Below are 70,820 nucleotides of genomic sequence, written 5' to 3'. Positions count from 1 at the left end.
ACCTGTAGGGGGGCTTAGGGGGGTTGAGAGTGTGTGTGTGTGTGTGTGTGTTCATGTGTGTGTTTTGCGCCTCGGGGTCTGAGGTTAGAACGAGAGTTCACAAGTTCATGGACTTCCAACACCGTGGAATAAATGTGAAAACACACGTTGGCGACACCTGCGCGGACCATCTATTGACTTCCATTCATTCCTCATCCTGTAACCTTGACTTACTATAAACCAAATCCTTAACTCCAAATCCGAGTCATAAAAAAGTCATTTTGATATAACAGTCATTTAATGTCAAGGATTTCCTTGATCTTTGCATCCTTGTGAGGACATTTGAAAGAAAACACACACGTAACCCCAAATCGTTTGACAGGAGTGTAAACCCACAGCGCTGTAAGAGGCTTTACCAGAAAAGATCACACATTCATGTACTCCACTGCCCCCCCCCCTCCCTGTTTTTTTTCCATTTGCTTGTTTGTTCCTTCTGTCAAATTCAGGGAAACTGACGACAGGATTAAAGAGTGCAAAGGGAGGCCAAACGAGCTGTTGGTCAGTCTCACTGGACTGAGCCGTGCGTCCTCTCTCTTCGTACGCAGTGACTCAAAGTCAACGCTGCTGAAAAACGAGTGCGTCTAGGCTGTAGGGAAAAGACATAACAGGAGAAGACAAACGCTCATGAAAAACAGTGCGCTTCGCTCTGCTGTCTCCCGTGATAGCCGGGGTTAGCGTTCACTCACATATTCCCCCATGTGCTAAATAATTCAGGCAGGACAACAAGACTCACCCCATCTCAGGTCCTAACCCCCCGCTGTGCCTCATCCCTCACTCACTGACTCACAAACACTCACACACACACACACACACACAGAACACACAAAATGAACTGTATTCACGCTTTCCAGCAAAGGAGAACAAACCCATCCAAGGACACATAACACTACTAAATATTCAATTGTGTGGAATTGCATGTTTTCCTTTATTCAAAAGAAAGAGAGTGCTCATTACTGAAAAGCATAATGATGATGAAAAACAGATTGGGAGGCATAAGGGAAAAGACATAATTACATCAAAGGGCTCAAAAACAGAAATCCACATTTCAAACACACGCACACACACACACACACACACACAATGAACCACACAAGTGTTCGGCCCTTCAGTGTTTGTTTTCGACACCCTTTACCGCTGCATATTTGATATGGACCCCTGCGAGCTAGGTTTTTTATTCGCAGAGTGATTTTCCGTGTTTTTTGGTACCTTTTCAGGAGAGATGGGCTTCATGTGAAATGTCACCTGCTGCAGTTTCTGACAGCCTGCTAAAAAACTGGAATCAATAACCTGTAATTTGTTTCAGCTCATTACTGTCATCCTTTCACTTCCTACACCCCGTTAGGCCTATTCAATATCAGCGTTGGGCTCGAAGTATCCCAGCATGCACTGGCCAAAAGAGACTGGAACGCCCCGGAGACTTTGCCGGTCTATTGCAGGGTTAAAAATGCTATTATCTGAATCTCTTAATCAAAAAGAACTTTTTTGGCCACTTGGCAGCAGTGGAAACAGTCAGTAAACACAACACTGACACACCACCATGCTACACTGATATGGCAAACATGTTGGCAAATAATTGCTTAGTCATGTTTCTGATGAATGTCCAATATTCACTCTCCTTTTAGCTCTGTTTTGGTCGCCACCAACTCCTGAGGGAAATATGTGGCTCTTTAGCTATTAAATGCTCCACTGTGTTCACCAGCTAATTGCTATGTCTGTCTGCCATTTGTCTGCATGCTGTGGGTTTACCAGAGTTTAATCACTGAAAACAACTGCCTGCTGTCTCTGGAAATTATTCTGGAAAGATCTGTGTTGCAACATAGTAAATCCACCCTGTGTTGATAAAAGAATATAAAAGTTTTAGCTGATGTTCAGTAACCTCACCTCCATTCTCATTTTGGCCACGAGTCCATTTTCCATCAGTAGAGTCTATTCTTTATTCTCCAACTGTGATGTTTGCTATAGATTAGACATTAAAAGTATGGCAATGGCACTGTTTCAAAAGGTCTACAGTCACTGGAGGAGATAAGCAGACACGGTGTTAGTCCAGCTCAAATGTAGAGAGAATGTCAAATTTACTTTGACAAAACATTTTCAAACATCCTCCGTTCTCCAGCTGCATCTGTTCCTGTAAATCTGCTCCAGACAACAGTCAACAAACAACACTCAAATTGACAAAAATCTGTTGATATTAACATTTGCAACAGATGCTGGTAGTTTTAACCTTCTAAAATGTGCCATCAATAACATCACCAAACCAAAGAAAACCTACTGCATTCAGTTGTGTGATGTTTTCTTGATGGTATTTCCAAAAATGGGTAGATTTAAGAAATATTCAGTTACCACAGGGCTGCTTTTCATCAGACAACCAGTGTTATTTGTATTCTTAGATAAGTATCATTAGAAAATGCTTTGGCTAAAACTGAGGAAAATTAAATGAATTGCTAGCTGCCAATAGATCTAAGAAATCTACGGCTAATTAACTACAGTGAAATCTAAGAGACCACAAAATGAAATGAAATCCATATTCCATCTTAACACACAGGAAAGTCCCCCAAGGTCCGCTCAGAGGCTGCATGAAGGCAGCGTCAATCAGCATTAGAGAGCAGCAAAATGGACATTTATGTAAGTAAGCTGTTGACTTCATACTGTTAAAAGGATTATACACACTGCTGCATCCCTGATCACATGTCACTTAAACTACCATTTAACAATCACCTTACTCAGGAGTGAAAACCGGCACCATTGGGTCTGAATTTGTACCAGATTCCATTGAACTTTTAACATTTTTTATCTTTCTCCCTGGGAATGATTGATCAACTCATCATTGCTTTCTGCACACAGGTGGCCAGACCAAGTAGTCTCACTTGTGGCTCTGCATGTCTCTCACTCACACAGGCTCCTCTTTCACACACACACACACACACACACACACACACACACACACACACACACACACACACACACACACACACACACACACACACACACACACACACACACACACACACACACACACACACACACACACACACACACACACACACACACACACACACACACAGAGCTTTACACCCGGGCTGCGATATCTCAGCCCACACCAGATGACCAACTGTTTGGCTGCTTCTTGTCAGCCAGCCTGTGGTTCAGAGATCACAACACGGCTTCCAGACATTAACATGACTCACCCTTGACTTCAGTCACGTGCGCGTGCAAGCGCACACAGTGGACATCCATACATACACACTAACACACACCTCATCACATTTATAGTGGTGAAGTCAGTCTATGCTCAGTGGGAAAGATAAAGGGAAAATGGAAAGAACTGAAGTAAAAGAGAGAGAAAAATGGGGAGATGATGAAAGGAGCAAAGGCTGAGTCTGAGTCCTGCTGACCCCAAAGAGTTTTTCTGTTCCCTCATCTCAACTTTCCAATCCTCTTCAAAGTTCAGAACTTAAGGACCTTTGTCCAAAGGATTTTTGATCATTTCTGGCATTCCTTTACATCACTTTAAATTATCTTTCTGTGCCTTTACTGCCTTTTAACAGCTCTATAGCTGCTCACCTACCTGTCACAAAAACAAAGTCAACTTAATCATTTCATAAAATGTATCTTTCCAATTTCCAACTCCTTTTATGGATCACAGCTGTCAGAAGTGTTCTGCCGTCAGTTTGTCTGTTGGCTAGACTAGGCTTTGATTCACACTTGTAATCAAAGTGAATGTGAGGTATTGGTTGAAAGATTTCCTTTGGCAGAAAGAGAGCAGAAAGTGAACATGCAGTGAACCTGAAACTTGAGCAGAAACCAGATGCTTGTCTCATTCTCAGCTCAGAAACGTTCAAAATGTCTGCATCTACATGAAACGCTGACTGGAAAAGCTGTCAGAATGTAAGGAACTAACGCTGTATTAATGTTGTGATGCAGCTTTGCAGTGTAAATTTTGGTTTCTGATTAACACATTGTTAACTTGATGCCTGCAGAGCTGTTTTCTGTGCTGGCTAAAAAGGAAAACTAGTGAGCGAACCGGTAAGGTTCATCGGAACTGTATTAAAAACATGGATATATTTATGTGTTGTGCATGAGTTTCAGAGCAGAATGAATATTAAATGGATGGAAACATTCCATCAAAACAACTCTGGTCACACTGAAGAGCTCCTTTACGGTGTGCCCTTGACTATCATTCAGACTCATTATTTTTTCCACTTGTGAAATCTCTATTGTGATGACAATGGCAGTCATTTCACCACTGTGGTCCACACTGAAATATCTCAAGAGCTATTGGGATCTCCATGAAATCTGGTGCAGCCATTCATGGTCCCGGGAGGTTGGATCTGTATAACTTTGGTGGTGGACTTTTGATCTTGCACCATCACCTGGTCATGATTTCACTTAATCTAGTACTTTGGTTTATGACCAAATACTTAATAACGACATTCCCATCTGCCTCGTGTTTAGTGCTATTTAGCAAATGCTAGCATGTTAACACAACAAATGAAGTTGATGCACATGGTAAACATTGGAACTGCTAAACGTCAACATGTTAGCGTCGCCTGTCTGCATTGAGCGCCTTAAAAAACAGGTGTGCTCAGCTGCCAGCACCTCCTCCTAAATTTAATGTTTAATGTGTTACTTCATGTGATGAGGGAACATCCACATAAACCTCTTTATTCATGCTTTTGTCATCTTTCTGCTTTTATGTTCAAAAACTGAGCTTTTAGTCTTGTTAATAAAAAGCAAGAAAATTGTATATAGACACAATTTTGAGAGTTTTTTCCTCAAATGTCAGTACCATTGGGACATTTAATGACTTCATCAGATAAATAGACAGATCACAGTGGATAGATGACAGGAAATGAGGTAGAGAGATGCCACAAAGGTCCCTGATCGGATTTGCACCGATTGTTGACCGGTGGTTCATGGCCAACGGGAGAAAGGATTCTTTTCAAGAAACTGCCACTTGTCGATATGTTATTGTATCTTGGAATAGAGCAAAAACAGGCTTTTATTACCATAGAGACAGACTGATTTGTCTTTGACATTGGTGAAATCATCCCGATGCTGTTTCTGATTTTGTTTCATCCAAATTCATCCGTCCCTGCTGACTCGCCAGTATCCTAAGAGTCATCCTCTGTCAAATCGCTCCAGTAGGAGGCCGAGTAAAAGCCTGTTTCATCAATAAATAACCTCAAACAGAGATGCTGCACTCGTTTAAACAGAGGCAACACAAAAATTGACAAGATTCAGGGATTTTGTGAGATGGAAATTTTTGCAGCAGATAAAAGAGGAGACAGATGGAGAGCTAGCAAAAAGACTGAAGACACACACACACACACACACACACACACACACACACACACAAGTCAGAGGACTAGCAGTGAAGTTAAATTGAGGCTGATTGTATTCTCGGCATAGACTTGTCTTTGTCCCTAAGCTCTGTCTAAATATTGAAGCAGATCGTGGTGAAAAGAGTCGGCTATCCAGAGGATTCAACCCAATCTGCATATTCATCACAATTAATTAGGATTCCTCTTCTCTGCCATCATTTTTTATCTTTCCTGCTTTATTTCTCGAGAGGCAACTACAAGACAATGCTGGGGCGATGATCAGAATCAGTTATTAGGGGGCGTAGACGCAAGCACAGACACCTTCCCTCCACATTTCAGACTTGAGAATGATTCTGTCTGCATCAGATATGATGATGAGTGCATTACAGGCAGCGTTCATCCCTCCGTTGATACAAATTTCCAGCGCGTTCTCTCACTTTCTTTTCCCTCCTTTGTCTGGGCCGACTGTGCATCGCGCCTCCGCTGAAGAGACTGAGAGCGACTATTGTCTGGCAGGGCATACAAACGAACTGCCGCTCAACAGCCTTCTCGCAAGGCTAACTCTTTTAATTGCTGAAAGAAAAGGAGAAGAGGCGAGAGATGGTTTGAGGCCTTGGTGTGAGAAAGTGTAAAATCTGTCTGCATCGGGCGCTCCAGGCGCAAAATGAAGGATGGTTCAATGAGTTTATATGCACTCTAGCATCCTGCTGTACCAAACTGGATTCATCCAAAACTCAAACATCAAAAGAAACGTGTCACATAGTGGCCAGGAGTCACAGACAGGCCTGTGCATCAAGTTAGAATCAAATATACGAGGAGATGTCTGATCCAGTTTCTCAATGTTCTATGTCCACATATCCTGAATTTTCCCTCCCAGTAATCTTCATAATCATTGCAGTTTAGCACCTAACCTGGAAGTGCAAACAGTAGCATATGGATATGGATGAAATGTGAAACGGTATGAATGTGTGCAGTATGAACAACTGGACGATATGTAATGTATACAGAAATGAATGTAGCTACATGTACAATATGGACCAAACCAATAAAACAAGAGAGTATTTAGTGTGAAAGAAGTCATGAAGTGTTTTAAAACCAGGGTAGGAGTCAAAGTTAGGGTGTAAATACATTTAGTATTTAGTATACTATCAGTAAATTAGCACTGGATCAGGAGATGGAAGTAGTTTTGGCTTGTGGCCCCATTAAAACCCCATCTTTTCTCAGATTTGTTACATTTGAATTTTTTAAAGCTCCTGTGTCAAAAGTATCTCCTTAGTGGCTCTAAACATCTAAGTCCGTAGACTGTCATATTTTATGGAAATTCAGTATCTGTCAGTCAGTCTTATTGTGAAGAAAACCAAACAGAAATGTCTGAAACTTTGGCCTGATGAAAAGTCAGGGAAGTTATTTGGTTTTAACTTCAGGGTAAAATGTTGTGAAAACCCATCGAATAGGTGTCGAGACGGAAGAGTCAGAGCCACAGTGGCAGACTTTATGACAGACTGAGATTGCAGTTCTTTGTGCGCTAGTGTGGATTAAAAAAACAAATTTAAGAAAAGTTTGAAAAACTAAAATAATTTTGCATGACAGAACTTCTGTTTCCTCGTTGTCATCTCTCAACCGCTTAGAGCAGCCAGGACCCCTTTTTGAGGAATTACTGCTGACGGGCACAAAACAAAAGCAGACAAATTCATATATTAAAGCTTTCAGCAGTTCCAGCAAGTCGTATAGCAAGTCTCAAACATGACAAGTCTGTCTTGTTTTGAACATATTTATCATCTCTAGAAGAGTGGAAGAGAAAACAAACAAAGTGGTGCGACACCAGAGAGTGTGACAAGCTGCAATAGACTGAGCAACAGGCAGCGACAGTGGGTTGTTTTTTTTTGTGGAAATTAATCTTGAGATTAAGAAACAATCGCACCAGCAAAGCCATTGTTGGAGAGAGGAGAAAAGAGCCCCAGCCATGGTCGTGCTTTGTGTAGTTCTTCAAAATGACAATAATGCATTGTGTTCTTTTTTTTCCATTTACATTTTTGTGTCTGAATTTGGGGCTGGTGATTATTCGGTCCCCCGGGGTGATAAAAGTGTTGAAAGATCAGACAAAAACAAGGGCGGAAAAGCGAGGGAGTGTGAGACAGATGACAGAAGTTGTCCATTAAGCGAGCGGAGCAGTCCTGGTGTGAATATTGCATTTCCGTGTTTACCGCAATTACATGGCATGTCGACCAGCTCACCTCCTACAGAGGGAAAAAATGATCGCCCGTCCAGTGAGCAATGCTGTGTGAGACATGGACCAACACACACACACACACACACACACACACACACACACACACACACACACACACACACACACACACACACACACACACACACACACACACACACACACACACACACACACACACACACACACACAGCAGACAAAGCTGTGGCTGCTGTCGCCAGCAGTGGCGTTAAACTCAAACCCGTTTCTCTTGCAGACAAGTGGAAAATTTGCCATTAAGATTGAGATATTACAGTTGAGTTTTTAGCATTTTCATCCTTGAATCAAGTGACTTAGGTTGACGGTGGAACCAACAAGGGTGGACAAACATCTATGTACTCAGACAACGGAATTGCAGCTGACTCCAGCTTGGTGACATCTTCTTTTGTCCGTCCACTGCACTTCATCACATTTCTCCTTCTGCTCAAAAAGGACAGACTAGCGAGGGCTGACTCCTACACAAAGATTGCGTGCAGAGGGGCGGCCGACTGAACATAATCAACATTTTCATTGTTACCGCAAAAGCGAGAAAGTTGTGCACACTGACATGCAACATCCAGCTAATAGGCCGTGCCACAGGAGACTTCCAGGGTCAAAGGTCAGCCAGATGACAACTTTGAACCACGGACCAAAATAAATAACCTCTCTGTTGCTGCTAATCTCATCTAATGATGTCCCCGTGGGCTGACATCCCATATGCCTTTCTTATTGCCAGTGCAATGCTCTGTTTCCTTACTTTTACTCCTTTGTGTGACACAAAGAATTAGTCTTCTGGAACGACGTCTATTTTCTTGCCCACAGTGGTGTTTGTTTCTCATTTCCACCTTAACTTTCCATGACAACACAAAGGCTCCAAATGTAATTAGACTTATGTAGTTCAACATTCTTATCTACATTTACTTTGCACATAAAGATTAAAATCAAAAGGTATTGGGCTCTCCAGCTTTAGACTGACCTAACTGAGGATGTATAACATGTGCCATCATTTCAAATTAACACTCTGGGCTCATTCATATATAGTAGCTTTCATGCAATTATCTTTTTTAATTATCTTTGACCTTGCTTTCATGGCTGTTTCCTTACTTTTATCATTCCTACCTTTCTGTCACCGACTGTTCGCTGTTGGTTTTATCAAAGTAATTTCCACTTTCTTGTTATGCAACTGAATTTGGTGCATAATCACTGCATACTGTTGTTATTGTTATTGTCACAGAGGCCGTGTTTTAGTGAAATGTTAGGCCAACTTCAAGAACAGCTTCATTTCTCCTTGGCACAGATTCTTCAGGTCTGTGAAACTCTACCGGAGGGAAGGACTGAGACCGTACAAGAGAAACAAGAGCAAAGAAGAGCTCTAGTGACCAACAGGTAGCACCTGCATACTTTCTTGTTCCTGGCTTTTCTGTCTGCACATTACATGGAATTTAAAGTGACATGACACCAGATGTTAGTGCCCACATGCTCACGTAGAAGATGTTTGACCTCACGTGTCAATAGAAAAAGCTTTTGCATTTCATGTAAGTGCCCGTCAGGTCTAAATGCAGAACGTGAGGCAACAAAGTCCTGATGGTTCAGTCAAAACAACACAAGGTCGGATGTGGCAAACTGTGAGTAGCTCTTACTGTAAGATGTTTTCAGTTTGACATAACCAAAGCTGAAACCACATTTTGCCACTGGGAGCAACAAACAGGGCTTGTGCTGCGGTGATGTAGCCGGAGCCCGACCCAAGGGTGGAAGTAATAAATTTCAATTACTCTCTTCAACTGCAACCGTCTGGGTTTTTTCTGTACTTCAAGTTTGTAATTTTGCTCCTAGGTATGTTTTGACCCAAGTATTTTTCTTTGCTCCATTTCAAATTGCTTGCAGGCTCTTCATACAAGCCGTTAACTGGCCAGCTGCAATCATATTGAATCACTTGTGCCGATTCCAGTTTTGGTTGTTTGTTCAATTCATTTTATGGTTTTTATTGAATGCGGGTGCGATGCATTACAAAAACTCACAGTTGGAATTGTATCACCGTTTTTACTCAAAGATTGGATAATTTTTTGGCAAAAAAACAGGGAAACAAATATAACTGTGCTTTCAATGTATTACTTCAAGAAAGGAACGTTTGCCACACGAATCATCTGCGGTCACTGTTGTTAAGAATCAGCTATTGAACCTCAGCCCTGTTGACCTTGTTACCTTGTATGGTGAAAGTCTGCCTTATATTCCTACAATGCAATCTTTTCAAAAGCAGTTCTGAGTGTCTCCTTGGGGATGTTGGGATGTCCTCCACTGACAAAAGAATCATGTGATCCTTAAAGTAAGGTCCAGAAATAAAATGACTATGAGCTAATGTGATACAAAACAAGGTTTATTTTGTGAAACGAGAACAATAAAATAAGAACTGCACTGATTTTACACATCAAGGTCTGTACTACATATGTGAAGAAAAAGAACTTGTATGAAGACTTTTGTAGCTCCAGACGGAGCTATGTGAAATGTGACAAACTGCCTCAGGTGATGTCACATGAGTCCGCTTCGGTTGGAGCTGAAGACAACGAGTTTGAACTTTAAAACATCTGAGCATTTTTCTGCCATTTATTTATTTACTTATTGTTAAGTATGCATGCATGGATCTGTTTCTGACTCTTCACAGTGTCATCCACTAATGCATGTTGCCTTTAAAAGCACTCAGACGTCTGGCTTTTCAGAGCATCCACACAGATTTCCAAAGTTGGAAAGGCGTTTTTACCAAAACACAGAATAGTTTGACTATATTTAAAGAAGTACAGTATAGTTACTGCTAGTAGTGTGAACTTGAAGCTGGAAACATATGTGCAAAACGCGCATATTCATTTTTGGATGCATTTATTTGTACTTACACTTGTGTACTTACTTAAGCAAACTGTTTCTCTCAAACTGGTTGGTGTTTGTTAGGGCATTGGACAATGCATTTGTGAGTTTCTCTCCACAGGTGAGGAACTGGAATGAAATGAGCTGAGCAGACCTCCGTAGCCTGCTCCTCATCTCTGCTTCAGGCTAGCAGCTACAGGCCACGTTAGCCGCTCCCAGCATAACACACCCGAACCTCTGACCGTCTGCGGCCAAGTTTTCTGTAGCATTGTGGGTAATTTAGGTACTGACAAGGAAGAGGACTGCAGGAGCTAAAACATGTATATCTAATTCTGATGCATCAATTCCAATCCTTTTTTAAAAAAAATAAAAATATCCATTGTAAGTGCAATGCTAAGTCATGGTAAATATTTTTCTTCAATAGCTGGAACATTTTGAAGCCAATAACTTCAGTTCTAATCAAGTAATATTTCACCAAAGCATCACTTCCACAGCAGCGAGACATTTTGGAACTGTTGCTGGTGCTCTTTCCACCCCTGCTCACCAAATAGCACTTGGAAGGCTCCAGCTTCACAGTGTGCTTCCAGTAAAGGAACTGGTGGTACCAGCCGCTTTCCAGTTCACACACATACACACACACACAGTGTCAAACCACAACACACTCACGTTGCCAGGAAGGGGTCAAATTAATGGCTGACTTTGCAGCTCTCGGGCAGACGCTCAAACACACAAATACACACTTGCAGTCTCACACACACGCACTCACACACACACACACACACACACATTTCCATTCCACTTCTCCCCCTTCTCTGCCCTTCCGCTCATTGCCACCCTCTGCTTTTTTTTCCTCGTTCTCTCTCTAATTTGCATAATATACTCTCTCCTTCTGAAGCTCAAGATGCACACACACACACACACACACACACACACACACAACTGACAGATGGCACCACTGGCTTCAGACACAGTGCAGAGCGGGAATGCAAAGGGGAATGAAGGGAAGAGGAGAATGTTCTGGTAAAATAAACACATATACACACACACACACACGCAATAATACCATAATTATCCTGGGCACTGGCCTTGGCACTAACTTGGGGAAAACCCTGATGTGCCAACTCACTGCACCCGGTGACCTACCAAAACCAGCAGGGGAGAAACACACGGTCACACACACACACACACACACACAAATATACCCATGCACAGGCTTATTTATGCAAAGACATGCATGCATACACAAAGTCAGCAGAGGAGAAAGGAAATCTTATGTACACAGACAAAATAATCTCATCCGCTTCATCCATGCTTCTTAATCAATCTTCTTCCTTTTGTCTCATTGCTCTTCCTATCTATCATTTTCATTTTTTTTTTTTTTTCTTGGAGGGGTGGTAATGGTGGTTAGAGCGTGTCTATGCTGTCGGGCTGAGTTATCCTCGTAAAGCTCTGGGCCTGATTATCCTGCGATGACTCATCCACAGAGAGAGAGAGAGAGAGAGAGAGAGAGAGAGAGAGAGAGAGAGGTGAACTCAGTGCACAAGAACCCAACAACCAGGCCACTGGTTACATAGCTATAAACAGAGAGAGAGAGAGAACTAAGAGAAGTGCGGCCTTGAAAGGCATCAAACAGTGCAATCCCCGGCCCGGGCCTGTGAGAGCTCAGCTCCAACGAGGACAAATCATATACAAGTTTTCGTCACACCAGCCACACACACAAACACACACACATTTAACCTGCTTCTTTTCAGCTTGTTTATCATAGCTGTGCAAGATGGGCTCTCTGGCTATCGAGTGCCGGCGTTCCCGTCGCGATTCGCACCAAGCAGTACATGTCAGGTCATATAATTAACTTGCTAATGTAGTCGGTAATCACAGAGAGAGAAGAAAATAACAAAAACAACAGGCTGTCATGGACAGATCTGCAGCCGGCAGGCTTTGTTGACACTGCGAGAGCTGCGGTCGTCAGGATAAAGTTGCATAACATCTCCCGCACCGCACAAAGGGGGGGGTTGACATTTAGGATTGGCCAGACGGGGGGTCCAGAGTGGCGACAAACACATGTTGACATACACACACATGCCTTCGCACACATAATTCCCCGCAGAAGCATTCACGCCTTTGAGTCAAGTTTCTCTAATTAATTACATTTGGGTAAACTTGCAGTATTTCTGATATTTCTGGAGAATTTCCACTTTTGCACACACACATTATTACCCATTCAAGCTCTCAGACCTCTGTACTCTCTCACTCTAGCCAAGAGTTTACAACTTAAATGGGTTTTGTGTACACTTCCTACTCATTCCTCATGATACATTCACAGAATTCATAGCATATATATATAGATATATATACACTCACAAACATACGCCAACGCCCACAAGAACCATTTTCAAAAGTCAAAGTTTGTCTTAACTTTCTGGGTCTGGAGCATTTACAAAGTTCTGGACTTTCCCTTCCAGCTGTCAGTATTCTTTTGCTTTACTCAAATATTATTTCCGATATGAGCAGTCGCACTTCTGGCCAACTTATATTTTACCAAAGTAATATTTGCTCTATTTGAGCAGAATATTTCAGAAGGCCCTCCAACTTATGGGCACCAAGAAGCACACATACACTCACATATCCGTTGAGCCTGATTGGACAGGACTGGGCGGCGTTCTCACAGCACTAACTGTCACCACAGTGAGAGGTCAAACAGAAACACTAACACAGCTTATATAAGTCACAATAACAGGAGCAGGGGGGGAGAGAGGATGAGAGTGATGTGGGCGTGTGAATCTGTGCGTGTGTGTGCGTGTGTGTGTGTGTGTGTGTGTGTGTGTGTGTGTGTGTGTGTGTGTGCGTGTGTGTGTGTGTGCGCGCGAGGATTTGAGACTAACAGCTGATTTTCTGGTAGTTTTCCTCAACAACTGTCTCAATCATCACTGAAAGCAGACACTCGTGTAGCTTCTTCCACATCATTACATCGTGTGTCATATTCAAAAACTAAGAAATAGTTATTCTAAACATATAATAAATATATTAAATTCTCTAATTAGTTTCTCAGTGACATTGCATTGCACTCAGAAAGGGGAAGTAGCAGAGACGATACTGTCATGTTGTTCATGTCTACACTTGCCAAGTCACTGCCACCTTCCACATGCTCTGTCCAGCCAGCGTTGGCCATCTTCCCTTCATGGGTCCAGTGGTGGTGATGGCAAATAGCCAGACTGGTGTCCTGTAACTTCAGCATTCCATACAAATCTCTAATATTATACAACGCAGAAGACAAAGCAACTAAAGTCTGGAGTTGCCTGACATGGTTAGCTTTCATAGCCTAACCAGTGCAGATATCGCAGACAGGATGAAGCAACAGTGCCAACATCGGCTCCAGACTGGCTAACCGTCTGTGGTTGTAAATAAAAGGCAATAAAACGTAGATATTTGACCAAATAGGTAAACAAGTCTAAATCTAAATCAGCCCAGAGAAAATGTACATCACCATTCATCATCAAAGCTGGGATCAGTGAATTCAGTGTCTTGATGAATCATCTTCAATCTAGTGTTTCAAAAGACCGTCAAATAAGAAACAAGTCAAACGGAGTTGATCGTTATTAAAAGTAATCACATTGCTGTTGAGAGAGAAATTCAAGATCACAGTGTGACTAAGGAAACCAAGATGGGTTACAGGAAAAGTGTTATGAAAGGGGAAAAGAGTCTGGATAGAAGAAGACTGATTCAGAGGGACAGTTTACCGGGGAGGGGTAGAGGGTGTAACGTCACATCACACGGGCATAGAAGGCCAGCAGAGGGACAGAAAGGAAGAGGTGCAGAGAGAGAGAGAGGGAGAGAGAGAGACAGAGAGAGAGAGAGGGACAGAGAGAGAGAGAGAGAGAGAGAGGGAGAGAGGGAGAGAGAGAGAGAGGGAGATTTTCTATAAGCAGAAGCTAAAGAGGTCAGACTGTTAGTTTCTGGGTCAGAGCGCATTAAACAAGCAGCCGTGCTGAGCAGTCGTCCACGGCCTGTGGCAACACAGCAATGTGGACAGGCTTCTACCAACTGTGACCACACATTAGGCATTTACTGCCAGCCATACACACACTGCTCAGGGCGTCAACACATAAAGTTGCCCTTTATTGTAATCCACAGCATAAAGGGACAGACACAGACTTTGGTCTGAGAAGCCAGCAGCCAGCAGTAGGGTGTGTGCGCTGACTGGCACGAACGTTAACCTGAACTCTCATCAGTAATGGTCCCAGGAACATGGCTGAAGGCGTAAACATTGGGAGGTAACACATACAGGACATGGTATGGAATATATATGGCATGAGAGTGACTTGGAAGAAACTGAGTTGTCAGCAGGGTGAACTAGTTTATTCTCATGTCGCATTCCTTAGGTCTGGTTGCCTGCGACGGGTCTGAGAAGCATGTTGGAACTTCACCACACAGTCTTTGATGGTAAAATGCGGTCCAGTCGGTCCACGACAATCACACAGGAAAGAATGAGACACTGAATGGCATCCGCAAATCATCTCCGTTTAACACAAACTGATGTTAAAGATCTAAAGGGATATTCTAGAGATTAAGTATTGTAATGCTGTAGCGTGGGAGACGTTGTGGGATTAGAAAAAGCCTGGTCTAAATCAAGGCTGAGAGAGGTCGAGCTCCAGTGCTGGATCCTAATGAGGCAAGCTGAGAGCGTCCTTTTTCTCAGACCGTCCACGACCGGTCAGCTCTTCAGTATTGCAGGTTTTGCTTTAAAATATTGATCTCTGAGCAAAAGCTGGGATACCTGGGTGACATCGCATGGTACGTTTTCTCTCGGGTTCAACTGGACCCTCCAGGCATTATCCAACAGACAGAATACACAGGTTGACAAGCACTCCATGATTAAACCGATTTTGATGGAGAATTCCACGAATTTTACACATCAAGACCGCCTTTGGGTAGGAATTACAGTTCTCCACACACACACACACACACACACACACACACACACACACACACACACACAACATCTCTGCTGGTCTGTGCAGAGAAGGATGCTATGATTAATCACAGAGGATTTACACCTACAACTACCAATTCTGTGTATCAAGCATGTTGACCGGTTGGTCCAACTTCCTGCTGGGAAAAAAAAAACCACCTTAAAGTTGGCCTTGAGTTGGGATCCTTTTATGAGACTGCTGTGTCAAAGTCAGGAACTAACTTTCATGCTTAGTATTAGTTTGAAGTTGTCGATTTTTGTGGGCTACAGTGGCTGACTTGAACTCGAATTACATGTGTAACAGTACCTACAGCAGAGATGTCAGCCTTCTTTGAACGTTTTCCATGTTACGATAAAGGCCAACATTTTACATTTACACTTACAACATTTACATTCAAGTGCGGTTCACCTCCTACTTAATACTATTAAACAAAATCTTTGATGGCTGCAAAATCAAACATTCCACTTTCACCTCCATCCATAAACATCCATAAAGTGAGCTCCGGGCAGAGCCAGAATATGACTTCGAAAATAATCTTTCAAGGACAAATAATAGACCCAACTGAACTGAGAGCAGCCATTAGACAAAAGAGAGCAGGAGAAAGAGGCAAATATCTTTCCAATTATCAGCTCTGGAGCATGTTCTTAAGAGCGGGCTGAAAGGACAGGTTATTAAGCTTTAATGCATCACAGCATAGGAACCATTCAAGGCCTTCTCCCTCATTAGACCTACCACCAGCCTCGCACTGTGTGTGCGTACGCTTGTGCACGCGTGCAAGTAGTTGTTCACGGCTAAGCACCTCATACAACACTAAACACTTAAACATTGGTAATGAGAGTGTGAGTGCTGGCTAGTCCGCTTACAGAGGGAATAATTGCAGATTTAGCCAACAAGGGCATTTTCATTCCCCTGTACAGATGGGATTAGCGCACATACAGAAAACAGGAGTCACATTTTCCTAATAAAACCACTCAACAGGAGAGAAAATGCTTTTGGAACCATGCCCAAAGAATGTATACAGTATGTATGAAAGCACTTGATAAATCCTTGAGATTTAATCACATTTTCTGGATGTAACATCAAAATAAAAACAGGTAGGAGTGGAAGTAATGTTTGTAGAAAAACACTGCTGGGCAATGGCACAACAATTCCTCATGGAATATGATCCTGATTTCTAACTTCCATTCCTTACCTATTTCTTTTTAGAACAGACAAACAGCATGATGAAATTGCTGCAGATGATATATTGCCCCGGTTGATGTCTGTGTATGAGTGCGCAGTGTGGGTTGATTCCGCAAACAAAGCCAGAATTGATTCACCTTATTGAAATCCACCACATAATATCTGAGGGAATCCTTCTGCCCATGAAGCTTTCTCGCCCTCTATAAATAAAACGATCAAGAAAGAAATTACAGGATGGAAGTGGAGAGAGCGGAGAAAGGAAGAGGAAAAACAGAAGCCTCTCTGGGAAAGGAGGCCCCAGTCAACCTGTGTGTGTGTGTGTGTGTGTGTGTGTGTGTGTGTGTGTGTGTGTGTGTGTGTGGGACTTTTAGCGCGCTCGGCGTGCTAGGACGTCGACAAAGCCAGCATTTGAACACATTAGCAGGACAAAACACTGTCTAACATCCAGTCCAAGTCAGCAGGATCAATGAAGAAGCATTGGCTGCGGTGCTTCTGCTCAGTCAGCCACTAACTCTCCTTCTGTCCGTTCTTGCATCCAGCGATCATCACCACTTGTGCACACTGTGGCCCTCAGTCTGATGAGGATGATTTTCCGTAGATGGGATGATTAATGTGCCTGCTCTAAGATGCTGAGTGAGATTGATGCTGCCCGCTATCCCCTCCATGCCTAATCTTTCATCCTTACAGTAAATATGACACAATGTCCATATGCGGGCGAAAACAGCCTGATTAAACACAGCTTGCAAGCCCTCATCCCTTTTAATGATTACATCCAAAGGCACTCTCTCAGTCAAACGGCTGTTGCCCTTAATGAAATTAGCCGTTCGCACTATCTTCCTCCTCTGTGCGCGAGGTAAGGAGTTTTTACAGGGGTCACTTGGCTAAGTAACCCTCGTTAAGCAACTCTAATGCAAATGAGATGCAAATCTGGCTAAAACGGAACACTGGTTAATTTGGCCTCCTGACACTGCAAACAGTCACAGGGGATCCAATGCAAATTACATGCAAATGACAACTGCCGGTCTTTGTCTCCATTGGCTAAAGGGTAGGAGCCTATGGGTTCGGGTTCACGTCTGGTTTTGTCTATGCAAATATTTGATGTATCCAAGTGGAGCTGAAGAAAGTAAATACCCACTGGAGAGAGAGGGGTGGAGTGGCGGAGGAGGTTCACAACAGGTCAGGAGGCTGTCATCACAACAGCTGAAGCATTATACACCCACACCGCGCAGCCCGGTGCGAGAGAGGAAAAATACAAACCTCAAACCAGAGAACAAGAGGGAAGTAGACATTACATTCCAACCGCTCCACATTCACCAAAGCCAAGACCCAGCTGTGTGTGATCCAGCCAACTCCTACATCATCTGGAGCCATGCCTCATATATTCACTTCTGAGATCGAGCCCTGTAAAGACAGTGTTTAAATATGGCAATCTGGCCAGCGTCGCATTAACACTTGACAGAGGGTCCATCTGAAGCCAAAGCCTCCTGTGATGAGGTCAAGCCTTTGTCCAGACGAGCCCCTGAAGACCATGTGACAGAGGAAAATCACTTTGTCTAATGCTCCTACAGTCCACACACACCGACCTGCAGTATGGATTCCTCCAGATAATAGCAGTTAATTGATCTCACTCATCCCCCGCCCTGCGTGTTAGGCACATTTTCTCTTTTTTTTTTACTGCCATGGACTTTTGTACGAATTCGGAGGACAGAACCACGTTTGCAGTAAGCCAAGGCTCATTCTACATCGGCTGAAATATGAGTCACGTGAATGTTACCTTGGAGAACTAGCCTGGGAGCAAGGCGAGTCTGCGAGCTCATGTGTGTCTGGCCCTCCTCCCATTCAGACCACCTGACCTCTGTCGGACCAATCGTAACCATTTATTTAAAATGGGGCGGGGCTGATATGATGGCTGACAGAGGAGCGCTGTTGAGGCATTTTTCCAAATACAACTAATATGGAGCATGCTGTTGAATGTTTACTTGTGTGTTAAATAAGATAGACCAGTATCCAGCTTAATTAACAGAAGAACAGACAGCTGCACTCGAACATTTTGTTGAGAAGAAACTGTTCTTTGCCGTACTCCCAACAGAATTTAGTTATGTTTTGGTCACGTTTCGTTGCTCTGATTGGTTGTAGGCCTGTCCAATAGCATTGGGAAACAAAAATAAGCAATAAAGAGAGATTCCTATTGCGAATTTGTCTGGTCTGTCTCATTATTGTCTTGTTGAATTAGCGTAGCAATTTCCATGTCTCACTAATTCGTCACTGAATGAAATGGTACCTAAGAACAAAATGTCAGGGAGAAGAAGCTTGGAAAGTTATGGTGAGTGACTGGCACGAGCATATTGCCAGCTTGGACAAAGTGTTGGCCATTAGATCACTGGCTACATAAGTTTACCGACGGATGCCACTCTCTTGCGAGGCTGCTCATTTACAGAGCATTTATTGAGATTATTTTTAGGCATTTTGCCTCAGTTAGACAGTCTGACGGTAAAGACAGACGGGGAACATGGTGGGAGAGCAGAGGGGATGTCATGCAACAAAAAGGTTCCTTGGCCGATGCTGCAACAACATTTTGACCATCAGACCACATGGGCAGCAATCAAAGAGTAAGTAATATCCCATCACACCACATTGCATATTCAAAGGTGAATTCAGTTACGGAGAGACTCCCAACATGTTTACCCCAACACACACACACACACACACACACTCACAGCTCTGCACAGCCCTGACTGATCCAGTTTGATGGGAGAGAATGTGTCATTACCTTTGCTTTAGGGGTGTTTAGGGGACAAGGCAATGTGGTACTTTCTGTCTGGAGGGCCGTGTTGTTTGACTTTTAGTACGTACAGTTTACTAAACCCCAGTCCATCAGTGCCGATAGGGCCGGTTTGCACTGACACATCTACCGCTCAGACAGCGGTTACTGCTTTGTATGATACTAAAAACAGGTCGAGGTGCGCCTGCAGGTACTTTTAGTGTGTACTGTTACAGTCATCTGTTGATCTCTCCCGATATATCCAGAGGCCCTCTTAGTCAGCCTGCTCAACAAACCAGTGCACCTTTCTCTGTAGTATACTCTGCACACCATGAGCTATGGGTGATGAATCAAACTACTCCTGTCCTGCTCTCTCACTATTCATTTCATTCATAAACCCAAAATATTGTTAAGGCAGCCGATTGGCTGGGAGCGTGCTACGCAAAAAGACGGCGCGCTCTCGGTAGCCAATGAGAGGAGAGTAGTACGCTCTCTCTCTCTCTCTCTCTCTCGCTTTCTTTTTCTCCCTCTTTAACCCTCTCTCATTTTATTCTCTCTCCCTCTCTCTCTCTCTCTCTTCTCACTCCCTGCCTCAGTGCATTACAGCAGTCAAAACAACAGCCTGGTTGAGGAGAGCGCAGCGAAGAAACAAGTGCTATATTTTAGGGAAAGGGGACATCTGGACAAGACCATTAACCTCCACTCTGAGAGTGGATTGCACTTGCTCTGAGGGGGCCGCTGAGGGGCCGAGTCTTAAGTGGTGACTTAGTCCTATCTCGCCCTTTGAGCCCAGCCATCTGTGTATTTTGTTGAGCGCTTTAAAGCCTCCTACTGTATTTGTATTTGCTTGTAGGTGACAGGGAAAAGCACTCTAAAAATGAAACCTTATCGATCAGCTGATCAGCTGATTGACAGCTATATTGAGTGATCTTTCACTGAGCATTCTTGAGATGGGAGGTGGCTGACGTCAGGCCTCATTCGATATGACCCAATTCAATATTCACTTTGGTTTTTTTTCCCCATGTGCAAATCTTTGTGGCGCAGATAGTACAAAAAAAACAAGAGACACACATGAATCAATAATAGCACTGATCCAGTGACTCTCCATGAACTCAAAGTGTGTGTAACAGTTTGTGGGGAACTGGGTTGACTGGGTTTATGTGGGGTTTTGAGGTACAAGACTGCCATCTACGGACAGGTCTGGATGCTGCAGGCAGCCGACAGATTACATCATCATGTTGGGAGCGCTGATGTGTTTTTCTCAGAAGCTGTGGCTCAGACAAAGAGAAGTAGAGGCAGTTGGGTTTTTTCTATGAGAGAGATGCAGGAGAAAGTTTAAAAGAAGTGCATGTGGCCTTCTGCGGGAAAAAGCACTTCAGACATTTCAAGTTGGTTTGTTTTCACATCTACATGACTTCTAATAATAATAATAATAATAAAAAATCTGGTTTGATCAGTCATCAGCTGATCTGGGATAACGATTACAAACAATCTGCTGAAAATTATTGGTGATGTTTTTTGTGTCCAAACCACCCTAAACACACTAAGCTACCTGACATCCAGGCTGGTCACCAGACTTGTTTTATACTGATGCTCAGTGATCAGACTAACGGGACGGTATTCAGGTCAGTGGAGACGATGACATCAGTCAAACCTTGGAGTTAAACCTTTTCTCCCTGTTTTCTGAGTGGGCTCTCTATTGCTGTTGAACAGGTTGTCTGAATGTCCTTCATGTAGATTTTGTAACTCAACAGGAGGACCTGATGTGAATGTGAGCTGAATGTAAGTCATCATCACCAATGCCTGAAATGTTTAGACCGTCACACAAGCCCGTCGGCCAAGTGTCTGTCCTGCTGTAGCCCCGCTAGCTCAAGAGGTGACGGTTTGTAGCCGAGGCAAATCCCCACACAAGGACGTTCAATTTGAAACTTTGTCCACTCGAACATTTGAACATTAAATATTTCATTTGGCACGTTGCTACATGGCAGCCAAACAGACTACCTCTGAGTTCAGCTATCACAACAGTTCCACTTGATACCAAATTCATAAAAGCAAATTCCCAGAGAGACACTGTGATTGTGTGAGGGATTCTGTGGGATCACACTGACTCCTAGTGTCTCCATGTATACTGCAACAGGGGAAGCTCAGTTTCACTGCAGGGGAGATTGGTGGCAAATATTTTGAAAATGTTTTTCACTGAATTAGTGCTACATACATATTCATCTTGGCATGTAGTTTGGGGTCCAAAACAGACAGCAGCAGCACATATTGAGACTAAAACAAAGCAAACCAGCTATTCTCTTCTCGCTGTTATGTCTAGTCAAGTAAAATGCTTTGAACAGTCACATCCAAGACGTCGAACTGAACCTGTAAAGATTTGGAGGGTTTAAAAAAAAAAATTAAAATGTACTCACTCAATATCAAAATCTCTCTGTTTTATAATAAATATCTGCAGGTAAACCAACGCCTAGTTCATAAACTAACACTCATTTACAACTAGCAAAGCATGTGACCATGAAAAACTCACTGATATCACTTATTCAACACAACAGCAAATGAGTGTGACTAGTTAGTTAGTTAAAAGAGCTTAACCAATTATACCATTTTTTCCATAATCAAATAATACATTGACCTGTTCAAAAAATAAAAAATGTGCCAGTCAAAGAAGCATCGTCTTTACTTGGTGGAATAATTTATTTTCTTGCTAAATTTTTTTAATGCTCACTTCTCTCAAATCAACACAGAACATTTCAGCAAGTAAACTCTTATTTAATAAAAAAAACAAGAGAAAAAAAGAAAGCAAAGTAGTCCCACAACCCTCTCAGCCAGACAATCACAGCCGGGGAAAACAATGCTGGATGAGCTTTTATTATCAAACATATATTTTCAGGATTTTTTTCAAATATTGTTCAAACACATCCACACCACACAAAACCCAAAGAGTGGACTGAAGAACGGACACTGCATCATGTAGAAAGTGTCTGTATTTTAGAGAGGGCCGAGTGGTGACTGGTCAGAGATCTACAGTGTTTCAATCTTGAGGGCAGGGTAGTCAGACACCACGTTAAAACTGCAATCAATGATTTTCTTCCAAATGTGTGTCAAAGTCACGGAAATGATCAAAGCGCTACGTGAAGTGGAGATGAGGAACACGTACAGCATGAGCTCATCTAACCAGGCTTGTTTCTTTCTATTTCAGCTGGATAAAGTACTTACTTCCACCTGAACTGAGAACTTCAGCTACATCAAAGTCATTAAGTCAAGAACGTCTGGGTACAAAAGGAACACATTAAGTGAATATCATTTTCTGTTGGACCAAGTGGTTTCTCGCGTCAGGAAGAATCTGAGGAGATTTCAACAGGAAAATCCACGACACGAGGCTCTGAAAGGGAGATTTAACAGATAATGGGTGCTGATGGTCTAGTGGCTGTGAGTTTGGAATTTTAACTTTTTTAGTTTTAGTTCAGATCCAAACTGAGACACACAATAACAGAAGAGGACCAACAACTCCCGTGGAAAATCGTGAGTTTTGTCAGTGGAGTCTGGTGGCTTTGAACTCAGTGATATAACAGCAGCTATTTATGGTTTAAAAAAAAAAAAAAACAGGACAATGTGTGTGACAGAGAGGTCAGACCCAACAACCTGAGCCTGTCCGCGGCAAAAACACTTTGTGTTTTGGTATTTTGACTGGCAAAGTACCGAACTTGAGAGCTTATGAATGTCCGTAACTTAAGTCTCGTTGTGGCGCTCTGACTCTGAAGCTGCAAAAAGTCATTTGGGAAAACTGAACAGAGTACCCTGGTTTGTGGTTCAATGTGGTCATACCCGGGTAGAGCCCATTACAATGGCTGTTAGTTCAGTGCCTCGTGGTGGACTTGAATTCCTAACAAGAGCACAATAGTAGAAAGCCTCAACTGTACGGCTGGTAGAAATAAATGAGGGAAAAAAAAAAGTTATGATTGCCATTAATTCAGAGATAAAAGCTTGGTTTCCACAGTGGTTTTACAGTTCTCTGTACAGTTTGGAGAATGTTAAATCTTCAGCGCTCATTTGAGGTGCTCAATCAAAGGCAGAGTCAGTGTTCAGTGTCATCAGTAGACTATTCCAAGCCTCTAAACAACTACGAGGGTGAAGAAAAAGTTACTGGCCTACACATTAGGTACCATAACAGGTACGTGGAAGTTGATCAGAGGAGCTGTAAGACTTTTCCCGAATAACTAACAAGTATTTGACAATCAAGACAAATCACTCTGTGAAGAGGAATTGGAAAAAGGTTAAAACTCAACTTTTGTGTGACTTAAGTCTGAATATACAAAATGATACTTCTAGTAAATGCTACTAGAGCCCTGAGGAAACTATGAAGTCTCAACTGGACTCAGAAACCAACTGAGACAAAGAGGATACGGTGGGCTCTGCATTGGCCTGATACTCTTAGTAAATGGATCGGTATCAGCCATGACACATCCTGTCCAACATCAAGAGTTATGAGGACACTGTTGACGTTGTAAAATTCTGCCCATCAAATAAATTCTGCTATGCCAGGCTATAGCAATCCCTGGAATCACAGCGAAGTAAACAGATTCTATGGCTGCAAAAAAGGACAACACTGGAATAAGATGGGTACTCAGTATCAGCAGGTACTGAGTTTACATACTGGATTCGGTATCAGATGAGAGACAGTTGGATTGGTGCATCCCTTGTAGCAGAGCCAACACAAGACGTGTTGGTGCTTTGTATTTTTAGTGCTTTTAATCAATACCTCCTGATGCTAAACTAGTGTTTAAACCATCAGGCTCTGATGTGAAAGATCCAGGTACAAAATGTCACCTGTGACATCTTTCCAGACCCCCATTACAGGATACCGTGACATTAACAATGAAGAATTAGTGCTGTGTAACACTCAGACTTTAGAGAAGGACACTTGGGAAGCACACACAGAAGCACAACAGAACAATTAAGGTTAAAGGTCTGACACAACGGGTTTTGAGTCCAAGTCCTTACGACAAGGAAGACAATAAGATCTCACCTGGTCCTAAGAAACACAAAGCTATTCCAAGACCACTTCAATGTGATGTGTTTGGGTAACAAACTCCTCCACGTACCTGAGCGTCAGTAAATCCCAGTCACGTCGTCCAGGATAGGCAAATGTAATTATAAAAAACTCACATTGAAATCAGCACTTTGTTCTTTTATTGCATCCCCATGATATCCTGTTTGTGGAAAGATGGCAGCTGCCTTCAAAATAATTAAAAATGTTTCAAAATGGCTGTTCAGAGGGGCGTATCCGGGGGCAACTGCTCCAAGTCAACAGAGAAGAGGTCAGTGATGCCCTCGTCCTCTGTCAGGCTCAGGAGGTACTCCTCCCCATGGAGAGAGAAGGCCATAGGTGGCGTGAGGGTGACAAAGCTCTGTTGATCTTCAGAGGGGGGGTGGAGGGAGGTGGGCATGGGGGAGACCGAAGCGACAGTAACCGGTGGTGAGTGCTGTGTCGGCTCGGAGATACTATTGATTCCAGACACACGGTTAGCACTGTCTGGAAAGATAATGGGGGTGTGGATAAGGAGACATGAGGGAAGAAAATGAGGAGCAACCTAAAAAGTAGGTGTAAAACTATATACAGTACCTCATAGATTTACTGTAAAGGCAAATACGGGGGACCCGTGGTTATTTGCCACCAAAAAAATACCATTTTGCGAGAGCAACCTGTGTGAGGCCGACCGCGGGACCTCTAAGTGCAAGACTCACCTTTGGAAGACACCTCGACGAAGATCGAGCGAGGCGAGAGGGGAGCAGAGTTGTTCCCGTTAGTGGACGAGTTTAAGTGGCTTCCATTAGCCACACAGCCATCTGTGGCTTCCATGGGGATGGGATCATCGGAGCAGAGGAACACCTCGATGGGTCCTTGTGTGCTGCAGAGGTGGACCTGGAGGCTCTGAGCGCAGAGGAAGCAGACAGTGTGCTTTTATTAAATGGTCTGTGAAGACTGAGCTGACAGTAAAGACTTAAGAGGAAACGGTGTCCTGAGAGGATGTAGCAAAACATTAATTATGTGACGCCAATGTTGCACAAGTAAAAGCAAAGCAATTAACCACCCTGCATGGTTTGACTGGGGTTTCCGGTCATAATATTGAGTTCCATTACAAAAAAAGACAACAGATAGCTCACTTATTATGGTGAAAATTTACCTCTTCTGGGTGTGGCACCTCCAGTTTTGTCTCTGCAGGGGCTTTGATGACGATCACAGTCTGTTCTGTCAAGCTGGGAATCTGTTGGACATCCTCGTAGGTCAAATAGGCAAACGTGATCACCAGGGTTAAGGAATATGGTCAGATTGATTGGTGTTTGTGTACAGCTGGGGTCCACTCACTGACTGACCCCAAGCCTCTTATCATAAGTGACACAGGCCTTTAGACCCATAATCTGTAAGTATTTTGACATAAATCAATACAAAATGAAGCTGGAATTACAGTCAAAGGATATCTCTGAGTGTGGTGGTTCTCACACAACTGGTGAATCTGTCTTGTGCAACTTTGGATCAACTCGTCCATCCTCCTCTCCTCCTCTATGAGAGCCTTCTGCTCCTGAACTGTGTGCATGGTCAATTTACCGCCCCTTTGCACAAACACACACCCACCCACACACACACACACACACAATACAGGATTAACACCACAACACAGTTGAAGCTTTACTCACCGTGAGGAAATTAGAAGTAAGACAAACAGTAAGAACTGTAAAAACAGTAGCACACAGTCAGCAAACTCAAGTGTGAGATCTGGAGGCTGAAGTCTGGCTACAGTATGGCCGGTTAGCTCAGTTGGTTAGAGCGTGGTGCTAATAACGCCAAGGTCGCGGGTTCGATCCCCGTACGGGCCAACAAAGTTTTGCTTGGCTCGATAGCTGGTTGTCGTTCCTAACAGTGGAAATATACTTTGCACATTGACTGTACTTTATGTTAAGTTGCACATTTTGTAAATATATTTACATGTTAAGCAATAGCAGTTTATTTAGCAATAGTAGTTTATATTTATATGTTTTTATATTTTATTCTATCCTCTTCTTTTTTTACTCTTTGGCATTCAGTGTGGATGGATTCAGTGTAAGATTTTCATTGTACAGGGAAACCTGTTTCTGCACTGTACACTCAACAATAAACGCTTTGAATCTTTGAACCTTGAAGCAGATTGTCAAGTATCCACCAGCAGCTGTTACAGGTTTTAAATGTAGTATAATCTGCTGTTAAGAGCCGGCCTTCGGTCTTAATAATGTCCAATAATGTGCATATTCATCTAAATTTGTTAAGATTGTTTGTTAAATATTTAATAATTCTCAACAAAACATATAAGCTAAAGCACCACAATGTGCGCATATGCACACACTGCCTGCCACAGCCACTGATACTTACAGCCACTCAACATGGTTTTTAGACTTCTTTTTGATGAGCTGGATGCCTTCCAGGACATTGGTGACGTCGTAGACTCGTCTCTTAGGGGCATTGAGCTCCTGGGCGACCAAGTTTAGGTCCAACACGCCGTCAGCAGAGCGGCTCATCAGCTCCGCAAACCTCTGCGTCAAGAAACCGAGCGAAGCGTCATTGCGCGACCTCTCGAACAGGGACTTGCGTGCTATGGGACTGGGGGTGGGAGCTGGAAAAACAGGTGAAGGCTGAGAATTTTTGCATTTGTGACGATTCCTATGTTAGAACTTATTTGTCATTATTGTAGAGCGCTTATTTTGACTCGCTCTCTCCAAACGTTTGTCAGTCTTCTGTTACCACTGAGCAGAAGAAAGAGAGGGTGACGTGGACCTCCTTTTTGACACAACCTAACATGATCTCAAAGTTTCACTGCCAAAGGGCATTAGACACTGTTTCATCATCAGAAACTCTCTGGTTTCATTTTAAACTGGTGAAATTTGGAGTCTGCTGTATTTATGTCCCGTGTGTGGTCAAAGTGACATCAAGAGATTGGAGGACAGCCTTGAGGAAATGTTGAGCAGAACCATAATTCAGTAGCCCATGAAGGAGGCATGAAGGAAGAAGTATTTCACTGATTATATGACTCTCAAAGAGAACAAAGACAGAGTATATGAGGAACCTTTTGGAGCTGATGTGATAAACAGAACTGGGATCTCAAGAAAAACTTTAGAAAACTTTCTCAAGTCTATAAGTACTTCAAAAAAATAACAATGAAAAGTGGCTTTGCAACTCTTCACCGTTAACTTTTCATTCCCACCTCGAGGTTGACAGATATCAGCCTGCTCTGCAACACTTTTACTGAATCAAACTACCACTCCACTACTGAAAAACCTTACTAGTGACTGCTGTGCAAAGGCACTTACTGTTCCCTCCAGTGTGGGACAGGGAGGCCACTGGCTTCTTGGCTTTGGCGGGCCCGACACCATCCTGAAGGTCTTGGGGGTCACCAGCCTCCAGCTCCAGCCTTCTCTTTGCCTGAGCGAAAGAAAGAAACACATACAATTAAAATGCTTGGCATTACAACATTGTGCAACTTAGACTAGTTTGCATTATGCCATTGAATCCTTTTACTCACAGAGCAGCCATTTTGGGCAATAATACAGTATAAACTTGCCATGAATTGATTGTATACACTTGTGCCTTAAGCTGCATGCAGGTATGAGCAATGAACGTGTCACCACATAAAATATTAAGTTTACCTTGTCACCTGGAGCTGGTTACTCATCGTTATTGAGGTTTGTCATTATCTGGGGGTGGGTACAGAAGCTAGCTTCCCTTACTGGTGTGTTTAGCTTGTTGGAGCAACATCTCCCCATCCCCCTCCCATGCTCACCCAAGGCCTGAACAGTAGTTTGCTTCTGGCAATAAGGAACACATTACCGTGCACAATTAACTCCTTACCGATGTATTCACACAGGCACGCGACTGTTAAACAGCGCTGTCAGCGTCTGCGGGACTCAAAGACCGAAATGTACAAAAGTATGTCCCGACAAGGCGCGGAATGATGCCTCAGTCCAGGGAAACGCGAGCGTGAAGTTACCGGAAATACACAAATGTAGCCGAAGCTTCACGAATTCACCTTCAAAATAAAAATATGCAACCACAGCGCGCTCGTCCTGCGTTTTCACACGACTAAGACAACCAAACATAGGCCGGAAAATCAAGGTGGGACATAATTACATCTATGGCATGACCCTCAAAGAAAGTGTTATGCCATATGAGAGATTAATAAAAACTTCTTTCTTCCCCAACACCAACTAGTGGCAAGTTGACACTCGTTACTACTTTTTTGCTTTTCCCAACAAGAACACAGTCCATATTTCTCCGTTAACACACATAAATGTTACATGCCCCTTTCCTTATGTGGCCTCTTATGCAAGATGGCAACGTGTATTATTAATTTTCCACTGTATTTACCTTTGACACTCCGGGTTTGACACTTCGAATGACAATAGTCTTTTATTCTGATGACACGTTTATATCGCTTCCGGTAGCAGCCACAGTGACTTTTGTTTGCTTGACGCACTGAAGTAAAGTTGCATTTCGGGTTACCGATGGTGTTCAAGCCTCTGAGAGAGCACATCGGTGGCTGCTTGACAAACCACACAAGTAGTTATGTGTTCCCAAGCATGCAACATAATCAGAAAAATAAACCAATAAAGAGGGACGAGGGCGGAGAGGTGGATGATAAACTGGTCTGGCTGTGTATAAAGTGACTAGCGATATAAACCCAGTGCATTTTTTAAGGTTAGCTAGCGTCCAGGTTAAACGGGTGGCGCTACGGGTAAAACCAGTCTGCTAGCGTGTTTTGGACAGTCAGCGTGGTGGAGATCTTTGCCACAGCTGTCCACCTACGTTGTGGCTTATACAGTTGTTAGCTTAACGTACCTGAACTCGGTCGAGGCTAGCTTTCGGCCCTGACCCGGTTGTTGAGGGTCCGGGAGTTGTGGCGTATTTCACAGCGTTAGTCGGCTCGAAGAACCGGACTTCTACTTTGTTGGTCCTGCTCAGGAAGGAGCTCTTCTCGGGGTACTCCGAGCTAACGCCGACAGACCTCTCCGAGACCGACGAAGCTCCTTCGCTCATGTTGTCCCGCATTGACTGCTGCCACTCTGCCAACTAACCATATCTACCGTTTGTACAATGTATAACGGGCAGTATCCATCTCTGTGTAACTACATTTCCTCCGTTAATAAGGCAGATAGATGTAGTTTTAGCTAGCTAGCAGGGCTGGGGTTACCGACATAGCGCTCTCAGCACCAACCTGCAGATTCCCCGGCACAACTTTAAACCTGATTTGCATAAAACCCTGCTATTGGCCGGCGCTACACGTACGTAACGACGCGTGCGTCTGACGCAGCTGTAGCCAACCAATGGCAGCAGAGCTGTGCCACAAAGTGGACTGATGTTCTCACACAGTACAACAACAATGTCACTTTGAGCTGTATTTCTGTTTTTATGATCAAACAACATTTTGGTTGAGGAAATTAAGAATTCTTAGAAAGCAAACTACATTAAAAAAGGTGACTGTAATATAAACTTTAGGATGTTAAGACATACACTGGTGAGGGACAATTTGCAAAAACAGGGAAAAGTCATTTTAAGGTCTCACTGCAAAAGACAGCCGTGTGTCACCATACATATGAGAGAGAGAATGTGTACAATAGAAAGTGAAGCAACTATGAAATTAAGTTATGAACAGGTTAATACATAAAAACAAATAAACAATATCAATTCCCAAATCCACACTTCTAAATTTGACTAGCATTTTTATAAATAATCTGTTCCCTATCACCCGTTGTTAATTACTAAGCATACTTTATGAAGATGGCACGCTTCAGGTGATGCATTCACAGGTTACAATGAGATCATATTTAGGAATACAAATATTTAATGTCACCTTTCTATCCCATGAGGATGAAAAAGCAGTTTATACCTTGCAACATATCATTAAAATACTATACCACAATGATTTCTGATATCCAACAGAACAACCTTTATGCTTGACTCATGTGCCAGATAAAAACAGTCACCCAAAACAGGGCAGGTAAGACATTCAACTACAGGTTTGTTTTCAGGATTAATAAACTAACAAAAAAATAGTTTCAGTCATCGTCATCAAACTTGATCTTCTTCCCCTGGAAGGCCAGGATTTGTCCTTGCTGCTCCTTCCTTTTCTTACTGGCTTCCCATGATGGATGCAGGGCCTGCTGTGGTGCCTGGAAGGAAAAGACACCTCCGCCCCTGCGAACATCACCTCTGCCTCGCCCCCTCCCTCTGCCGCCAGAGGGAAAGTCCCTCTCTGACGACTCAGGCTTGCTGTACTTGGACCCTGACTTTCTTTCCGTACCCTTCTCCTGCTGTTGGAACTTGAATTGTTTACTAAAATCTCTATTTAGACCACCGCCACCCCTTGGTTTCCCTTGGCCCCTAAATTTATCCCCACCTCTCCCTCTGTCCCGACCAGACTTTGATAGGGAAGAACAAAACACAGACTGGAACGATTTGGACTTCAGCCTGGACTCAAGCTCATCAAGTTTACTCTGGACGGGGTCTGTTGGGCCCCCTTTCACTTCATGGCCTTTCCCGTCCTTCTCCCCTTCCACACTTTTCTGCTTCTTCTTCTTGAATTTGCTCACTTTTCCAACAAAGAAGTCGTCTTCGCTCTCCTCAGACTGAGAGGACTGCTTGTGGAAGCGTTCCTCTGTGCTGTCATCAAAGTACTCTCTCTCCTCATCCTCTGACGTCTCTAAATCACTCTCTTCCTCATCTTTCTGTCTCTGGAGCCCTTCGGGTGCAGACTTAAGGTTGGTTAGCTGTTCAGAGTCTTTACTTTGAGGTTTATTTTTCGCAATGTCCTTTACTGCGCTGCTTTTTATTGATGCTGGTCTTGTGCTCTTAGACTCCTGCAAATCTTTCCTTTGAACGTCAGCTGTATCAGCTGAATGAGTTGCTTTCCCCGTTTCTTTTTCAGATTCAGCAACTGTTGCGTCTTCAGTGTCTTCAAGGATACCATCTCCTTCCTCATAGTCTACGATTCCTTTTCCCTCCGCTGCAATGCAATCTTTTTTCTCACTCTTTCCTTCACCCTTTTTGTCTGCTGACTGTAGAGTCACCTTTTCAGCTTTATTTTGCACTTTTTCCTTCCCTCCCTGCTTTCCGGCCTTCATCCGTTCCTCTTTGAAGGCTTTCACGGCAGCTTTGATGTCCTCAATCTTCTTGTTGAACTGAGGGTGGGTGGCGATGCGCGCTATGGCCCGACTGGAAATGGTAGACTTGGGGTTTTTACACTCCTGTTCAAAGTTAAGATTCTTCTGCAAGGCTGTCTTGGTCACCTGGCAACAGGGAAGAAGTCAAATTAGACATTTCACCAAGCGTCTCGCCATTGTGAAATAAATCATCATCAATTTGGCTCATTTGAATATGGAATATAGTGTTGAATATATGGAATTTATTTAAAAAAAACCTACCAGGTCTGGTGAGAGGAGCTTCATGGTGTGGAGCTCCTCCAGCAGTCTGGCAGCTCTCCTCTGATTCCTCTCGATTTCCCCCTCTTTCCCCTTCTTCTTCTTCAGGGCGCCAATTTGTCGTGTCATCTTCCTGATGATCAAAGCCCTCACCCTCTTCACCTCCTTCCTCATCTTCACCACCTCATTGTTGAGGTTCAGGCCATTATCCTGCTTTTTCTCTTTGGGTTGAACAGGCAATGGGATGCTCTTCTCCTTTTCACCTGCAGAATGTGGTGTCGCTTCCTCCTCCTTTTCTTTGTCATCTCCCCCTCCCTGCTCTTCATCACCTCCGTCTTCCTCATTCCCATCATCACCACCCCCTCCTTCCTCACCTCTATCATCATCATCATCTCCTCCTTCCTCTTTTTCCTCAATCTCTTCCTCCTCCTCCTCTTTTTTCTCAGCAGATGGCACCATTTTCTCGACCTGGTCCATGGTGTATATCATCTGTTCAAACACAAACCCATCTTAGATCAGTAACTAACTGTAACTCACGTGTTCTTAATAGCAACATCATTCAAAATATGATAGTGAAAACAAACAACAACAACAACAAAAAAGGATATGTAGGTCAAACTTACATCCATGCAATTGTAATTTTGTTTTGTCTCTTTGAATTTTGCCACTACATACGTGTGTCCTGATGCACTTTTTCCATTCAAAACATACTGGAATAAATTCATGTCACACTACGGGCTGCTTTATAACTTATATGAGATTGTATAATGTGATGTCACAGCTAAATAGACTTGAGACAAAATGCATTTCTGTCATGGAAGCAAAAACGTGGTTAAATGTCTGATCGAGGATGCTAAACAAACGTGGTGGAGTCAGCGTGGAGAAGTTTTACCCTGGAACGGAAAGTGATGTAGGCTTATTTCACCTACCAGTAGCGGCAACATAACAAATGACAGAGGTCAGAGTAAAATAAAGCCACGGTAACCCGCTATTGTATCACTTACCGCTCAAAAGTGAACATTATACACTTAAAATTGAGAGAAGCGTCTCGGCTCGCTGTGGGCAGCCATTTTCCCTACGTCTCCGGCGGCGTGGTGGCGTCACGCGCAAGCAAGGTGACGCAGCGTGTCGTGAAAAGGGGAGGGCCTTCCGCGGACTGTTTTTATTTATTTCTTTGTTTCATGTGGATAAAACAACAACAATGGAGGATAATTGAAGAAGTGTGACTATTAGGATGAGCGAATGACATTTCCAGTTTCAGTTACCAGACGGATATCACAAGTGAATCAACAGGGGGAGGATGAAGCGGCGCAATGCGGACTGCAGCAAACTCCGACGGCCGTTAAAACGGAACCGAATCACCGAGGGTATATATAGCAGGTACAAAAAAGGGGCTGGAGGGACGTTATTGTATAACAATGGCGCCTGCCTGTATATGTCAAGACGGGCTGCCAGCCTCTGCTACACAGCACAACGAACCTCGCTTTGTTTTCCATCTCCAGAAGGAGCTAGCTAAAGGAACATGCCCGCGCATTGTCTTATTGATGGGCCTAACGTTAACGGTACTTGTAGGCATCTCGTTCATGATTTGTCCCCGGCTAGGTAGTTAAAGCTAAATTCAAATTCCGGCTGAATTAACAGGAAATGTGGCCGTGAGACTCTGTGGGCTTTAAGTTTGAATTATAAGGCATTCCTCTCAGTGGAAGTGGCTTCAGCTGTAACAAAGACAGCGTGAACTTGATCCTAAATGATCATCACGCTGGAGATGACAGCAGTAATGTCAGGGGGCGCTCGTTTTAAAGACCGTGCTGACGCCGACGGCCGGGGGGCTCACCTGTGCTTTGTCTGGCGGAGGTCTAAATTTGAATGCGGCAATGAAACAATAACCACCAAAACACTCTGGTCTAACCCGAGCATGTGAAGCGCGCATTGTTTGTGGAGATGTCTTAACAACACAGCGCGTCTTCCCCTGCAGACTGGTTGCTGGCGAGCCAGTAAAAGGAAACCAGCTGCGCTTTGAGCGACATGTCCAGACACTTACACCGTGGACATGCTCGCTCTCTCTTTCTGTCTGAATCTCTCTCACCTGTTTGCATGCACATTGTTGGCAGCATCCACATTTGTATTCATGTGCACTGTATCACCGTTGAATTGGCATTTATCTGCCTTCAAATCTGGCAGGAACTTGTGACAACACTGTCTGCAGTCACACTGAAGGTGTCCTTTTAATTAACCCCAGACTGTTGTATAAACCTGACGTCTAAATGTTTGTCATGATACCATCTAAATCCAAGGTAAACCTTGTTTAATATCCCCTCTTTGGCTCTTGTGTCTTTCTTTTAAACATTTCCCTTTGTCTGTGTTTCTTGATCTTGTCTTCTCCTGCAGTACGTTCCTGTACCTGAAGTTTCTGGTGGTGTGGGTGTTAGTTCTGCTGGCCGACTTTGTGCTGGAGTTCAGGTTTGAGTACCTGTGGCCCTTCTGGCTTTTCATTCGAAGTGTCTACGACTCCTTCAGATATCAGGGACTGGTAAGAGCTTTCCACCTGACATTAACCTGCATGTTACAACCCAAGCTGGAGGTAGTCTGAAGCACGTTTGGAGAGATGAACAACAACTAGATGTGGTGCATCTCCAATCCACGTGCTAAATAACCTATTAGCTATACATGGCTGCAGCTGAGATGGTATTATAGTTGTCAGGTAGTGGTGGAACCAGCAAAACAGTACAGATGTTAATGTATAAGGGTTAATGGGGCCATGCGTGTGTGCTCATGCTTGTATATTAGTGCATTAAGTGTGAGCATGTTTCGCACACAGCAACTACTGTATTTGTGCACAGTTGTTAGGGCACATTTAATAGTCTGTCTCTTTCTCCTACACTTAGGCGTTCTCTGTCTTCTTCGTGTGTGTGGCGTTCACGTCAGACATCATCTGCCTCCTCTTCATCCCTGTCCAATGGCTGTTTTTCGCTGCCAGCACCTACGTATGGGTCCAGTATGTCTGGCACACAGGTTAGTCCAGCTCTTCTGCGGACTGTTTTATCTGTGCCAGCCAAACAGCCACTTTCACCTCAAACACTCTGTGCACAAGAATTCTACAGCTGCCAAGTTTCTTCAGTGCTAGACCCAAGAGTGCTGATTTTTTTTTTTTTCTCCCTGTCTCTTACTTTCACACAGAGAGAGGAGTCTGTCTACCCACTGTATCACTGTGGATCCTGTTTGTGTACATCGAAGCTGCCATACGGTTCAAAGATCTGAAGAACTTTCATGTAGACCTGTGTCGACCCTTTGCTGCTCACTGGTAAACACCCTTTGTAAATGCCCGACCATTTCTTTTTATGTAATTCCAATGATAAATAGCAAAAAAATAAGGCTTGCTCGCTTCAATTGTTATCACCTAAGAACACAAGGATACCCTTATATTGACACTTGTGTCTGTTTCTCTTCACCGTCCAGTATCGGCTATCCAGTGGTGACTCTGGGCTTCGGCTTTAAGAGCTACGTGAGCTACAAGATGCGACTGAGGAAACAGAAGGAAGTGCAGAAGGAGAATGAATTCTACATGCAGCTCCTACAGCAGGCTTTACCGCCAGAGCAACAGATGCTGCAGAGACAGGAGAGGGAGGCAGAGGAGGGTGAGACACACACACACACACACACACATGATGTACAAAACTTATCACCAATTTGAACACAAGAGACTGAATGAGCAAAAAATGACAGAACAAACACGAGGGGTGTGTGCAAATATGGTGCTCGGCATAAATAGTGTGTTTTTACAAATATATGCTTCAAACACACATTTGAAAGAATTATTTATATTCAGGGTAAAAAGTCAGACAACTTATTGTAGCAAGGTTAAATCATTGTCTCTTCTCTGCTCTGCTGTGGATCTGTAGTCTATGGAACCACAGATAGCTGCAGATATGCGTCTTACAGTTTATAGTTTATTAACGCTACAGTTACAAGTGTGAGAAAAACCAAAACCTTTTTTTTTTTTTACGCCTGCTTCTACTTTTAATTAAACACAAAGACAATTTTGCTGCCTCAACAAATAGAGATACAAATGCAAATCCTGGGCTGCATGCAAATCGGCAGCGTCCACTCTCCTCCACCCCAGTGATAAACAAGTTAACACCTCAGAGAGTTTGACCACAAAGCCTGTTAAAGATACAATCTATGGCAGAGCATTTGTACTGGATTGTATTAGATTGCATACAGTAGGTGCACCTAATAAAATAGCTAGGGAGTATAAATCTTGTATTTCCTTCTAAAATAAGTTATAGCCAAGGCTTTTCAATGTGATTTATAACTTTAACCCTTTAACCTTCTGCTCAACCATATGGTAGAGCACATTTTGACTCACTATATCTAATTGAAAACATGTTTTACTTACGACATCTCAACCGTTTGGTAGAGGCCAATATTTCAAAAAATGTGGGGTCTGTTCTTAAAAAACCATTGATTTTTGTAATTAGTGCCCCAAGGAAATAAAATATATAAAGAATACATTTTTTCATTGCTTTTTTCTTGGTGAGGACGTTAAAGGGTTAAGGGTGCATTCACACCTGTAGCTCTGATCTTTTGGTGCAGACCAAAGAAACAAAAAAGGCAACAATCAGAGAGCCAAGAGACATAAAACATGATGTCATACAGATTGACAAGCAGCTCGTTCACTGGACAGTTTAGGACCATATGTGTTTGTTTAGAAGAAGAAGAAATAATCACTTATGAGCATTAAAAGTACAGACTGCATTTGAGCTTCAAATAAAAGGTGTGTGTGACTCATAAACTGTGACATATGGATAGAAAGGGGAGGAACAAAGAGCCACCCTGGAGCCTAATATTTTGTACTTGCTGTGTGCCTGCTGCATTTCACTACATTACAAGATTACATTTCCCCGAGAGTTCACGAGCGCCAGATGAATTTAATCGTAGTGTATCTTTTGACTTCATGTTGCCTACCATCGCACAATCCAGTGGTCGGTCTGCTTTGCTCTCAAACAACAAACAAACATAGATCCAGACCCAGGCCAGCCTCCTCAGGCGTCTCACGGCCCGGATGATCTGTTCATTCTCGTGTTCTTCTGCCAGCTTTCACAAAGCAGGCGAAACAAGCCGAACAAAATGTGAAAACGGACCAGAGTTCCAAACAGGTTTGGTGTGAAAGCACTCCAATAGTTTTTCTGTCTGTTTTCTAGTTAATAGAAAGCAGAAAAGCGTTCCTGTAACCACCTGCTGGCACAAGGCCGTTTATGAGTCTCATTAGGGCTTTTCTCTGCTCTCTATCATCACAAAGGCCGTCATTCATCATTCAGTTGGTGTTCGTGGTCAAACATGTTTCCACTTTGCCTTAGAATATGGTTAATTTTGTCCAGAATGGTTTTTATATGTCTTCTAACACTGTCAACTGTTGCTCTCTTCCAGCGGCTTTAGCTAAAGGGATCTCAGAGGTGGAACCCTCAGTAATATCCCAAAACGGAGCCCCTCCTGGAAAGAAAAGCACCTCGGTCCCATTACCAGAACTGGAGTACCGGGAAAAAGGGAAGGACAGTACTGCGAAAGAGCGTGAGGGCAAAAAACAAAACACAATTGGAATCAATAACAACAGTATTATACACGCACTGGACTCCAAACTACAGGAGACAGAGTATATAGAGAACTACGTCGGGGCAAAGAGACTGAATAATGACCTGGCAGGAGAAAACACACACGCAGATACCAACACACACTCCGCTTCTAAAGAGGAAATGGGCGGCACGGGGAAGAACTACAAAAATGCCAGCGGAGGTGGGGGTCACATTTCCAACTCGTCACCACGGAATCACAGTTCTTCAAACGGCAGCGTGCCGCCGGGTTCCTCAACCAATAAGAATGAGAAGAAGCAGAAGGGGGCAGGGAAGGGGCAGAAGGACCCAGTGGAGAACTGCATCCCCAACAACCAGCTGGGCAAGCCGGACGCCCTCGTACGGTAAGACACACCTTCAGATGCCCGTTCTTCCTTTTTGCCCGCGTTGTTGTGGTTTCCCACGACTGCGTCCTGATGGTCTCTTTCTCTCTGTCTCTTCTCTGGAAGGCTGGAGCAGGACGTGAAGCGTCTGAAGGCAGATCTTCAGGCCAACAGGCAGCTGGAGTCCGAGCTGCGGAGTCAGCTTTCCTCTCTGAGCAGCCAGGACCGCAGCCTTCGCTCTGAGCTGGGCCAGCTCCGCCAGGACAACGAGCTGCTACAGAACAAGTGGGTGCAAATGCAGTGGACTCATGTATATTCTGCCAACTTGAGCTGTTGCACAATAAATATAATTTCAGCATGCTGAGGTAGGTAGCCTGTCACTAACGGGCTGTGTGGTGGTCTCTGGCACGAAACACAAGTACTTTAGATTTGTGTGTAAATGCATTGAAGTAGAACTCTGCCTTTGCTCTGTGTTTTTTTCCCTTGATTTACCAGCTTGAGTTAGCTATTGCTTCCTGGCCAATTGGAGTCATTAAAATTCCAATAATGACAATGGCTGTAACTGAAATGAGAGCATTTGATTTGATCTGCATATTGAATCTGAAGTATAACATGGGAGAGAAACACTCACTTCTAGTGTGGTCCTAGGATGGCCTTACAGGGTCGGTCTGCCTCAACCGAAGCGCTCGTATATAGCCCTTATAACAGGGCTAGTTTTATGCTGAACAGATCAGAATCACCGTTTAGAAAGACAACATGTCACCAGTGACCACTAAACTGAGCATAAGGACTTGAATCAGTAATTCATCATTTCTACCTCTAAACGTGTGCATCACTATCCCCCTTTGATTCCAATGACACACCTCAAAAACTAGTGTGTGACCTTTCTGTCTGTAAGTGATGAGCAGGTTATGTAACAACAGAAGCTGTCTCCTCTGGAGGGCTCTGGCTAAGCCTCTGTACACACTGGTGTGTTATCGGTGAACAGACTCGAAGGTTAAGCCATTTTAATCTTACGTGTGTTAACAAACATTACTGTAGGATTGGAGCTTGAGTTATAGTTGCCACTAAAGGGACGAGGAGAGACTGCAGAAACGGTACCGCATCCGGATGCTTTGTGAGCAAAGAGAGAGAAGTCACGTGATTTCAGCCATTTCAGTCACATCGAGAACTACATTAGGCGGCATTTGACTTTTCCACAGGTAAATGGTGTTTTATGACAACAACAGACTGAGGCAGGGCAGTGGGAGCCTGTGATGAATTATAAAAGCACTCTGAAAGCTTAATCTTTTCTAAGGAAACAGCTCAAATACTCAGTATTTCATCTGACGCTAAGTGTGTTCATCTTGTGATCCCGCCACGTTCACTACAGTATGGTCTTCTTTACGCTTTAGGCTCCACAGTGCCGTCCAGGCCAAGCAGAAGGACAAGCAGACCATCTCCCAGCTAGAGAAGAGGCTGAAGGCGGAGCAGGAGGCTCGCGCCCTCGCTGAGAAACAGCTGGCTGAGGAGAGGAAGAGGAAGAAGATGGAGGAGGCCACCGCTGCCAGAGCCGTAGCGTTAGCCGCCGCCACCAGGTTCGTGTTAGATGAATGTGTCCGGCCCTTTGCTTTGGGTCATCAAAATGAACTTGGAATTTTACCCACAAACAAGTAAATGATTGAACAAATATCAACACAGGAAGCTTTTGTGTGTTCACTCTTGGATATGCTGGCTTAGAAGTGCCGTTTCTCCTCTTCTGTCCAACAGAGTGGAGTCGACTGACTCTCTGCGCGGTCGTATCAGAGAGCTGGAGACCGAGTGTAAGAAGCTCAGCATGGACATGAAACTTAAGGAGGAGCAGATTAGGGACCTGGAGGGCAAGTGTCAGGTAAGAGGGAATGACTCATTTCTTGATAAGAAGGCAGAACCTTTGAGAACGTGTACCCCTGGGTCATTAGAGAGACTGTGAAATGCATCATCTAACCGCTGTGAATGGAACGGGGAAGTAGCACCAATCTGCAGTCAACAAGCTGCTGCAGCACTTGAATTGAAAACAGCAACAACAAATGTGATCACTTCACTTAGTCCAAGTAATTGGTGTAATTAAATAACCAGACCCCCTCTGCCTTCTGATTGCATCAACCATTTAGCACTGCAAAAGCTTCATTTAGATACAAGATGCTTTTTGTTGCTCATTAGTCAAAGACTAGAAGTTTAACCATCTTGATCTCATTTCCAATGCAATTTCTCTCTCCCATCCGGTCACAAACAGGAGCTGCGGAAGTATAAAGAGAACGAGAAGGACACAGAGGTGTTGATGTCGGCGTTGTCGGCCATGCAGGAGAAGACCCAGCACCTGGAGAACAGCCTGAGTGCTGAGACCAGGATCAAGCTGGACCTCTTCTCTGCGCTGGGGGACGCCAAGAGGCAGCTGGAGATTGCACAAGGTAGCTGCTGACTGTAGGGATGCGGTGCTGATGTCGCTGTTGGTCTCTCTCATACTGTATGTCAGTGTTCTGTAATCACCAGTGCAGTGCCCAGTCAACACATGCCTGCTCAGAATGGGTTGATTCACCCTGAGCGATGCACCTGCCTTCATATAGTCACTTCCCCGAGAATTTTTTTTATACCTCGTCATTGCTAACAACCAGCTATTTTGGACCGGGCTATTTCTGAGAACAAAAGCATTCAATCCAAAAGTTACATCACAGATGCTTAAACTGTTTGAATTTCCCACAGTGTAACATGGTCTGTCTCTATCTGGATCTGTACTGGAACGTACTGTAGCAAGGGACAGAGTGTAACAGTTAATATGGGTCCCCTCTCGGTGCACTATACAGTGTGTATGTCCTGTAGATCTCAAGAGCTCACACTCAACACTGCACTGCCTTTGGTCCTCAGTGATACACCTGCAAAGTGTGAAGGCAGTCAGATATGGAGAAAATCAGATATGACTTGTGTATTCACATGATGAAGAACTTCTGTTGTATCTGGTTGTTTTATCTGTAAATATCCACGTTATGATATAAAATGATATATCCTATCCATATTGCCCACCTCTATGCCGGTGTGTAGGAAGGACTCCCTGCACCCCCCTCCACAGGAGAGCTATAAATGACCCTGTCAGGGATTCAGTGTGCGGCTGCCCCTCAGACCAAATGTACCCCTCCACTACCTCCTCTGCTTTGACCGCTGTGATGTGAACGTCTGTGTTTCCTGTGTCTCATCCAGGCCAGATCCACCAGAGGGAGCAGGAGATCGCAGAGCTGAAGCAGAAGATAGCAGAGGTGATGGCAGTGATGCCCAGCCTGTCCTACTCATCGGACGGCAGCAGCCTCAGCCCCGTCACCCCGCACTACTCCTCCAAGTTCATGGACAATAGTCCCTCCTCCCTGGACCCCAACGCCTCAGTCTACCAGCCCCTCAAAAAGTGACTCTGATGGCCACACTTTTGTCAGACAGAACTGTGTCTCTCTCTGTATTTTGGTGACGCCTCTCGGTTCCGGTTCAGGTTATTTTTGAGTTTACCAGCCCCTGACAGTTTTTGCACTCTAACGTACCACGTAACAACATACACACAGTGCACACAACCCCTCCATACATATGTGTATTTGGCTCCTTTTTTTGGTTCTATTATGAGAACTATTCTGAGGGGGTTGTGTACAATACGACAGTATTTTTGTTTGAGTTTTGGGATTCAGCCATTAGACGGCGCGTTCTGTTTGAAGGGGGAGAAAGGAACACACAGCTGGTTGGCCAAGTGTCTACTGAAGAGCCATCATGCATCGCTTCATGTCCGTCTTCTTTTGGTGTCAGTGTAAAGCCCCCCCACACACACACAGCTGTATTTTCTTCTAGAGTTAACTGACACCCAGACTTTTAATTTGAAATGCAATTTCCTTTGTCATGACGGTTTCTATCAAGGCAAGACGACATGTTTTAATTTGAGTCTAAAGCGTACCCGTAAAGTTTAAGCCCCGTGAGAGATACATGAATGTAAAGCGATTCATGTCACCACTAACTTAAAGCAGTGATGGTTTTGTTTTGTAACGCTTCAGTTTCAGTCAGGACACTTTCTTCTCAACTAGTGATGTTGAACAGATAAACATGTGCCACGTTCTTCGGATATTCCAATATGATTTGTTCTCTTAGTGCTGGAAAAGCAAAGCCTCCAGGATTATCAGTGAGTGGATGAAGCCGATGTAGTTTTGTCCCGTTTAAAAAAAAAAAAAAAAATGCTACTGCTAGATTGGACCTGGCACTGCCAAAATGTTGTATTAACGTTCACCTGTTCGCTGCGGACACCTTTCCTCTCCCTCTGGACCAAATTAGAAGCAGTTAGGCCATATTGTTCACTGGATTTAATGATGTCGAGGTAACCAGTCGTTACCACTATTTGCAGATTTTTACAGTGCCTTGCAGTTTCTCCTTTTTAAGATGTAGAAACCACGTACTTTGCAATCCTGGGATCTAAAAAGCATCAAGCCTCAAAGCCGCGTTTCTCCCTCCGGCTCCGATTCGCCCTGCTCCTCATTCAAAACACTCTGATCCTTTCAATTCAGTATTCAAAGGCTAAAGATAATTAATCTGTCACCTCAGACACATTATCTCCCAACAATGTTACAGACTTAAAGGGAAATCGTAACACTACATGGTACATGTCATTTCATAGTGACACAGTCTTGGTATGCCAAACACCAACCAAACTGATTGTCTATTATCATGCCCTAGAGTTGGCATTTAGCTGTTTACAACAATGTACATTAACTTACTGAGGAATGTTTTTCTTTGTTTCATTTCAGTTTAAGTGCCAAGTGTTGATGTTCGGTTTCCATCCATACTTTGATCGATGTAGCTAGCATAATGTTTGCAGAAGAGTGCTGTTATTTTTTATTGTCATTAGAACATATTCGGACGGTGTTGTGTTTACAAGGCTCCGGACTGATCCAGGTGAAGCAGCGGGTGGTCCGTTGGACTGATTGTGTTATTCACATGTTTAATTTATTTGTTACAGACTTCTGTTGAGTGGCACCTCCTTGATATTTCCCATCATACTCAGTTGATTTCCTAGATTTTCTACCAGGAAGGATTCTGTGAATGTGTTGTGTTGGGAAAAAGGTTACCCCTGAACCATTTGACCATGTCGTGGTGTCATGTTGCCTACCTGGAAAAAGTATTTTTTGTGGATCGCTCTGGTGTTGTGAATTCAGTTCTCAAGTTGCTTTTTATAAGTTTGTGTAGAAGGAAGAGAAGGTTTAACAAAAAGAAAAAAAAAAGAAGTGCTTTGTTTTAATCTTTTCATTGTTCCACCATGTTTATTTTCTTTACTCCGAGTGATGGTGGCTGTGTCACACTTTTCACTTTAGCCATCACTATTAAAGAAAGTCTTGCTGGTGGCAACGCAAGCTGTTCAGTCTGTGTTCGTGTCACGATGTGTGTGTCTAGTTTTCCTTTTTACAACTTTTTACCCAGAATCCATTACCCCTAACATTTGGGATATCAAAACTAAGAAACCTGTGTGAGTACAAATTGACAGGTGCTCTCATTTCAGAAGTAGCTCCATAAATACTGTTGACCTCCACCTGAAAGTTGTTGCTCTACCAGTGGTCACTATCAGGAAGAAAAAAAGTGGTATGATGGTGCCTTCAGGTGCGCCTCGTAAATACGTACTTTTTAGTTTGAAAGTTGCTTCAGGGCTCCAAAATACACAAAAAGGCCCTTTTACAGAAATGACACCACATTTTTTCTGTGTGCCACAATGATAGGATGACATTAATCTTAAGTAAATATCTTCAACTGTTAAAATTGCCCAACAATACAAGACCCATTCTCAAATCTGTAGGGCATCTGAAACTCGAGGCGAGAAAACAAGCACACATGAATACGATTTAACCCCATGAAATGAATTTTTGCTTACGTTTGTGATAGAGGCTTCATGCCTAAATGTCACATCTCAACAACTGTGCTGCAGACTTAAGTAAAAGTGGGCTAGTATAATCAGGAAAGTGTATCTAAAGTATTAAAAGTACTCCAGTTACTATAATACTATCATATATTATATCATTATCATAACAGGAGGATTTTACTGGTGCAGCTGGTTGAGGTGGAGCTCAGTTTGAACTATTCTCTATCAGATTGCACTTAACATTTTCATTCCGGATGAATCTGCTGTTTATTTTCTCCGATTGCTTGTTTGGTCCGTAAAAATTCAGAAAATGGCAAGAAATGCTGTCACAATTCCCCAGGACACAAAATGACAGCAACCAATAGCACAAAATCTCAAAAGCATTGAAAATAATTGATTGCAATTGAAGCAGGAAACCATCGTATTTGAGATGCTGGAAATGTGCCTGCATGCTCGGTGACTCCATTTACATTTACGGATGAATGGGCAGATCGTTTTAAATGTATATAGTGTTGGGTAGTTAATCTATATCAGAGCGTCGTATTTCTGTAGCTGTCTAATAAATGTAGTGGAGCAAAAAGTTTCCCGCTCTAAGCCCATTAGAATGGAGAAGACTACTTTCTCTGCAGAGTTATTCCTCAACAAAGGCTGACTGAATGTAATACACTAGTACACAATAATAATAATAATAATGAATAAATAAAAATAAAAACTCCAGCTGTGATTAAAAACCCTGAAGGTCTCTAATGTCCCATTCGACCCAAATGCATCACCGTGTCTGTGCTGGGCTCGTTCACGTGCGCTGAGCTGGTAAATAGCGGGATTCCTGAGGGTCCTTGAAGGCAGCAGCAGTCCATCCTCCCATCAGCAGTCTGGTCAACAACGCTCCCCCCGGCGCTCCCCAGCTAACTTCTCCGACATGGATGCACTCAAGTCGGCTGGCAGAGCCATCATCCGGAGCCCGAGTTTGGCCAAACAGTCGTGGACAGCCGGCAGACACAGAAGTAAGAAGTGAAGCTTGTTTAGGGAGAAAAAGGTAGAATAAGGTTCTTTCCTCAGCGTCAGCTCGGTCCAGGTTCTCTGTGCCGGAGTTGACTTCAGCTGCTGTAACTTCATGACCGAGGAGACAGTCAGCAGCACGTCTGTGGGATGAGTTAAGATAAGTTAGGATAAGTTAAGATAAGTTAAGGTGAGTTAAGATAAGTTAAGATGAGTTAAGATAGTTTAGCGTTTCGTCCCAAAGCCGAAACACACCAGCACTTACTGCTGTTGACTTGTCGCAGCAAAGTTCAACTTCAACTTGTCATCTTTTTCACTCACCTCGGCTCGGTTTGGTTCGGCTCGGCTCGGCTCGGTTTGACTTTACGAGCTCTACAGACGCTGCTTGGGGTTTGTTCTGGTATTTGGGTCTGTTTTAGGGGAAATGTGTGACGGAGGTTGGGAAAGCTAAGTCTGTTTGTTTGAAATGCGGTTTATCCTGTTTCAGGAATTTTCCGGAAACTTGGCAGAATTAAGTCCGAACAGCAGCCAAAGATGACGGGAAGCTCTAAATGTGGCGAATAGTTTAAATCATTTTCCCCTTAATGGTAAACTTTATCCACTTGTTCCAAGAAAAGGCGATAAGAAACGTGTTTTCTAGGTTTTCATCCCTGCAGCCTTTTCACTTTGCTCAGCCCAGCAGGATTCTGGCTCAGTGGATAATCCCAGTCCTCCAGACCACCCTCCTCTTCCTCCTCTTCCTCCTCCCGTGCACGCTCCCAGAGGAAGTGCAGAGGTCAGGGTCAGCGCGACAGTCTTCCTGGTAGTGATTTTTGTGTCCTGCTCAAGGGCCCTTCAGCAGGAGCTCACCCAGGCTGCAGCATTCACATGTGGAGCTCCTTGAAGCCACTCTGGTGCCCATTGTAGGACTCAAGGGCCACTTTGTAAACTAAATCTCACTTGATCCAGGCTGTAAACTTCTAGGGGGGGTGGGGGGCGGATGACCAGGTGGCTTAGGCAGCCTGAAAGCTCCCCTTGCCTGTAACCATGAGGACAAGTCAGGAATGCTGCGAGTCAGTCAGTGCACGGCCCCTCTTGGCTCGAGTTCAAGCTGGTCTATTTTAAATCTCATCCGAGGGGCCATTATAAAGCATATCATCATTAGAAAAGACAGGGTGGATTACATAAATACCCCCATTACTGTGTGGAACCTTAGCAGCTCAGCTAGAAAAAAAAAGACAGTTCTTCTGGAATTTGAGATCCACTATTACATGCAGGTGCATTTCCTGCCAGCGCATTTCTGTATTAATGGATGAGTCAGATCTTAATGTAGTCCTGCACAGCTATTAATCCCTGTGGTCACATGGGCCAAGCTTTTTTTTTCTAATTGATCTAACTGGCAACATCCTGGAATATATTTACAATGCAGAACCAGTAAAAAAATAAAAATAAATAAATAAATATACTGCCTCATTCAAGTAGAACTGCATGAGGCAGAGAAGCTTCCTGTTAATGCAGGTGGTGACCCACTTGTTATGGAGGTGGTGTATTGCCGTATTGATTACCAGGTCTTCTCCAGGCTGCAGGGTGCTCATTCCTCACCAGCGATGACCCGTATCACCCATGCCAGACCTCAGAGTCTGTCCCTGGCCTACGGGACCAAGTCGGGGATCAGCCTAGATTTTTTTTATCTTTTTCCGGACACCAGGGGTATCAGGTGAATGCAGCTGACTGACAGGGCAGAACAGCAACAGGGCTGCAGTACCTGAGGACCAGCATTTCACACAGATCTCGCCGTTAATTGGGCCCTATAGGCTTGGCCGCTCATCTTCACAAATCTGCATACTGTGAACGGGTTTGCATTGAGGAGCAACCTATTCAACCTCGTGGAGACTGCCCCGCTTTAAATGGCAAAGGGCTCTCCGCTTCTTATCCACTTCTCTGCTCTTATTGCCCCGTCTCGGTCTCCCCAGACGACCCACACCGGCACACTGCCAGTGTCAAGGACCGGCCAGAGGGTGCTTGTCTGCAGCAAAGAGCCTTTTTCTCTGGACCTCCTCAAATGGAAGCATGTGGTTCTGCCAACACAGGCGAAGCTCAGTATGGCAAATTACCACCAGGGTGGGAATATTTCTACCCGATTTATGAAGTAGTCATTTCACCAAAGTGCGGCTTTGCTTGCTTTCTAGTCAGCTCTTCCACTGTGACGAGGAGTCTGCTTTCGGATTAGGCTCTACTCCCTCTGTTTCCACTGCTAGTCTCTACCATTATTGTCAGACCTTCTTATCCTCGCTGCCTTGTGGTGTTGTTAGAGATGACAACTGTGTTCAATCAACTCCTGGCCTGTTGCAGTCACACACTACCATCGGTCAGATACTCTGCTGGCTAAGTGGTGTTTCTGATGGCTGTGAGAACCAGTAGAATTTAGTTTCTGCCCAGAATTAAATTCCCTTCTGCCAATAAGAAACATAATGGATCTGTGTACTTTTATACTTTCTGACTCAAGGCTCAAATTCACTGGTCAGAGGATGGAAACCTAATGGCCCAGAGTTAGAGCGGGTCAGCCACCAATGAGCGCACCAGCAGTTTCATCTCCGGTCCCTCCAGTCAAACTGTCTTGGGGCCAAACACTGAGCCCCAAACTGCCCCTGAGCCGTAGCTTCAGTGTGTGAATGCTTAGTTTCCTCTTTATGGCAGGCTTGGCAATCAGTGCATGAATGGTGTGTGAAAGGGTGAATGTAAAAGCACTTTGAGTGGCTGAAAAAGACTAGAAAGGCGCTATACAAACAGAGTCCATTTACTATTTTTTTTTTTATTAGAAGCGATGGTTTGCCACCAGTCAGACTCTGAGACAGGAAGGCCGGCCTCCAGGTTGGCCCACACTCTGAGAAGTGTCCCCAGAACTCCACTCCTGCTCCACACAGCCCCTGGAGATCATAGAACTAGGATTATAATATGTCACCACATCATTGGTCAGTGCTTTCAGCTGCGGTACCGTGCAGGTTGTGTCTACACTTCATTATGATAATGAGGATAGACCAGCCGACTGATTTATGATCCCCAGTGGTGTTGAACTTTATCTATGGGCACATAGGGGGTTGTCAAAGCAAAGAAAGTAAAGAAAAAATTTGAATAAACTCTGCCATTTGGAGGGGTCCTCAAGTGTGGTGTAGCAATGAGAGTGCAGTAACTACTGTAGGGAAATATTTACTGTCTCTCCTGACAGATTTTCCCCCCTTAAGTAAATGGCTTGGTAGGATTGGTCTGTTTTGCATTGCAACAGATTTAGAAGTCAGTCTCCTCTGTTTATTTGGCCCATCAACTCCACAGCCTGATAAGTGAACTTGAGGCTAAATGCCTCTGAAATGTTTACCTTTGCATCTGCAGAGACTTCCGGACCAAGCCGTTATCACATCTCTTCATGTTTATCTGTATCAGCAGAGACCCTGACATCAACCCTGAGTTTGGATTCCTTGAAACCTGATTCTGGAGCAGCATGGATGCAGATCAGCGGGGTCTGAATAAAAGTTAAATGGTGGCAAGTTATTTGGCTCTGAGTGCTGGAGTGGTCTTAAGTTGTAGGGCCACAGTTGGTGGTTTCCCCAGAGATTCTGTGTTTGGTGTAGACACACAAATCAGCCAGGACGTGAATTGCCTGTCAGTTGGACCCTTTTGGGTCAGCACATTAGTTGTCACAGTGTTCAACAAAGGCTTTTTCTTGCTCTTAGATACCTGAAACGGATACTCATCCATTAGTGTTGGATTTGATGGATGACTACGGCGCTGAGGACTGTGCTATTGTCTTATCTTTCTTTCAAATTCCCTCGTCTTTCTTTCCCACTGTCATCTCAGACACTCTTCCTACCCTGCCATCAGAAAACTCCTTTCTTCACACCCAATAAATACTATTTTAACACCAACAGCTGGCGAGGTGGACTTGTATTTACTGCAGGGTCGCCTGCTTTCACTTGGTCTTGGTTCACACGTGCACACAGCTGTTTCCTTTCAGGTGCTGCTGACCTTTGATCACAAAGCCGTCCATTCTCCGGCTGAGCCGTGCCTGGTACCTGCGCTGCTGCTGTTTCTTCTCAGGAGGGACAACACTGAAAACTGATGCTGGCAGTTTATTGACAACATAACACAGATGACTCCTTTTCCATTATGATGTTTGTCACCTGACTGCATTTAGTCCAGAATAGTGTGAGAGGGTTTTACAAAACAGCCCATGAAACCTGCCACATTCAGAACTTTAGAGCTGTTCAATAATTGCTTTGTTCCGACATTGAATGCTTGTCATTTTTGGCAATTTGTTATGGATTGTGGTTCAACCTTAAAAGCAAAACCACTGCAATTATCTGCTTTAGGGTCAAAAAATGTTGGTCAAATCTTGTTTTTGTTTGCGGCGTTGGCAGGAAAAGCACCTCAACAATGGGTATGAGTAATTCTCTTTCACAGTCACAAGTGCTTTACCAAATGCACAATGAAAGCCAGCAGGCAGACGTTACAAAACATCACCTCAGATTGTCTCAAACCACCTCTGGTTCCACTCTCTTCATGTAAATTAGTGATTGTACGTCTTTGGAAGTCACATGACGGCTGGCACAGTAAAGGACACCGTGGCTGTAGCTCCAGTGGTTACACACTAGCGCTTGTTTGAAATGATGTCTTTGATGGTCTTTGAAGAGTTGGTGGTGTGGGCCGACCACGTTGGTCCAGACGGAAACATCTCAACAGCTATTGACATTAACATTCGTGGTCCCCAGAGGATGAAGTGTGATGACTTTGTCGATCCTGACTTTTCTGAGAGTTGTGTCTCAACAGGAGGGGAGAAGCTTTTCTTTCTGAACTGTCCTTCAGGGCTGTCACAGTAGAGTGCAGAAGGACATCTTGGATGTGTCCAGCTGGAAACGTTTTGGTAAAACGAAACAAATTCCGGCCTCTTTGAGCTGCAGTCCTCCCTCATTTCTAATGTGTGCACACGTGTTTGTGAACATGTGTCCGCACAAGTATGTGGTATGCGCCGCATCCCAGAGGAGATAAATGCTAGCAGGACGTATTTCTAGGTAATGGTGGTGTTTTTCTCCTCTGGCCTTCCCTAACCTTCTCCCCGCCTCTCTTTCTCCGAGGAAATCTGTGTAAACACAGCCAGCAGGTCAGGGCCGGCCGGCACCGCACAAAAACTGATAAGAAATCACACTGAGATAGCAGCTGTTCCTTCACCACTCAGTTTTTACACTCCTCTTTCTCTTTCAGCAAACAGATCCATGCGCTAAGTTTTTAAGTTCAGAAAAACGGGGACAGAAATGCGGTTTTCAGAGAAGGATCTATGGCCTAGTTCGGGAGAGATCTGTTATGTGGTTTCAGAGAGGAAAACCACGCACTCCTCTTATCACAGTATGCCAAAGTGCATGTATACGGCCACCGAACTCTTTGCCTTTTTATTGTCAAGTCCTATAAGTTGTTTTGGAGTTGAAATATTTACTTTACATCGACAGTACCTCTGACCTAGATATCCTGTTTTGCCTTTCCACTTCAGGGAGACAGCAGATGAAATGGCTAAACTTTAAGTTCAACGTAGGCTGTTTACATTTCCTCTGATTTGTGTTTTTCTCAAGCCTTTTGAATGTTCCCACGGCAAATGATATTTATTTTGGAATATGAAACGAGAGGAAAAGCAGGCTGCAAGCATCTGAAGCTGTACCCAGCATGTATTTGATGCCTTTAACAAGAACGTGATTATCATACTGGTTTTTTTTGATCAGTTTATTGACCCACTTTTCCCTTCTTTTTTTTTTTTTTTCTTTCCTCTTCTCTGTAGAGCTTCCGGAGAACTGGACTGACACACGGGAGACCATCTTAGAGGGCATGACCTTTAACCTACGTCACCTCGGCATGACACTGGTGGACCAGCCCAAAGGAGAGGAGCTGTCAGCTGCTGCAGTGAAGAGGATTGTGGCCACGGTGAGAGCTGCAGTAACGATGATAAACTCAAGGGTTTTAGACAGAACGTTACCAAATATCCACACACTGTAGCGCTGCCAGGAATTTACGATAAAGCAATGTTCCAACCTAACAAAGATCCTCGTAACAAATGGTCAAATCACCTTTACAAGGCAGAACGAACAATATTTAGATCCAAACACATTCATCACTCAGGCGGATGTGATCTGCATGACTGAGAGTCAATCTACCCTCAGACTGGACCATTCAAAGTAGAGCTGGACAACACACTCACTGCATATAGTGCTCAAAGCATGCCAGGGCAAAAATAGATGAAAACATCAGAATAAGCACAAACAGGCACATGTTCAGTCCAGTACATCAAAACTCTCGTCAAATCATAAATCATTATTTTAAAAAAATCCATAGGAAAAACCGAAAAATAGTGTTTGTGTCTATATGTTGTTTGTTCTGCTTTGCGATGCCGATTTGTCCATGCCTGGTGAACACCTCTGGTAGATCAACACGTGTGGCACTGTTTATTTTTTATTTATTTGTTTATTTTTGGATGTGTGTACCTTCGTTCTGTTGGTCACTGGTGGCACATTATGTCTCAAAATCAATACCTTTCCAGAACAGCTTGTATCAGGCCTGCCAGTCACATGTGAAAGCTCCACAGTGTTCTCCGATGTTAAAGAAGCAAAAGGTTTATAGGCTGTTATAGGCCAGTGGGGGGGGGCTAATATTCCCAGAGGAAAAAAAAATCCTGAATTACTGAGAATGAAGCGGTAAATTTGCAACAAAAACTCACAAAAAACTGGAATATATTCTCTGAGATTATGAAATCACAAATTGGGGATAAAAAAAAAAGAGATTGAAAGAAAAAAACGTATCTCAAAAGGATCATGTCGTTTTTTAGTTGAAGTAAAATTCTGAAACCAACTTCTCTTTTGATAACTGTTTGTGTAACAGGCCAAAGCCGGTGGGAAGAAGCCTCAGAAGGTTGCTCTCAAGGTTTCCCCTCAGGGAATCGTCCTGTACGACAGCTTGACCAATAAACTCCTGGAGAATGTCTCCATATACAGGTATGCACAGAGCAGCGCAGGTTGTGCACATGCATGTCCAGTTAATGGTGTTGTTGCACCTCTGAAGCAGCTACATGCAAGTTCACAACCGTATAAGGCCATTGCCTTGTAGCTGATGAGACACGTGGCTTACCCTGTGGACTCTCCTTGACTCCCCGATGTGCTGTCTCTCTAACCTGTCACCTCTGGCCTGCAGAATATCCTACTGCACAGTGGACAAACTGCACGATAAGGTGTTTGCTTATATCGCTCAGAACACCCTCAATGGGACCCTGGAGTGCCACGCCTACCTCTGCTCCAAGAGGAAAGTGGTGAGTTGTTTGACTACAATACCTACAGTCTTTTATGTCAATCTAAGTGAACCTTTTTTTTTCTGGGCTTTGAACGGCTGCAAACCTCTCTCTTCCTGATTGGCTGCACTATCTGGTCTACCCGAGTGCGTGACCTCCTGCTCTATTAAAAGAGACAATGTGTTTCTTCCACACCCAGCACGTCCCAAGTCCTTTTTATCCCTCCAGTTGCGTTTCGATCTGAGGTGAGAGGTGAGCGCTTAGAGCACCCCCCCCCCCCCTGTAACTGTGCTCCTCCTCTGACGCCTCAGCTCCCCTTTCTGCTCATTCTTAAGAGGAAATTGTAGAACTCTCGCTCCTCAAGCCGCCCGTCATCTTCCTGTGCTCGTAGGTGTCGAAAGACAGAAGGGCACTTTTGCTCTCATCTTACCCGCCTTCACGCTCATCCCCTTCTCTCCCAGGATAACATGACGATACCCTACTTCCTCAGTACCTGCTTCTCTCTTATTGAGGCAGAGGTGATGACCTCTTTCTGTCCTCTGTGCTCCTCAGTCCCAGCACTGACGACTTTGATAGGACTATTGAATAAACCTTGCTTTTTATTCTGGTGTATAGATTCTAATACATTGTAGCCCTCGGTCTATTTGTAATAATCTCAATTAGAATAGTCTCAGGGGGAATCATCTTTACTCGGCTAGTTCCATCTTACCAGAAACTGTGGGGTCAGCCGTGAGTCACCGAGGTTTGTAAACACTAATGTCCTCTTCTTCAGCCATGGTCTGTAACAAAGTGTTTTTTTCTCCAGGCTCAGGCAGTGGCTTTGACAGTAGCTCAGGCCTTCACAGTAGCTTTTGAACTCTGGCAAGTGGCCAAAGAAGGTAGGCAGCACACTCTTCATCCCTCAGCTACTGGAAGTGACACACAAACACAAAAGCACTGCCTATGGAGGAGCTGTTTTTCTCAGCCTTGATGCTCCAAGGACGTTGATATCTGCTGTAAGGTTGCAGTAAACACATTTTGACCTGCTTGTGCACACCCCCCTCTCTGCTCTAGAGAAAGGGAAGAGAGCTAAGTCTGGATCGGCCGGGGAGGCCAGCAGTAGCTCCCACTCAGAGAGATCTAACAGCTTGGGGAGCCTGAAAGGGACAGGTAAATCCACGGCGATGGTGTGTCTTTCTGCATTTGTTTGATTTTTGATTTCAATGCTTATGTTAACATTGAATTAAAGCATAGTACAATTTGAAACTGACAAGTGTGGAGCCTGACAGCTTGAGTCTGAAGTGTCCTGAAATCGATGCTGTACTTACTTACTTGTTTTATTTGTATTTATTTTTGTTGTGATGGAATTGATCTCAGTTTTTGACATAATTAGTGACATAATTAAAGGCAGATCAAAAAGCACTGAATCTACACTTTATGATTGAACACTTCTGCGTCTATCATCTCTGTCTTAGTTCTTTACAATGTGGAAATAAAACAACCAGGCTACCTGTGGACTGTATGCTGCTACAACACTAACGTACGGGCCTTCCCTCCCCTCTCACGTAGACGTTGCCACCGACAACCTGTTGGACTTGGAGGACAATGTGAACGCGGCAGTGGAGACCAATGGGAACGTAGAGGAGGGTCCTCTGGATAACCACAGGCCCTCAGAGACCAACAATAACCCCACCTGGGTAAGACCCTCAGTCTGGACAGATGGAGCAGATGTATCTCTACTAAAGCTTCAAAAGGCTTTAAATACAGTTGAAGCATAACATGAGATTACTTGGACCGAGTCTTCATGCAGTTTTATGAAGCGCCTTGTTTGTGAACACCATTACGGCACATTTAAGTAATTCCTCTTCTTCTTCCAGGAGATAGAAGATGGTTTGGATGAAGCCTTCTCCAGGTGAGATAGTCGTCTTCACAGTTTGATTATTAAGTGAAATAAGTCCCAGTAGATTCTCTCTGCTGCTTGGTAAAATAGAAAAAAACCCCATCACCAAATCTCTCAGTATGCTGTAGGTCCTTCTCGTACTGCTTGGCTTTACAGCGCCACTTACTGATGATTTCTCCTTACTGCAGAATACAAATCCTCCAGTGTGTGATTAAATAGAAAGCGAGGAAATGAGAGGATCCCGAGTAACTACACAATCAATGAGAAATAGTCTGATAGCTGCACTTGAAATTCAGTCTCAATCCATTGTGTGTTTGTGTCTCCAGCTGTGCTCTGGATAGCTATGGTTCATATCCAGGTAACGTTGAGCATCACTGTCAACTGTCTTAAGCCTCACTTAGTGTAGTAGTCTCAATCACTAACCTAACCCCAATCCATTCTGTTCCATCACCGCCAAACTCAGTACCGCCGTCCACAGGCCAGCAGCGTTGGTCAATAGTGGGAAATAGCCTCCGGTGTCCTTTATTTCCTCTGACTGGGTTAGAAGCTGATTGAGTTTCAGTCAAAGTGAAAAATGCCATCGTTCCACCCTTAACATCATCAAAAATGGGTTCTTTTTTTCCTCCCTCGCGGCCCTTTATTTAGAGTGTTTGTCTTTCAGTGGACGGACTGAATCAGTGGCTGCGCTGCACACAGAGGGCTTCGTTGTGCAATTGTTCTATGCGTGGCGTAAAAGTGGAGCAGTGGGCCATCGAACTCAGCGACAGATCAAACCACTTACACCACGGCTCCAGTGAACTCAGTGTTTTGAAGTAATCCTGCTGACCTCCACCCCGGGCTGTGCGCACATTACGGTCCCAGAGACCAGCGGGCGGCTTACGGCCAAACTGAGGGGGCCTCAATTAGAGGAGATTGAGGTTTTAGTTATACAAGGAAACATGTCTGGGAGGCTGAGCTGCTCTTTGATCAGAACTTTTAAAGGGAGGAGCAACAGCCATTCAGGGTCAGTGACGTTAGGCCTCAAGTCCAGTGAGAAAGAAGTAGGTTACAGTACATGTTACTAATCAAAAGTCCAAAAATTAGTTAACTGGCTTGCTGGACTTCAGTTTTTCAGATATTTCTATATATTTTGTTATTTGTTTATTTGACCAAGAAGATAATTTTCCAGTGCAGCTCTTAGTCTGGAAAGTGTTTTTTAGGAATAATCATTACGTCAGACTCCCAGGCCTGTTCATTATTTATGAGCTTTCATGTGGAGGGAGAAAAGTCTTTGGTTCTAATCCCACCTGTTCTAGTGAGGATTGTGGTACTGCTCAGCGTAACACATTTCCACTTTACACCATTTAGGTTAACTTAGTTTAGTTAGTCGTGATGATGTCATAACTTTATTCATTCTTACTAACAAGTATTACCTGTGTATCCAAACCCTGATCTGAGTCACGTCTGTGCCATAGAGCTCCAGTGGTGTCTTCCATCATTACTGTGAACATGGACGCAGTAGTGAAAGACTACTCTGGTCCTAACAGGATCCTTACCACCTCAACAATGGATGATTCCAAGACAAAGAGACTCGGATATATCAGTCTTTGAGTCCTAAATACTGAACCGCCAATAGTCCACAAAAGTCAGGAGCCAGTGTGCTTCAGACTGAGCGTCACATACAGGTGTCAGAGGCTTGGCATAGTGTTGAGAGTTGGACTAACCCGAGTTGAAAGAAACAGAATAACACCAGCCTTATCCTTTTGAAGGTTTAACTGAAATAGAGCTCCTCTTTGAGGTTTCTCTCTAATCACCTGTCCCTCCTGTGTCTCCTCAGCCTGGCAGTGTCGCGTACTAACCCCCAGGTCCTGGACATTGGGGTGACACCCCAGGACTGGCTCACTGAACCCGACTGGGACAGCGCCAATGGAAACACACCCAACGGTCTGAGCCCGATCGGGGACGACATCTTCGGCTTCTGACCACCACAACGCAGCAGAGAGAGAGAGAGAGAGAGAGAGAGAGAGAGGACAGCTAAGGGTCTTTAATTCCTCCTGTGAATTAACAAGGCGTCACTGTGTATTTAAGATGAGGCAGTAAGTCCATAAGGGAATAAGTGTAGAACTGCGAGACGACGTCTTCACCATGTTGTTGCACTCTTCACACGGACAGTTCTTCCCTTGTTTGTGGAAACACACCAAAGCAATAAGATCATCTTTCTAAGGTCACCACGTCTTTTTACATCTTTACAGACCCGCGCTCACCGCGTCATCTCTTCTTACAGGAGCATCTGTTGTCCTTTGTGTTTGCTTACGTTTTTCTGTGTCAGTAGTTTGGGCATCATAATCAGTGTTTTGTATATGTGTTTAGTAATAATTTATAGCTATATAATTATTTTTCTATGAATGAAGAAAGGTAGGATTTAATTCAGACCAATGTACAGACTGGATCAACAGGCCTTAATAACAGCAGGACAATCAGCCACACTGTCTCCATCTTTACATTTAACAGGAAGAATGATCACGTCTAATGCGAGGATGTGAAACAAAGATTATTTTACACCTGAAATCAGTCTAGTTGTTTGTATTTATATGAAGTCTCCGTAGCAGTGGCTCATTCAAGACGTGTTGTTAAAGGCATTACTTTTTCTCTGCAGTGTAATAATGATTCTCTTGGAAAAAAGCCCAGACGTGTTCAGGGTTACCAGATTCCACTGCGGCCATTTCATGTACATTGTAATCTACCAGCATTACACAGAATTAAAATATATTCATGAATAAAAAAATTTAAAAAAAACACTCTTGTTGTATATTTGTTTATTTCACTAACAACACAATGACTACATTCTCATACCAGCTGTGTGTAGAATAAGGGAACATATTGAATTGAGGTTTTACTTAAGGTCACTTCAGTAGCTTTTCTGGAGCTTTTGATCATTTCCAAAGTCAAGACCGCGACAGCGTTTGACGAAACCTCAAGAGCTTCATAAGTGAGCATCATCCATATCCTGGGAATGTTTGGACCGAGTTTGAGGTGGCTGTGGTGAACCTGCTGAGAGAGAGACGTCTGTCAGAGCTGGACAGTCATCAAACAGTATACATGTGGTGAAGATAGAACCTTGTAGAGTCGAGTTACTGCACTTTTAATTTTGATCGGAATTTGCCGCGTCACCATGGCAACGCCTTTTGATGAAAACTCACAGTTTTCACAACGGACCAACATCAACGTCTTGAGTCTTTCCTGACTAAATTTGAAGTAGATCTGGTCAACTAGTTCATCTTGAGACATCATAGTGTGAAACATAGCACTTCCTGTAGCCACCAGGTGGCGCTATGACTGTGAATGAACGTTGACATGTAGACGTCTTCAGGGCGGGACTCTCATCAAACATGTCAAGTTTGGTGCTGATTGGATCATGTAGAGTCTATTAACTTCCTGTTTCATGGCGAGACCCTGAAGTTTGACAGCTCACCACGCCCACACCGTTAAAGTTTTGTAGAGACCTTTAATAACTTTTCATCGTTAATGTCTTTTCTACCAGCTGACCAAGTTTGAGGTCGATCGCTTCAACCCCCTCAGACTAGTTTGTTCATTTATGACCCCTATAAATCGCCAAAAATGTCCGGAAAATCCAATATGGCCGACTTCCTGTTGGGTTTAGGTCATCGCTCCAAGAGACTTTTTTGCACGTCTTGAAGAGACACATGAACCCACCAGATTTTGTACATGTACATAAAACACAGTTCCGGGGCTTGAAATTAGGGGGCGCTATGGAGCCATTTTGCCACGCCCATTTGCAAAACCCATAAAATATGTAATTTTTCACCACGACTGATGCGTGTGCAAAGTCTCATGAGTTTTTCTGTATGTTTAGGCCCCTCAAACTTGCAAGTCATTTCGGATGCATTTCCTTACATTTCAATAGGGTCCTCACACCGCTTGGTGCTCGGGCCCTAATAAAACATAGTAGAAAAGAAAATACTTCAATAAAATATAAGCAAGGCAACAAGAAAGCATTTGTGTAAATGCGAGGTTAAAACATTTAAGTCAGAAGATGATTCTTTAAGGAATAAGGAACAGCTGCAGACTGAATCCCTGTGGGCAGGCTGTTCTTTTCCTTGTTCGCCCATTTAATACTGTCGAGTTTGATGACCTAAGGCAGCGGCTGTGAGTACAGAGAGGGAGAGAGAGAGAGAGACAGTCATTAAGTATGGCGGTGCTAAACCAGTCTGAGCCTTAAACAACCCTGAACTAGTAAAGATTTAAAGGCCATTCTCAAAGAAGAGGCCACTGCAAAGGTGCTAAAATATCATGTGATATGACTGAAAGCTCCGTAGATGGACTAAATGATCGTAGTGGTGAAAGTTTCTCCTCTACTGCTGCGATGGATGCTTTGTAAGAATTCAGGCTATTTTAGTCCAAGTGAATCAGTGCATCATTTAAAATGGAGTGGGCATTTTCTGGATCTTTGCTGACAATATTTCTGGAGCTCTACTTAAACAGGAGTTAGAATTTACTTAAATAAAGGACCTGAGTATTTCTTCCACCACTGTCCCCAGGTATGACATGATGTCCTGTATTCATACTGACTGAGAATTCCTTCAGAGACTAAAGGTGCAGTTTGTTTTTATTAGCAGCAGGGGGCAGCGCTGGACCATCCAATCACTTGAAGGCCCCCCCCCCACACACACACACACACACACTTCAGATGAGATGACTGCTGCTGGAGTCAGTAACAGAATCTGATGCTGGTCACATCTTCAGCTCTGGACCAAGACAGTCATTCGTACTCTGGACTGCCAGGCGATCATGTTATAACATCTACTTCTGTCTAATAAGGCGGTCCTCTTCCCGCGCCATAGTCCTAAATTCAAAGTGACAGTACGGGTCAATAAATGCAACTTTATTAACTCTGAGAGAGGTCGTCATAGGCAGGGAGAACCAGGGGATGCTTTGTGTCACACTGATCTATAAATCACTAGTGAGAGGACTTGATGGCAGCCTGTCTGGCTTCCTCATCACAGCTGCCACACACACACACACTCTCCTTCCCACGTTCTGTATTCGACCCGTGTGTGTGAACAGGGCTCTGGAGGGCTGAAAGTCACGCAGTTTCCCTCCTTTTCTCTCTCTAACAGGCTCTGGCTCAGTGAAGCGGGGGCTTTTTTACAATTCGTCCCGACAAGCTTACTTAACCGCCTGCATTATTTAACAGTCTTTCCTCAAAGGGAGCTCCAACTCTCTGTCTCACTCACTGTGAGTTTGATGAAAGCGTGCACAGCGAGATACAGCCAGGCAAAAGCCTCCTCTTACTCAGAAAGTGGGCCGACACAGTAGACACATACACACTTAAATGGCAATGAGGGCTAAACACTTTAAGTGAGTTTTGGGCATCAAGGTCAAGTGATTGTGGATGGATAAGAGTTTCTCAATAGGAAGTGTTTTTGCAGCAAATTCTATTTTCGGCTGTCCTGTTTTAAACCAGGTGGGTTGGTTGATTTCTTCTATACAATAAAGTGTATAACATTTCTGAACAATACCACAGCGGTGAAAACCTCAGAACAATTCAATTTCATTTGTTTCATCCGACCCGTTCAAAGAAACATTCCTGGTAAATAAAAACTGTCTTTGCTGTGTGCATTTCTTATTTTGTATACAGAGATCAAATAAGGGCCGAGAAAACACCACAGCAGTATTCTGTCTTTCATAAAAGGCCTGTACATACTGTGCAAGAACAGAGACATTTGTTCTCTCTCCCAGGGCTGGCGTCATTCTTTTCTCACAGCCCTGGTTTGGGAGTTCTTGCAGCTTGTTCTCAACACGTCATTTGGGCAGAACTTTTTTTCTGGTGTGGAGTCAGAGAACTATTGTGTGATTGAATGTGAAGTTGGCGTGGTCAATGGGGAAAAGTTGAAATGTTGTCCTCCCCTATGAGGACTTCCCAGGAGTTCTGCACTTGAGTTTCTCGTGAAGTATGAAATGTCTTGGCCAGAACGAACTTTGTTCTTGTTCTTGCCACCTTGAGAAAACGATAATTTTTCTCTGTTCTTGCGGAGTATGGATAGACCTTAAGGTGGAGCGGAAGAAGAACAAAACATGTATAGGAAATCTGAAACCTGTCTGTGGTCAAAAGGAATAGTTTGACAGTTTGGTAAAATCAATCTGCTGTGTTGCTCAGAGTTGGACAAGAAGATTGATACCACTCTCATACATGTCTATTAAATGTGAAGCCAGGAGACATCTAGCTTAGCTTAGCTTAGCTTAGCACAAAGACGGGAATGATGGGGAAATGGCTCGCCCAAAAGTGAAAAATCAGCAAACAAATGTTGATGTGTTCAGACAAAAGTATTCTTATGTAAATTTGGCCACTGGAACATTTGTACAGTCCATGTTTATTCACTATAAACATTGCATCTGCATTTGCCCCCACTTGCAACTGCCCATTGACATGAAAGGTATGCAATACACCGCCTCTAAAACCTGCATCTTGTTCTGTCTGAACACACCATGAAGCTCGGTCACTAACACATTATTCCCTGCAGTAATCCTGACAAAAACTAAAGTGTAAAAAGGACAGGTGAATGTGCCTGACTGTGTCTTGGCTGGGAGTCTCTGCTGCTTGGCAGCCTCAGCGTAACAGCAAGACTCCAGGAAGTCACTGCTCACGGCCAACAGGCAGCCTGGCTCATAACTTCCTGTAACACCACAACTCGATGACCAGAATGTGTTATAGTGAGATATAAAGGTGCTGGTAGGCATAATTGTAACATTTGGACAGAGCCAGGTTAGCTTAGTTTCCCCATTTTCTGTCTTAATGCTAAGCTAAGCTAAAGACATCTTGACCTGTAGCGTGTGGACTGACAATAACAACATGCAACATGTTGTCTTAACATTCCCACTGGTGTATGAGTTATCTTCAGAGGTATCAGTAAGCGTTTCATTCACTTTGCACACACCCAGGCTACTGCGGCTAGTTTCTACTAACAACTTCCACTTTATGCTAAGCTAGGCTAACCGTCTGATGACCCCAGCCTCATTTGTAACATGGTATCGATATCCAGACGATATCCAGACCTCACTCTGCGGGAGAGTGAATAGGTGTACTCCACAAAATGTCAAACTGTTCCTGTAAGTGATGCTCCACTTCACCATTTGGCCCTTTCCAACATCCACTAAGGCAAACATACGAAAGGGCAAATATTGTGTGTGAGCAGAAGACACGAACACACATACATGAAAAACACAGCACTCAGAAAGTGTGCAGGCAGACATTGGCATGGATGGAGGTTCCTGGCTTTGCACTCAGCAGCTAAATCTCATGGGCAAACAGACTGTGCAGCGGTCACAGAGGACATACAGTGGTTATGTCATGCTCACACACAAAACTTCACTGTGTGTGTGTGTGTGTGTGTGTTATTGTTTAGCAGAGATGAGCGCTGCGGTAAAACTGGCTCCGCATCGAATAAACATTTAAGCAAACTAATCCATAGCTTCAGCCCAGAAGAGGATGAGTCTACAGTGGCTGCAATCGATGTCATTCTTAATTCACATATCTAACAAATTCCTTGCGTAATGTGACCTGCCAGCCGTAATGTATTGGAGCAGTTGGATGGAGAGATGGCGACATTAATTTTGCATTGTTCCTCGATCTAGATACTCAGTGAGTGCAGAGGGAGAAAGGAGCATAGATCAAGGGGCCTATGAAGGCTTGGATGGAGCTGAGTTTAAAGTCCTGCTGATGCGGAGGCCTGATTGTGTGTCTCTATATGTGCTTGTGCGCGCGTGAATCTTCATCTTGGACGTCTGCATCACACGAGCCAGACGCTCCCCGCCGTCCAAGGCTACAACCAGCAACAGAGGTGTTTGCATCATTAGGCTCCGCCAGCCTCCTTTGGCCATCCACTGAGTCATCCTGTGCCACCACTGCTGGGCCCATTCATTACGAAGCAAATATAACCGTTTTATTTGACACAACACCATTAGCTCGTGTGTGTATACGTCGGACTAAGTGTGTGAACGTGGAACGCTCTCTGGTCTAATTTATGTTTTCGGTTCCACAGGATGCCCAGGATGGGTGGGAGTGTGTGTGTGTGTGTGTGTTAGGGGCTGTTATATTGATGCACAGTTGCTGCTGATCCAGCCTCATAAACAAGCCTTGGTTTTGAAGGCCTGGGCCACATCCATCCAAATCTCACCTTGTCACGCCCCATATGCTGGAGGCCAACTTTGGCCACCCACGCACCCTTCATTAGCATTCAAACGGAAAACATCTGCTCCGACATATTGGGCCGATCCTTGTCCTTCACTGAGATCAGACTCAAGCATCACCTGCCTCCAGGTCAATTGAGAAGGATTCAGTTTGATTACATATTTAGTGAGCAACATTAATATTTTACAAAATAATTTTAACTCGAGGTCCCTGCTCTGGCTTTTCCATGAGCAATCTGCACTCCTCGCAGCCTTGAAGCAGTCGATTAGAAGGGATTGATCTGTACCAGAGTGAAATATTGTAATTTTCATTGGATTCGACGCGAGTATGTACAATTTCATGATCAATTAATGGGTCAACTACTTTGATTTATCACTTAGAGTTACTATCACAGATATTCAATCACAATTTCCCCACATCCAAAAGAACAAGGCTGGGTTATAATCAGGGCAAAGTGGGCCGAGACCTGTTTTTTGACCTCACTGATGTCACAGCTGGGGATTAGGGATACCGGGGACAGGACCCAAATGCAGATGACTGAGGAGGAGTTGATGTAATTCAGCGATTGTATTACAAAAATGGGGGTACTCAAGTTCATGGAAAAGTGAGGCAGGCAAAGGTCAAAACTGGGAAAGCGGACTAAAACATGTCCAAAATGGAGCGGGCAAATGTCCAAAGTCCAGTAATCAGACAGAAGGTCAAACAGTCAGAAACAGGTTCAGGTACAGATTTACAGATAACTGAGGCAAGAAAACAGCACCACAAGACAATTTCAACAATGTGGCAGAGGAACAAACAACGTGGGCTGGTATATGTAGTGAGTGACTGATGAGGGAATGAGGTGCAGGTGAGGAGAGGGGGTGAGGAAGGCCAGGCCAGTGAGGAGCAGGGAGGGAGGCGGGGAACAGGTGCGTGGATGGGTGGGGCAGTCAGGTGATGGGGGAAGGAGATAGAGTCCGGCCTGGGGAGATGGAGGAAGTGATCAGGGGACAGGGAGGTAAAGATAGAGTTTTAAAGCCGTTATCGTTGTATTGCTGTAGTCGATGTTTCACCACAAACTAATGTGACACACAGCAGTCAGTTTGCTGTGTGTCACATTAGTTTGTAATCATTTAAACACAGGACGACTGGAATATAACTGGAATGTAACCAGAATGTATGGGTCATTTATTACTCCTTGATACTTCCACTCCACTACACTTCATTTAAAGTGCTTGTTTTCTATGGCCAACTGTGCAAAACTCAAACATTTCAATTGACTGACTGAGGTACAAAAGTTCATTTGTGACATCTGAAACAGCAGTTTACACTATTAACATCCATTTAGTGACTGTTCTTGGCTTTTCAGCCACATCACATGATCTTCATTAGCAGACGCTCTAATTTCCATTTTTTCCAAGCCCTCTAAGGACTTCTCATCCATGTGGTCTGATGAAGAACTGATGAAGATTTGCTGGTGCAGATCATGGATTATGACCAGACGCCTCCAGAACAGCTAATACATGGACTTTGTGGTGACATTGTTTACTCGGCTGCTACCTCATCTATTTAAGCAGTCATAAAGTGGTCAAAAACAAATGGAAATTTCAACATGTGCAACTCCATGTCAAGTGGGGAGAACTCCATTTGCTAATGAAAATCATGTGCAGTGACTGAAAGCTCCTGAGCAGCTACTAAATGGACCGATATCTAATTTACACGGAAGTTGTCCATTCAAATTGCTGTTGATCAACTGATTGACTAACTATTACTTTCGCACTCAGCAGTGATTTTTATACTCTTCTATACTCAGTATTTCTGTACAGAACATACAGTCAACACCAAGACACATAAATGGTGCTTTGAAAATATTTTATTTCTTTCCCGTGTTAATACATAATTAGACATTTATATTTTCATAGAAATAGTATATATATATATATACCATGGGTGTGAACGATAGCAGAGTCATGCTAGCCCTCATGAACAGGTTTTATCCCATGAACATCAAAATGGTTCAAACACAGACGTCATGATTGTACATAAAACACTGACTCCATTATTCTGCTGTAAATCCATGCTTCTTGGTTATTTGCTTCGACACAAAGTACAAATATATGCCATAAGTAATTGGCCCTATTCTTTACTATGTGTAGGACCTTAGGGTGATTATTCAAGGTTCTCAATAGTCACTCATTCAGTCATCTACAGCACAGGCAAACCAGTGTGAATGGGACGAATAACCACTTCTGTAGACTTCCATTGTCACATGATTAGGTAAGCAGGAATATTTGAGTTAAGGTCGGGGTTACTGAGAAGCTCGTGGTAATGCAGTGGGACAATTACTGGATTATTCATTATGTTCAGATTTCTTCAGTCTTACGGTTTTATAAGTACCGAGGGGCCTAAAACATCCATACAAACAGAACAATCTTACTTTGGGGAGAGTGTAAAGGCAAGCAAGCACTTTAAAAAACAATAATCCAGGGTTGTCAGTTCACTAAAACCTATAAATGATGGTAAAGTTGCCCGTGAACTGCTTTTTTTGTGTTCCTCGAACTGATTATGGTCTCCAAAGACACTTCTTTCAATATTCCCTTCATATTTGCTTCGATGATGAACCAGAAAGTTCAAATTTGTACTCCTGTTTTTACACCGCTGTTTAAATTCCACCATCTCATCATACTGAAGTGAACTTGGAGCTTGGACATCTCAAACCCTACTGGGTGTAATGATCCCCTCTCTCCCTCTGTGTCTTTCACTCCCAGTTTTATTCCCTCCGACTCTGACTCATCTTTCCTTCTCTCTCTCTCTCTCTCTCTCTGTCTGTCTGTCTTTAGGTCTCTCTCCCGGACCCAGGCTCCATATTCGCACATGCCTCATTGGATGTTCACCTTGAGCAGCTGTTGCGTCGCCTCCTGCAGCCTCAGATAGACAGAGACAGAGCTGTCTGGGCCAGACCTGCCTTCTGCTGCTTCCCCCTGTGTGTCAGTTTGGACGGCAGCCAGCCGGAGAATGGACTTGCTGCATGAGTGAGTGTTTAAGTGTGTGCGTATGCGTGCTCAAATTAGACAGGAAAATTACCACTTCAGGTTCTATAGTATTACAGTTACAAAGCACATTCATACTTTTATCACCCACTATATCAGATTAATGTCCAACGATCCAAATAATGTTAACCCCCCATGCACCAAGTTTGAGGAGAAGATGTAAAGAAGTTCACTTTCTTTGAGGGAACGAACATCAAGAGCGTTTGCTTCGTTTGATCAGCCACAAAAGAGAGAAGAACACTGTTCTGATTTCAAAAGGCGAGAGAGGATGAAGCTGCTAATTTCAGAGAGTGACATCAGTGGTTAAAGGAACAGTCCGACCTTTTGAGTAAGGTACTAGTTACCTCATAACTCTCAGCTAACCTAATGTTTTTCTGTGAGTGTAAGAGCACCTGTCTTCAGATTTAATAGGTCTTACTTCTGTAAGCTGACTCAGTGTCATCCATGCCTCCATAGCTGTGGTTAGTAGCTAGCTGTGTAGAAATATTCTTAATCGTGCTAATTCTACCAGAGGTGCTGGCACAACAGTCAACGTATTTCAATCAAATCAGAGATGTGTGCTGTGCTTCAGAAGTCTGAAACCAGGTTAGCCTAGTTTAGCATAAAGACTGGAAGCAAAAGGAAACTACCAGCCTCATTCACATCTGACTTGGCGCCAAACAAGGACGTTCCCAAAATGTGTGGACTGTTCCTTTAAAGAGCCTGCGTTAGAGTAAAGGAAGAGGTGTGCTCGATTAGAACTAGTACGTGCGACATGTCGTCCGAAAACAAAACTGTCTACAGTCGTTTCGAACCGCAAAACTTGGGAGGTGGACTGAAGAGCTGGCTGTCACATAGAGGGCGGGGATGAGATATTGAAATAAATATGAAATATGGAGGAAATATGAAATGTGAGGAGCAACAGTGTAAGCGTTTTCAGACTTTTCAGTCTCTCCTGGAAGACATTATGGGGGTTTTCCAAAGCTATTTGACCATCTGACAAGCAGCTCTGTATCCTGGTAAACTGGCCCCTTAAAGAATAACTTATATTTTTAAACTTGGGCTCAATTTTTACATATTTTCAGTTTGAAACGACCAGCAAGTACAAAATGTTTTGGACTTTGTCCAGTAGACTGCCTCAGCTGGCAGCCGGGAGCAGGCACTGAACGAGCTACAATGGCTGTAATAGCTGCCTTGATTGGTTAGTTTCTTTGTGTTATTGTGTGACTCTGGTGTTTTGAAGAAGCAGTTTAGATCCGAATTAACACCAAATTTTTTAACATATGTCACATTAACAACAATGTCACAGCAAGTAGACCAGCAGCACCCATGCTCTGCAAGGTTACATTACAGATCCTGCCAATGGAGTTTGGTGGCTTTGAACCGAGCGATATCTCTGGTTGAACAGAAAAATGATCTTGCTGGTCTATCTCTGTAGGGATCCTTTCTGTAATGCTGTCGGACACTTTGAGGTGTAAAAGTGGCAAAAACAAGCACTGTTAGTGGACGTGCCTGCCTTAAAGGATTACATTACAGCCATTCCATCTAGTTTGAAGTTTTGCAGCTGCCCAGAGAGGCGAATTACTGGAGCAATCCTAAAACTTCTTGTAGTCATTGGTCATTTTGAACACAAAATATGTAAAAAAAATAAAAAAAATAGGGTGTAAAAATATTGGAGCTATCCTTTAAGAAAATACAAACAAGCAACTTTAAAGTAATGCTGTAAACAATAAAGTTGAAGAATGTAAAGTTATACAGGCCTTTAGTTTAATGAGGATGTTTTCATGCCAACATCTGTGCAGCCAGAATCTGGTCCTGCTCTCTTCTTCAAGACAGAAAAGGGACTAAATACACAAGAGTGACAAGGAAACAGGAAGGGGGGGGGGGTACAGTTTAAAAATACTTCCAAATCTGCTGAGTCTTTCCCTGGTTTCACTTGGTCCATTAGTGCAGACGGAGCAACAACCACTCCAGCTTCCCTCAGACGCTTCCAGCTACGCTCCCTTTGGAAAAAGCTTGACATTCAAATCCCCAGTGTCTACTTTGTCGGACGTGCTTGTTCTTTAATTCGGCTGTGTTCTACAAGCGAGCCACGATGCCCCACTTCTGTCATCGCTTCAAGCACCTTAAGCCTCAAAAAAATCACAAATCTGCCCTTTAACTCTGTATTTGTGTGCAGGTACTCTTTTTCTCAATGTCACGCTGTTTCTCTCCACAACCAGCTCGAATTAATTGCCCACCAATGGAGTCACTTACTCATTCTGCACAGTCATTCTTTTAATCTCTAGATGGATTCGTTTTACACTCGTTCTTGGGGTTTGAGCGATTGCTCTGTGAATCGGTTCATTATTTTCTCCTTCAGCCTCCATTTAAGAGTAACGTGGCTCCACGCTGAGAAGCAGAGTTTCACTGCCCTCTGTGGTCGGACTTTTCAGACCGGTTTCACCTCTGACCTGGTGGCGTCGGGTGTGGTCGGACATGTGCTCCGCTGTAACCACACCCACGGGTGATGTCACGGTGTACTGGAGTACACCTGTGCATCACTGCAACAAGGTGAGAGGAGAAATCACTGGAGGTCCACAAAGACAGGATTTTCCAGGGATGTTAGGTTTCACTTTTTACCACTTTTACCAAATGTTTTCTAACTGGTTGCAGTTTACAATGAAAATGGGGGTGGATTACCACTTGAACTTATTAGTACTTTTTGAAAGAATGGGTCCTTGATTTCACAGGATTCTCATTTCCAGCCAGTGACTGTTGATTTAAAAGAAAAGAAACCCATCAATGGGGTAAAGATTTTGCCAACTGTGTCTCGTTAATTAACGATCTAACGTAAGCGAATAGCTTAGTTAGTTAACGTTAGATCCATGAGTTAGTGGAAATAGCTGTCTGCGGCTGACTTTTTAATGTTTCCAGCTTACTTGTTTTAAAACAAGAACCCCATAAAAGGATCTTGAATATGCACATGACGTCTCCATACATGCTATCGTGCTAACAGACTAAACAGGCTAAAGCTACATTTCCCAGGCAAACGGCTGCATCCTGATCAGTTGATACATGTAACACGGGACAAAATACAGCATGGTTCTTGTATTGCCCTGCTGAGATCCCATTAATATTAAAAGTGATTTTAAAAAAGTAAGATAACACTGCTTGGCTGCTTATCTTGACACACTTGTTTGGAACCCGGTTAGTCAGTGATGTGCTCCTTGGCCTTGGAAATGACACTGGTTAGCTGGACTTGCTATTGATTGCAGCTTATGTTGGAGCAGATAAACATGCTGTTGAATCAATTCCTCACAGTTAATATAGTGTTTTTGGTCTTGAAAGGCTAAAAAAGACACCACCCTCCAAACTCTTCTGAATATTATTCTCACTACAGCCCTTGCATTGGTGATTGTGGATTTTAGTGAATGTCAATGATTTGCCCTCCTTACACCTGACAAATCTTGTTCCTATAACTTCTTAAAAGCACTTCTAAATCTCAACCTTTAGCTTTGTGCTTATTAATAATGTAAAAAAAGTGCTACTTTTTCCTTACCCATCTTATCTCTACTTTTCCTTTCAGTGCTCCTCTTTCATTGATTCTTTCATTCTCCTCCCTCTAGTCTATTTCGCCTTACTTGTTTACCAGGTAGAGTGTCCATCCAGACTGGTCTGAGACAAAAAGGTGATAAATGAGCAGAGGAGCAAGGGATAGGCAGTGAGCCGGGGCCGAATGAGAGGGAGAAGAGCTGATGCGGAGAGGGAGAAGGCGGCTAACGGGAGTCTGAGAGTGGATATAATGAGAAACAGGGGAGAGAGAAGCTGGAGGGAGGGGGAGAGGAGTGAGGACGAGACTGGTGAAGGGGAGAAACGAGGAATGGTGGAGTGATATATGAGAGAGAGAGCATTGCGACAAAGGGACAGAAAGTGAGGGGAAAGTCATAAATAGGAGAATGAAGGCGGATGAGGGTGGCTGGAGATAGAGGAGGCTGATAAACGAGGGAGAGGGTGAAAAATGGATGGCAGGGTGAGGGTTCGCGGTTTTGGCAGAATTGATGATTGAGATGAGAAAGTAATGGCAGTCTCTCTCAGCACAGGGCAGTATTTAAATCGTGTGTGTGTGTGTGTGTGTGTGGGTATGTGGCGCTGATTAGCAGTCATCTCAACCAGCGAGGCATTCAGACATTCACTCATTATCTCTAATATGGCTGCAAGTCTGCTGAGTTCAGCTTCGCAGCGTTTTTCTGTCTGACTTTTTAGTGAACTCAACTGGTGAGCGTCGGTATTCAGAGGTTGGGGTCCAATATATTTGCAATTACGTGGACAGCACGGCATAATTGAACAGGAAGCCCCAAAGAAGATAACGAAGCTTTATCTGTAGCGGCATAATTCTGATGAAGTCCTTTGCTCCTTCACATTAAACCCTTCATGAAGTGGTAACTAAATAACCTGGAATGAACATGGACACTATAATTTCTCCTTTAGTAATAGGGTGTCTCAATGGGCTTAAGAACTAGGGCTGGAAATAACTAATAACTATTTTCCTCATTGATTATTCAATCCATTTGCTTTTGCTTTTAAGGACTAGGCTGCTGTTATTCTGGATTTTCCTGTTTGTCAAAAAAAGACCAAGATCAATGTCTTCCAACGCTTCCCTGCCCTGTCTGTGGGACTCAGCTCTTAGCCCATCAATTCTTACTGATGAAGTAAATCTTTTATAGCCAAAATATAGTCTCACAAAATAAAACTCAGCTGGGCACTGTAGTTTCTAACAAATGTTACTTAAACAGGACTAAACAGTGCATTTGTTGGGGACTACTTTCAGCTGTGGATTAATACACATGAATACACACTGTTCTTAGGCAACAGGAGCTCTACGGCTAAACAGACCACACTTTATTCTACAGTAGAATCAATTCATTGTTGATTTTTGGTCTTTTCATGAGATTTTTTGACATGAAAAAATAATCTTATCTGTCATGTAAGTTTTAATTTCACTGCTGGTCTACGAAAATACTGTTGGCAGGTTGGGTGATCAAATCTGCAGAGCATCTTTAGTGACTTTACGCCTGGATTTTTCCTCTATAGCCATAGATCACTTATGATGCATCTTAATAATAAGGTGGTTTGAGAGCAAATGCTTTAGTTTTCAAAACAGCACTCAGCCAAACGCGCCAAGTGGATCATCTGTGAGCTTCTACGGCCTGGCATCCCTGCTGGTCTTCAACCAACCCAGAGTGGAAACCCAGCCACACTTTGCCTAGTGTATACATTTCATTAGAAATTATGCCCTGCATGTCTCCATCCTTATTCCCTGCACATCCTTTTGCAGACCACAGGCAGCATATGGCGCTGAATATGCAGTGATGAACAATAAACCTCAATTCGAACCTAAATCAGCCATTTTCCAGCCAGTGAAGCAAAAGTCTGACACCGAAGTTAACTTCCTGATTTTAAAACCTGGGGATAAAATTTTGAGACAGCGCCGTGATGAGAGATTGCCGGGTCAATCCTTGATGTCTGTCTGAATCATGGCTGTATTTTTGACAGCGTCATCCCGCTCATATAAGGAAAATATGGGACGCTGTAAAAAATGTGTCAGGTTTTATCTGCGGACTGACAAGGGCATTAAGGTTCGCGCTGGGATAGGAGGGAGCAAAACGGATGCATCATTTAACTGAAGACACACAGAGAGAAAGGCAGGAGACAAGACTCAACGTGCAACATTTCAAACTGGTACCGCGCTCAAGATTGGGATTGTGAGGGCCTAAACAATCACAAGGGGAGGAGCACCAAACGACAATGTTATCAT

At 43.7% G+C, this 70,820-nt stretch overlaps 4 protein-coding genes and 1 non-coding gene across 5 annotated transcripts; 3 read left to right on the top strand and 2 right to left on the bottom strand.

Moving 5' to 3' along the window:
• Positions 1–24,483: 24,483 nt before the first annotated feature.
• Positions 24,484–28,296, bottom strand: e2f3 (E2F transcription factor 3). The gene is made up of 7 exons (XM_070845986.1): positions 28,253–28,296; positions 27,715–27,826; positions 26,780–27,020; positions 25,877–25,986; positions 25,560–25,696; positions 25,120–25,306; positions 24,484–24,907 (listed from the first exon to the last, which is right to left on the bottom strand). Exons 3-7 carry the CDS (start codon positions 26,923–26,925, stop codon positions 24,645–24,647), a joined length of 843 nt encoding a protein of 280 aa, XP_070702087.1. The 5' UTR covers positions 26,926–27,020; positions 27,715–27,826; positions 28,253–28,296; the 3' UTR covers positions 24,484–24,644.
• On the top strand, positions 26,177–26,250 carry trnai-aau (transfer RNA isoleucine (anticodon AAU)). Its single transcript has one exon. It is a non-coding gene; the product is annotated as a tRNA-Ile (tRNA).
• A 1,542-nt stretch (positions 28,297–29,838) lies between the features above and the next one.
• Positions 29,839–32,863, bottom strand: srfbp1 (serum response factor binding protein 1). Its single transcript, XM_070846463.1, has 3 exons — positions 32,823–32,863; positions 31,822–32,307; positions 29,839–31,686 (listed from the first exon to the last, which is right to left on the bottom strand). The coding sequence occupies exons 2-3, from the start codon at positions 32,305–32,307 to the stop codon at positions 30,457–30,459; spliced, it is 1,716 nt and encodes a 571-aa protein (XP_070702564.1). The 5' UTR covers positions 32,823–32,863; the 3' UTR covers positions 29,839–30,456.
• Positions 32,864–33,017: 154 nt separating this feature from the next.
• maco1a (macoilin 1a) lies at positions 33,018–41,820 on the top strand. The gene is made up of 11 exons (XM_070846351.1): positions 33,018–33,198; positions 34,207–34,348; positions 34,704–34,830; positions 34,996–35,119; positions 35,275–35,453; positions 37,246–37,789; positions 37,895–38,053; positions 39,163–39,345; positions 39,518–39,638; positions 40,023–40,197; positions 40,982–41,820. The coding sequence occupies exons 1-11, from the start codon at positions 33,119–33,121 to the stop codon at positions 41,182–41,184; spliced, it is 2,037 nt and encodes a 678-aa protein (XP_070702452.1). The 5' UTR covers positions 33,018–33,118; the 3' UTR covers positions 41,185–41,820.
• Positions 41,821–44,520: 2,700 nt separating this feature from the next.
• Positions 44,521–56,560, top strand: ldlrap1a (low density lipoprotein receptor adaptor protein 1a). Its single transcript, XM_070846479.1, has 9 exons — positions 44,521–44,659; positions 50,452–50,594; positions 51,546–51,658; positions 51,855–51,969; positions 52,754–52,826; positions 53,002–53,097; positions 53,497–53,624; positions 53,805–53,839; positions 55,644–56,560. The coding sequence occupies exons 1-9, from the start codon at positions 44,575–44,577 to the stop codon at positions 55,786–55,788; spliced, it is 933 nt and encodes a 310-aa protein (XP_070702580.1). The 5' UTR covers positions 44,521–44,574; the 3' UTR covers positions 55,789–56,560.
• Positions 56,561–70,820: the final 14,260 nt, after the last annotated feature.

The sequence above is a fragment of the Pempheris klunzingeri genome, chromosome 16 (genome assembly GCF_042242105.1).
Source record: "Pempheris klunzingeri isolate RE-2024b chromosome 16, fPemKlu1.hap1, whole genome shotgun sequence".
Lineage (NCBI taxonomy): Eukaryota > Metazoa > Chordata > Actinopteri > Acropomatiformes > Pempheridae > Pempheris > Pempheris klunzingeri.
The sequence above is the reverse complement of the archived record's forward strand: the minus strand, read 5'-3'. Positions and strand labels throughout refer to the sequence as shown.

What these genes read in the sequence shown, in the direction of transcription:
- e2f3 (XM_070845986.1), bottom strand. Translation starts at nt 26,925, where the DNA reads ATGAGCCGCTCTGCTGACGGCGTGTTGGACCTAAACTTGGTCGCCCAG. An exon ending in AAAAACCATGTTGAGTGGCT is followed by an intron (nt 25,987 to 26,779) that starts GTAAGTATCAGT and finishes GTTTGTGCAAAG; the next exon opens with GGGCGGTAAATTGACCATGC. An exon ending in CGTCGAGGTGTCTTCCAAAG is followed by an intron (nt 24,908 to 25,119) that starts GTGAGTCTTGCA and finishes TTATCTTTCCAG; the next exon opens with ACAGTGCTAACCGTGTGTCT.
- srfbp1 (XM_070846463.1), bottom strand. Translation starts at nt 32,307, where the DNA reads ATGATATACACCATGGACCAGGTCGAGAAAATGGTGCCATCTGCTGAG. An exon ending in AGCTCCTCTCACCAGACCTG is followed by an intron (nt 31,687 to 31,821) that starts GTAGGTTTTTTT and finishes CCCTGTTGCCAG; the next exon opens with GTGACCAAGACAGCCTTGCA.
- maco1a (XM_070846351.1), top strand. Translation starts at nt 33,119, where the DNA reads ATGAAGCGGCGCAATGCGGACTGCAGCAAACTCCGACGGCCGTTAAAA. An exon ending in ACCGAGGGTATATATAGCAG is followed by an intron (nt 33,199 to 34,206) that starts GTACAAAAAAGG and finishes CTTCTCCTGCAG; the next exon opens with TACGTTCCTGTACCTGAAGT. An exon ending in GCAGCTGGAGATTGCACAAG is followed by an intron (nt 40,198 to 40,981) that starts GTAGCTGCTGAC and finishes TGTCTCATCCAG; the next exon opens with GCCAGATCCACCAGAGGGAG.
- ldlrap1a (XM_070846479.1), top strand. Translation starts at nt 44,575, where the DNA reads ATGGATGCACTCAAGTCGGCTGGCAGAGCCATCATCCGGAGCCCGAGT. An exon ending in GGGGAGCCTGAAAGGGACAG is followed by an intron (nt 53,098 to 53,496) that starts GTAAATCCACGG and finishes CCTCTCACGTAG; the next exon opens with ACGTTGCCACCGACAACCTG. An exon ending in TTGGATGAAGCCTTCTCCAG is followed by an intron (nt 53,840 to 55,643) that starts GTGAGATAGTCG and finishes GTGTCTCCTCAG; the next exon opens with CCTGGCAGTGTCGCGTACTA.